This window comes from Cetorhinus maximus, unplaced genomic scaffold, assembly GCF_964194155.1.
Source record: "Cetorhinus maximus unplaced genomic scaffold, sCetMax3.hap1.1 HAP1_SCAFFOLD_2003, whole genome shotgun sequence".
Lineage (NCBI taxonomy): Eukaryota > Metazoa > Chordata > Chondrichthyes > Lamniformes > Cetorhinidae > Cetorhinus > Cetorhinus maximus.
Genome location: NW_027597943.1, coordinates 1 through 59551, shown reverse-complemented (window position 1 = coordinate 59551; position 59551 = coordinate 1). Strand labels below are relative to the sequence as shown.

Below are 59551 nucleotides of genomic sequence, written 5' to 3'. Positions count from 1 at the left end.
TATGTGTGTGTTCATAAATATATTGTTTTGATTTATTTTTGTACTATTTATATTTATTTGCTACTATTATATTTTTGCATAATTATTATATTTATTTCTAAATTTATTTATATTTATTTTACTATTTATTATTTTTCATAAATGATATTTTTATTTATGTTTACTATTAATTTTGTTTTCATAAATTGAGTTTACTAGTTTATATTTATTCTAATTATTTATTTTTTACTATTTATATTTATTTTTACTATTCACCCCATCCCATCCCCCCCCCCCCCCCTTCTTCTCTTCCCCACCATCTACCCCACCCTCTACCCCCACCCCCCACCCAACCACCCACCCCCCACTACCCACCAAACTACCCCCCACCCCACCCCCCACACAAACATCCCACACCCCACCCACCCCCCCCACACAAACATCCCCCCACCACCCACTACCCCCCACCCACCAAACATCACCCCCCCCCCACCAAACATCACCCCCCCACCCAAACTCCCACCCACACCCACACACACTACTCCCACCCACACCCACTACCCACCCCAAACAACCCCCCCCCAACCACTACCCCCACCCACCCCCCATACAAACATCCCCCCACTACCCCCACCCACCCCCCACACAAACATCCCCCCACACCCACTACCCCCCACCCAGCCCCCACACAAACATCCCCCCACACCCACTACCCCCCACCCACCCCCCCCACAAACATCACCCCCCCCACCCAAACTCCCACTACCCACCCCAAACATCCCCCCCCCAACCACTACCCCCCACCCAGCCCCCACACAAACATCCCCCCACCACCCACTACCCCCACCCACACCCACTAACCCCCACCCACCCCCCCCACCAAACATCACCCCCCCCCCCCACCCAAACTCCCACCCCCCCCCACACACACAAACCCCCCCCCCCACAAAACATCACCCCCCCCCCACCCAAACTCCCACCCACACCCACACACACTACTCCCACCCACACCCACTACCCACCCCAAACATCCCCCCCCCAACCACTACCCCCCACCCACCCCCCACACAAACATCCACCCACTACCCCCACCCACACCCACTACCCCCCACCCACCCCCCCCACAAACATCACCCCCCCCACCCAAACTCCCACCCACACCCACTACCCACCCCAAACATCCCCCCCCCCAACCACTACCCCCCACCCACCCCCACACAAACATCCCCCCACCACCCACTACCCACACCCACTACCCCCCACCCACCCCCCCCACAAACATCACCCCCCCCCACCCAAACTCCCACCCACACCCACTACACCCCACCCAGCCCCCACACAAACATCCCCCCACCACCCCCCCCACCCACCCACTACCCACACCCACTACCCCCCACCCAGCCCCCACACAAACATCCCCCCACTACCCCCACCCACACCCACTACCCCCCACCCCCCCCACACAAACATCACCCCCCCCACCCACACACACTACCCACCCCAAACATCACCCCCCCCCGCCCCAACCACTACCCCTCCCACCTCCACTCCTACCACCTCAACCCCCCACCCACTACCCCCCAAACATCCCCCCCCACCCAAACTCCCACCCACACCCACTACCCCCCACCCAGCCCCCACACAAACATTCCCCCCCCCCACCCACTACCCCTCCCACCTCCACTCCTACCACCTCAACCCCACACCCACCCAAACATCACCCCCCCCACCCAAACTCCCACCCACACCCACTACCCCCCACCCAGCCCCCACACAAACATCCCCCCACCACCCACTACCCCCACCCACACCCACTACCCCCCACCCCCCCCACACAAACATCACCCCCCCCCACCCACACACACTACCCACCCCAAACATCACCCCCCCCCGCCCCAACCACTACCCCTCCCACCTCCACTCCTACCACCTCAACCCCCCACCCACTACCCCCCAAACATCCCCCCCACCCAAACTCCCACCCACACCCACTACCCCCCACCCAGCCCCCACACAAACATCCCCCCCCCCACCCACTACCCCTCCCACCTCCACTCCTACCACCTCAACCCCACACCCACCCAAACATCACCCCCCCCACCCAAACTCCCATCCAAATATCCCCCCCCACCCACTACCCCCACCCACTACCCCCACCCACCTCCCCGCCAACAAACATCCCCCCCCTCACCCACTACCCCTCCCACCTCCACTCCTACCACCTCAACCCCCCACCCACTACCCCCCAAACTCCCACCCACTACCCCCCAAACTCCCACCCCCACCCCAAACCCCACCCCCCCAAACATCCCCCCCTACCCACACCCACTACTCTCCCACCCCCACCCACTACCCAACCCAAACATCCCCCCCCCACCCACTACCCCCCACCCACACCCACCCAAACATCCCCCCCACCCACTTCCCCAACCCACACCCACTACCCCTCCCACCCCAAACCCCACCCCCCCAAACATCCCCCCCCCACCCAAACATCCCCCCCACCCAAACATCCCCCCCCACCCGCACCCACCCAAACATCCCCTCCCACCCAAATATCCCCCCCACCCACTACTCCCCCCAAATCCCACCCCCCCAAACATCCCCCCCCACCCAAACTCCCACCCACACCCACTACTCCCCCCAAACCCCACCCCCCAAACATCCCCCCACCCAAACTCCCATCCACACCCACTACTCCCCCCAAACCCCAACCCCCCAAACATCCCCCCACCCAAACTCCCACCCACACCCACAACTCCCCCCAAACCCCACCCCCCAAACATCCCCCCCACCCAAACTCCCACCCAAATTCACACCCACACCCACTACCCCCCACCCACTACTCCCCCCAAACCCCCACCCCCACCCACTACCCCTCCCACACCCACTACCCCCCACTACCCCCCAAACCCCCACCCCAAACCCCCTCCAACACCCACCCCCACCCACTACCTCCCAAACCCACTACCCCTCCCACACCCACTCCCACCCAAACCCCCACCCCTACCCACACCGACTACCCCTCCCCTCCCACACCCGCCCCCAACCCCACCCCTCCCCAAACCCACACCCACTATCCCCCCCAACCCCCACCCCCACCCACTACCCCTCCCCAAACCCCCACCCTCACCCCCAAAGCCCCACCCACACCCACTACGCCTCTCCCACCCACTACCCCCCAAACCCCGACCCCCACCCACTACCCCCCAAACACCCACCCGACCCCCACCCACTACTCCCCCAAACCCCCAACCCCACCCCCCACCCCTCCTCTACCGCACTCCTCTCCCCTATCAAACCTTCCTCCCCAAACCCCCAGCCCTCCCCAACCCTACCCCTACCAAACCCTCCCCCAACCACCCCCCTCCCCCCTCCCAAACCCTCCCCACCTCCCAAACCCTCCCCCCAACCCCACACCTCCCCTACCAAACCCAAGCCGATCCTGACCCATAAGCAGGACCTCCCCCTCCCCCTCTCCACTTCCTGTTAGCTCATGACCCCAGCCCCAAACCACATACATTTCAAGGGTGGGAAAGCCGGGTATAACCTTCGACTGGGAGGGGGAAGGAAGAATTTAGAAAGGTTTACGTTGGCCAGCACAGGGGTTCCGGGGCTGTACCCCCCCCCCACCGTAACCAAGGGTGGACCTCCCTCTCTCTCCAAAGAGGTCCTCCTCCAACATGAGTTTCACCGCCTCCACTGGTGTGGATGTCCCCTTCCTCTACTATCCTGGGAGATTCTGAGTTTACCTCAGAATTGTTACAAGAAACCAAACAAAGGCTATTGGGCGCCCTCTCAGTTACCAGTTACCTGTCTGATTCCTGGGATGACGGGATTGTCGCGTGAGGAGAGATTGGGCAGACTAGGCCTGGACTCACTGAGTTTAGAAGAATGAGAGGAGATCTCATTGAAACATATAAAATCCTATCAGGGATGGACAGACTGGGTGTAGGGATGATGTTTCCTCTAGCTGGGGGTGTGGGGGGGTGGTCTAGAACAAGGGGTCACAGTCTCAGGACACATTTAGGACTGAGATGAGGAGAAACTTCTTCATTCAGAGGGTGGTGAACCTGTGGAATTCTCTACCACAGGAGGCTGTGGAGGGCAAGTCACTGAATATATTTAAGAAGGAAATAGAGAGATTTCTAGACTCTAAAGGCATCAAGGGGTTTGGGGAGAGAGCGGGAGTATGATGTTGAGATAGAGGATCACTCATGACCATATTGAATGGCGGAGCAGGCTCGAAGGGCCGAATGGCCTACTACTCCTAGTTTCTATGTTTCTAACAGGGAAACAGGGTTGAGGTGCAGGTCAGCATTGATCTAATTGAATGGTGGAACAGGCTTGAGGGGCTGAATGGTCTACTTCTATTTGATCTGTTTAAACTTGGTGGGGGGAGCCCCTGAAATGTCCCAACAACTCATTCCTTGGCTGGGTGTTCATCTACCAGATGGTTCTGGGGCAAGTTGTTGGGCTGGAGGTGGATACGGAGATTAGGGGAAAGACTGAGGCCTTACGAACATAGGAACTAGGAGCAGGAGTAGGCCATTCGGCCGTTCAAGCCTCCTCCGCCATCCAGTAAGATCATGGCTGACCTGATTGTAAACTCCTGCCTGCCCCCGATAACCTTTCACCCCCCTTGTTAATCAAGAATCTATCTAGCTCTGCCTTAAAAATATTCAAAGACTCTGCTTCCACCACATTTTGAGGAAGAGAGTTCCAAAGGCTCACCACCCTCAGAAAAAATTTCTCCTCATCTCTGTCTTAAATGGTCGGCCCCTTATTTTTAAACAGTGACCCCCCTAGTTTTAGATTCTCCCACAAGAGGAAACATCCTCTCCACATCCACCCTGTCAAGACCCCTCAGGATCTTAAAGGTTTTGATCAAGTCACCTCTCACTCTTCTAAACTCCAGCGGATACAAGCCTAACCTGTCCAACCTTTCCTCATAAGACAACCCACCCATTCCAGGTATTAGTCTCTGAACTGCTTCTAACGCATTTTACATCCTTCCTTAAATAAGGAGGCAGATAATGTACACAGTACTCCAGATGTGGTTTCACTAGTGCCCTGTACAACTGAAACATAACCTCCCTATTTCTGTATTCAATTCCCCTCTCAATAAGCAATAACATTCTATTAACTTTCCTAATTACCTGCTGTACCTGCACACTAACCTTTTGTGATTCATGCACTAGGACACCCAGATCCCTCTGCACCTCAGACTGTTTAGACAATAAACTTTGTTTTTATTCTCCCTGCCAAAATGGAATAACTTAACCAAGAGGATGAGAATTTTAAATTGGATGCCCTATTAAATGTGGAGGACCAATAGTTGATAGAGGGCGGGGGCGATGGGTGAATGGGACTTGGTGAGATAGGTAACAACATGCAGTTAATATGGTGCCTTTAATGCCTGTCAAGGTAATTAATTAGACGTGAAGTGCTTTTGGCCTTTTCTGTATCCTCCACCAGCCCTACAACCCTCTGAAGCCTCAGTGTTGCCTCAGCTTTGGCCTCTCACACATCCCCAGTTATAATCACTTCACCGCTGGAAACCGTGCCTCCAGCTGCCTGGGCCCTCACCGCACGAATTCCTTCCTGAACCCTCTCTCCCCTCCTCTAAAGTGCTCCCTAAAATCAACCTCATCAATCAAGCTTTTGGCCACTGGTCTTATTCTCCCTTGATTGTGGATTAGTCTCTTTCTGTTTGGGAGCACCTCCCAGAGGCAGAGCAGGCAACTGAATGCCAATGGAAACAAAAATTGCTGGAAAAGCGTCAGCGGGTCTGACAGCCTTTGGGGAGAGAAAGAGTTAACGTTTCGAGTTCAGAAGAGTCTTTTTCTTCAGTTCTGAAGAAGAGTCACCTGGACTCGAAACATTAACTCTGTCTCACCACAGATGCTGTCAGACCCGCTGACGCTTTTCCAGCAATTTTTGTTTTTGTTCCAGGTTTCCAGCATCCGCAATATTTTGCTTTTATTTTATTATAATTGCCAATGGAGTTCAACACAGATAAACGTGAGGTAGTTACATCTCAGCAGGGGGAAGAGGGAGGTCATGTTACTTGGAAGGTGCAACTCTAGGTGGAATGGAGCAACAGAGAGGTCTCAGGGTACAAATAACTACAAAGTTGTGCCACAAGTTAGCAAGGTCATAAAAAACAGCAAACCCAGCGCCAGGCCTTATTTCACAGATTCACAGAATCTTAACGGCACAAAAGGAGGCCATTTGGCCCATCGTGTCTGCACCAGCTCTCCGAATGAGCATTATGACCTAGTGCCATTGCCCTGCCTGTTCCCCGTACCCCTGCACGTTGTTTCTATTCAAATTTTTTTCATTATTCATTCATGGGATGTGGGCTTCGCTGGCTGGGCCCAGCATTTATTGCCCATCCCTAATTGCCCCTTGTGAAGGTGGTGGTGAACTGCCTTCTTGAACCGCTGCAGTCCATGTGGTGTAGGTACACCCACCGTGCTGTTAGGGAGGGAGTTCCAGGATTTTGACCCAGTGACAGTGAAGGAACGGCCGATATATTTCCAAGTCAGGACGGTGAGTGACTTGGAGGGGAACTTCCAGGTGGTGGTGTTCCCATCTATCTGCTGCCCTTGTCCTCCTAGATGGTAGTGGTCATGGGTTTGGAAGGTGCTGTCTAAGGAGCCTTGGTGAATTCCTGCAGTGCATCTTGTAGATGGTACACACTCTGCTGCTACTGTGCGCCAGTGGTGGAGGGAGTGAATGTTTGTGGATGGGGTGCCAATCAAGCGGGGCTGCTTTGTCCTGGACAGTGTCCAGCTTCTTGAGTATTGTGGGAGCTGCACTCATCCAGGCAAGTGGGGAGTATTCCATCACAATCCTGACTTGTGCCTTGTAGATGGTGGACAGGCTTTGTGGAGTCAGGAGGTGAGTTACTCACCACAGGATTCCCAGCCTCTGACCTGCTCTTGTAGCCACAGTATTTATATGGCTGGTCCAGTTCAGTTTCTGGTCAATGGTAACCCCCAGGATGTTGATAGTGAGAGATTCAGTAATGGTGATGCCATTGAACATCAAGGGATGATGGTTAGATTCTCTCTTATTGGAGATGGTCATTGCCTGGCACTTGTGTGGCGCGAATGTTACTTGCCACTTGTCAGCCCAAGCCTGGATATTGTCCAGGTCTTGCAGCATTTGGACATGGACTGCTTCAGTATCTGAGGAGTCGTGAATGGTGCTGAACATTGTGCAATCATCAGCGAATATCCCCACTTCTGACCTTATAATGGAAGGGAGGTCATTGATGAAGCAGCTGAAGATGGTTGGGCCGAGGACACTATCCTGAGGAACTCCTGCAGTGATGTCCTGGATCTGAGATGACTGACCTCCAATAACCACAACCATCTTCCTTTGTGCTCGGTATGACTCCAACCAGTGGAGAGTTTTCCCCCGATTCCCATTGACTCCAGTTTTGCTAGGGCTCCTTGATGCCACACTCGGTCAAATGCTGCCTTGATGTCAAGGGCAGTCACTCTCACCTCACCTCGGGAGTTCAGCTCTTTTGTCCATGTTTGAACCAAGGCTGTAATGAGGTCAGGAGCTGAGTGGCTCTGGTAGAACCCAAACTGGGCATCAGTGAGCAAAGTGCTGCTTGATAGCACTGTTAATGACCCCTTATATTACTTTACTGATGATTGAGAGTAAACTGATGGGGCGGTAATTGGCCGGGTTGGGTTTGTCCTGCTTTTTGTGTACAGGACATACCTGGGCAATTTTCCAAGTAGCTGGGTAGATGCCAGTGTTGTAGCTGTACTGGAACAACTTGGCTAGGGGCACGGCAAGTTCTGGAGCACAAGTCTTCAGTACTATTGCCGGAATATTGTCAGGGCCCATTGCCTTTGCAGTATCCAGTGCCTTCAGCCGTTTCTTGATATCACGTGGAGTGAATCGAATTGGCTGAAGACTGGCATCTGTGATGCTGGGGACCTCCGGAGGAGGCCGAGATGGATCATCCACTCGGCACTTCTGGCTAAAGATTGTTGTGAATGCTTCAGACTTATCTTTTGCACTGATGTGCTGGGCTCCTCCATCATTGAGGATGGGGATATTTATGGAGCCTCCTCCTCTAGTGAGTTGTTTAATTGTCCATCACCATTCACGACTGGATGTGGCAGGACTGCAGAGCTTAGATATGATCTATTGGTTGTGGAATCGCTTAGCTCTGTCTATCACCTGCTGCTTATGCTGTTTGGCATGCAAGTAGTCCTATGTTATAGCTTCACCAGGCATGCCTGGTGCTGCTCTTGGCATGCCCTCCTGCACTCTTCTTTGAACCAGGGATGATCTCCTGGTTTGATGGTAATGGTAGAGTGGGGGATATGCCGGGCCATGAGGTTACAGATTGTGTTCGAGTACAATTCTGCTGCTGCTGATGGCCACAGCGCCTCATGGGTGCCCAGTCTTGAGTTGCTAGATCTGTTCAAAATCTATCCCATTTAGCACGGTGATAGTGCCACACAACACGATGAAGGGTATCCTCAGTGTGAAGATGGGACTTTGTCTCTGCAATGATTGTGCGGTGGTCACTCCTACCGATACTGTCATGGACAGATGCATCTGCGGCAGGCAGGTGGGTGAGGATGAGGTCAAGTATGTTTTTCCCTCTTGTTGGTTCCCTCACCACCTGCTGCAGACCCAGCCTAGCAGCAATGTCCTTTAGGACTCGGCCAGCTCGGTCAGTAGTGGTGCTATCGAGCCGCTCTTGGTGATGGACATTGAAGTCCCCACCCAGAGTACATTCTGCACCCTTGCCACCCTCAACATGGAGGAGCTCTGATTCATCAGCTGAGGGAGGGCGGTACGTGGTAACCAGCAGGAGGTTTCCTTGCCCATGTTTGATCTGATGCCATGAGACTTCATGGGGTCCGGAGTCAATGTTGAGAACTCCCGGGACAACTCCATCCCAACTGTATACCACTGTGCCACCACCTCTGCTGGGTCTATCCTGCCGGTGGGACAGGACATACCCAGGGATGGTGATGGTGGTGTCTGGGACATTACCTGTAAGGTGTGATTCCGTGAGGATGACTATGTCAGGCTGGTGCTTGACTAGTCTGTGAGACAGCTCTCCCAATTTCAGCACTAGCCCCCAGATGTTAGTAAGGAGGGCTTTTCAGGGTTGACAGGGCTGTGATTGCTGTTCTCGTGTCCAGTGCCTAGGTGGGTGCTGGGTGGTCCGTCTGGTTTCATTCCTTTTTTGTGACTTTGTAGTGGTTTGTTACAGCTGAGTGTCTGGCTCGGCCATTTCAGGGGGGGGTTAAAGAGTCAACCACATCGCTGTGTGTTCTGGAGTCACATGCAGGCCAGGCAATGACCACAGATCTCCTTCCCTAAAGGGCATTAGTGAACCAGATGAGTTTTTACAATAATCAGCGATGATTTCATGGTCATCGTTGGAGTTTTAATTCCAGATGTTTATTGAATTCAAATTCCACTGTCTGCCGGGGCGGGATTCGAACCCAGGTCCCCAGAGCATTACCCTGGGTCTCTGGATTACTATTCCAGCAACAATATCATTACACCATCATCTCCCCAATAATCATCTAATGCCTCCCTGAATGCCTTGATTGAACCTGCCTCCATCACCCTTCCAGGCAGTACATTCCAGAACCCAACCACTCGCTGCGTGAAAACGTTTTTTCTCATGTCACATTTGCTTCTTTTGAAAATCACTTTAAATCTGGGTCCTCTCGTTCTTGATCCTTTTACAAGTGGGAACAGCTTCTCCCTGTCTACTCTGTCCGGCCAGCTCTTGATTTTGAACATCTCTATCAAATCCTCTCTTAGCTGCCTTCTCTCCCAGGAGAACAATCCCAGTCCACCCTCATAGCTGAAGTTTCTCTGGAAACCACTCTTGGAGGGATAGAGTTGACAAGTGGGGGAGGTGGTGCTAAACCTGCATCGAATCTTGGTTAGGTCACACTTCAGTGCACTGCATTCAGTTCTGGTCGCCCTATTATAAAAAGGATATAGATGCACTTTCATATCGCTGGGTATAGAATAACTGTAATTTTATACTGAGGTTGGTCAGTCCAGGATATTACTTCGGGAGTGGTTGTGTGTATTGCTGTAACACCTTCGTATTTATGTGTTAGGCATTGTGTATTCCTTGGTCTGTTTTGGGTGATCACAGTTGCACACAGGAGAGTTTTTAATTTTCCATTTGTCAGAGGCACTGGAGAGGGTGCAGTGAATATCCATAAGGATACCATCAAATGTGGAAAGGATTGACAGACTGGATCACTACTCTCTTGGAAAAAAGGCTGAGTGGTGGCCTAATAACTCTTCAAAACTTATGAAGAGTTTTGTTAGAGTGGATAGAGAGAGAATGTTTCCTCTTCTGGGAAGAGCATTAACTAGGGAGCAATCAGCATAAGGTAGTCACTAATATTCATCCAATAGGGAATTCAGGAAAACTTATTTACCCAAGGGGTGGTGAGAATGTGGAACTCGCTACATCAGGGAGTGGTTGGGGTGAATAGTATAGAGACATTTAAGGGATAAATAGACAAGCGTATGGAGGGAGAGAAGAATAGAGGGTAACGATGGTGGGTTTAAACGAGAAACAATGGGCGGAGGCTCGAGTGGAGCATAAACAGCATGGGCTGGTTGGGGTAAATGGCCTGTTTCTGTGCCATTTAACCTGTGAAGCACCTTGGGATTTTTTATCACATTAAAGGCGCTATATAAATGCAAGTCGCTTTATTTAAAGATCATATGGAAAGTTTGTTGCTAAAGATACGGCCTCAATCAAACATGATCATAATTTTGTAGCTACAGGTGGCTGCCATTCAGCCCCTCAAGCCTATCCCGCCATTCAATTACATCAGGGCTGGTCTGTATTTAACTCTTATCGATCCACCTTGGCTCTGCAAACCTCAACATTCTTGTCTAACCAAACAAAGTTTTGAAATTTTCAGCCCAGCCTCAACAGCTTTTGTGAAGCATTCATATTCTTGGTACGGGGCAGGGCAGAGAGAGAAGCTTTTGAGGACTGAAGATCTCCACTATCACTTATTTGTCCTCAGCAGCATTATCAAGGTGGCAGACAGGGATCAGATAAATACAAGCAAAATACTGCCGATGCTGGAAATCTAAAACTAAAACAGAAAATGCTGGATAAACTCAGGTCTAACAGCGTCTGTGGAGAAACAAAGAGTTAACGTTTCGAGTCCTTATGACTTCTTCAGAGCTAAAGAGAAGTAAAATGTAATGAAATTTATACTGTTTAAGGGGGGGTGGAGCGGGTGAAGCTGGATAGAAGGCCAGTGATGAGATGTCATAGACAAAAGGGGTGCTAAAGATAGTGATACTGGCTAAAGGAGGTGCTAGTGGTGGCATTACAGTCGGGGAACGGAATGTGATAATAGCAGGACAAGGGTAAGCACTCTGGAAAGAACAACATGAACAAGTGACAGATGGCCCGAGTGGGGTGGAGGGAGGGGACAAATACTCCTTTCAGGTGAAGCAGCATTTCACTTACACCTCCTTCAATTTGGTCTACTGCATTCGCTGCTCCCAATGCGGTCTCCTCTACATTGGAGGCACCAAACGCAGACTGGGTGACCGCTTTGCAGAACACCTGCGGTCTGTCCGCAAGCGTGACCCAGACCTCCCTGTCGCTTGCCATTTAAACACTCCACCCTGCTTTCATGCCCACATGTCCGTCCTTGGCCTGCTGCATTGTTCCAGTGAAGCTCAACGCAAACTGGAGGAACAGCACCTCATCTTCCGACTAGGCACTGCACAGCCTTCCAGACTTAACATTGGGATTAACAACTTTAGACCATGAACTCTCTCCTCCATCCTCACCCACTTTATATCCCCCTTTTCAATATTCATTCTCATTTCTTAATTTTTATCCACTTATTTTTATTTAAACTCATTTTTATTCATTATTTTATTCTATTTTCAATCTTTTTTCCCCACTACCATCCCCACCCAGGCCATCTGCCACTTGTTCATGTTGTTCTTTCCAGAGTGCTGCTATTATCACCTTCTGCTTTCTGACCTTAACGCCACCATCAGCACCTCCTTTAGTCAGTACCACTACCATTAACATCCCTTTGTCCTTTTGTCCATGACATCTCTGGCAATCTCTCCTTTGCCTCCACCTATCACTGGCCTTCTATCCAGCATCACCCGCTCCACCCCCCCTTAAACAGTATAAATTTCATTACATTTTACTTCTCTTTAGCTCTGAAGAGGAGTCATAAGGACTCGAAACGTTAACTCTTTTTTTTCTCCACAGATGTTGTTAAACCTGCTGAGTTTTCTAGGATTTTCTGTTTTTGTGTTAGGGATCAGATAAATCTGGCCTTCATTAAGCAGCCCAACCAACACCCAGCTTTAGCAACACCCACCCTGCTTGGATACAAAGCACCTTAAAACACAGCAACTTAGCCTCTTACCCAAGACTGAGAAAGTAGCAACATTTACAGGGATGGGGTGGATATAACCAGATATATATGTTGGTTGACGTCAATCTCCAGGGCAAGCAAATGGATGGATCTTTTGGGATCAGTTTTGGAGATTAGCTCCAATCCCCAGTGTGTAGTTTCTCTCAGTTTGGGTCCATGTGAATATTGAGGTAGAAAACAGGAAACAATCCAATATGCAACCTGGGAAAGGAGAACTGGCAGGATTGCAGTAGGTGTAGTACAACTTGGCCGAGATCAACTGTCTTAATGCAGAACAGAGACTGAAACCAGTGCCAACATTCTTGGTCTGTGTGGCTGTTAACGGAGCTCAGAATCTAAAATAATTCAAAGCAGACAATGGCAGCTGAGCCTACAGCTGCAATATGGGCCTGGCAGGGGGAGGATCCCAAAACCTACATCTCGCTAGGTGTCGAATAACTCGACACAAATTCATCCGAAAAAGTCACTTCTTCCCATCCCTCTAGCCTCCTCCAGCCTACGACCCTCTGAAATTGATGAGCTCCTCCAATTCTGGCCTCATGTGCATCCCCCAATTTCCATTGCTCCACGAATGGCGGCTATGCCTTTAGCTCCACAGGCCCTCGCTGAGCCCCTCTACCTGGTCTCCTCCTCTAAAGACACCACTGAAAACCTGAGCAAGCTTTTGATCACCTGCCCCAACATCTCCTTAGATGGCTCGATGCCAAATTTCGGTGGGTAGCGCTCCCGAGAAGCTCCCTTGGGGGACATTTTGCCATGTTTAAAAAAAAAACGCTATATTTATGCAAGCAGCAGTTAGCAGAGGGGACCCGCACCCCTGGCGAGAGGGTCATACTGTCAGGCAGCAAGCTGAGAGTACTAGAGTTAAAACAAGAATCAAATAAACATCTCAGCCGTTTAGAAGATGGAAGATCAAACTTTATTTTGGAACTACTTGCATACAAAGAAAACATATTGCACATCAACCAAAAAGAAACAATTTTTTAAAAAAAAACAAAACTAAAAGGACAAAAACATTTGTAGTTTGGGATCTCATACACAAGACAGTTCATAGACAGGAAACCAACCCTTTTTTTTTTATATAAGATTTGTGGAACCAAACTATTTGCAGAACCATCTAGGTTTCCCTGTTAAACAACCAGAGTGTACGAAACAGATCCAAATTGACACCGTAACGCAGTTTCAAATATCCTTCGAACTGTTGAAGATGCACGGTGGGCAAAAAAAAATCATTTCAAAAATTTCAACACAAACAAAATTACTTCATTCGTGGTGCCAAACTAGCAACTGAGACACGCCGCACACCCGTGGGGCAGAAAGTCACACACACACTGGGCACGTCGCGTAGATGCTGAGCGGTGAATCCGGCCACTCCTCTGAACCGCTCTCACTGCGGGCGGCCAGCTGTACGTAGCAGGCTCCTGCTGACCACCCGGCGGCCGGAATGGCCCCTGTTCTGGCCGGCGCACCAAAAAAAACAGAGCCAATGTTCAACCCGTTAAGGAGACCACCTCCTCCCCCTCCCGCTGGGCACAAGGCTGCCCCCCACCCCACCCCAGTGCCCCACACTCTCGCCCTATGATCAGCAGCCCCAGTTCTCCCACCCCCTCACCCCTTCCAAACCAAGCTGGCGCCGCCCACACATCCGTTATTGCCTCACCAGGGGGGCTCGAGGCGCCAACTGGCCCCGGAGTCTCGTTGCTAGCACTGGCCTTTTTGCGGTGGCTGCCGTCACAATATGGAGCTGTGCGTGTGTGTGCGCGCGCCCGCGTGCGTGTGGTGTTCGCGCGTTTGTAAATAGGGTTGCGAAGTAATTTAAAGAAAAGAATAATTAATGTTAGGAGTTTATTTTTGCCATTATGAAGTCTCATGATCACACGCACTAGCCATCGCCTGCAGCACAACAGGTAACAAGTATCAAAAACAGCTGCACGGGCTCAGTGTCATACACTCGTACTGAAGAAACGTGGGCTTTAGGTTAGTGTGATGCAAGGCTTTTGAGAGTTCGGTTTTTAAATACTGTACAGTGAAAATAAATTAACCTTTTAATTGAAGCTGCTTTGTCCAACTTTCCTGACAATCATCTTTTTCCTCTGCTATCTCTGGAGCCTCTTTGCTTTGACCCATTCCCCCCCACCTCCTGCTCCTCTCCCTTCTTTCTAGCCGTTCCAGTGTTTTTCCTACATTCTAACCAGCAATGACTGAATCATTCTGCTTTTATTTTTTCTTTTCCCCCCCAGTTATATTAGTTGTTCCTTTTTTTTTGATTTACTAATCAGTGCAAGTAATACAGACTGCATCGTTTTATACAGTGTCTCCTTACCAGAAGTGGTTGCATACTCAAGTTTTATTTTGCGATTTTTTCTGCAGAATTTTTATGTTTTTTTTTTAAAACAGACAGCTTAAGTAACCGACACCTTTTCTTCACGCTCTCTACCAGACCCGCTCTGATCTATCCATCTTCAGCTTCTATAACCAAACCTCTCTTTTAATATATATATTTATCAGTCACTGACCTCCGCCATCAAAACGTCGGAAAACAGAATCCCAGTTTTCTTTTACACTCTTAGAAGGCACAACATCTTTATTTAAATGTGGTTTTTTTGTGTTTTTTTTTTAAATGTGTATTTTTTTTTATTATTTCCTCGAACTTTTTAATTAAATGTCAAAAAACAGATACACAGATATATGTTTGAACACCTCCCCCCAAACCTCTGTCCGGTGCTGAGGGTAAGGGGAGGGCAAGTGCTGTGTCGAGTCGGGTAGTAGTAAGTAGTAGTAGTTACGTAGTATTCAGGTTCCTATCTTTGGCAAGCTTTGACAAGCACTATTGAATAACATGATGCAAGCGGGACTGAGATTCAAGGGTAGAGGCTGCGGCGTTTTATGAAACACCGTTCACCACGGCCTGCTGCTTGATGGTGGGACCGGCTTGCTCGCGGCTCTGCCCACGCTCCTGGGAGCCGCCTGCTGTCTTGGTGGCGCTGCCATTTGGACTACTGGTGGGGCCGTTGGGCACAGCACTGGGCTCGTCGCTGGGGTCCGCCCGCTCCTGAGGGAGGTCAAGCACAAACACACCGTGACTGCATTTTCACTTCCCAGTGGAACGCCTCGTTCTTCCCGCTGGCTCGCGATGCTTCCGGGGTCTCCCACTGTACAGCTTAACTACCACTCCTCCTCTCCCCCACCCCACTCACTGCACTTTAGGGGTGGGGTTAAACTGCTCCTTGTTCTGGGTCTCTGCCAGTGACAGCAAAGGTGGTTTCTGGCTGCTCTCAAAGACTCAATGTGAACTGGAGTTTGGATCAGTGCTAACACACAGTGTGAAACGAGACCAGGAAACCTCCCATTCCCTCCTGGAAACTTTCCCGATTAGCTGGAATAGAACATCGTCAGGGATGAAACTGCCTGCGAATCGGTCCACGTCCACCAGGTGAACACCCTCATGACCGACCTATAGTTCTTCCCTGTTGCACTCGCACACGTCTCCCAAAGGTAAATGCCAAGCCTGGGGTCTCGACTACTTACAATCTATATTAATGATGGACTATATTGTAGCCAGATTTGCTCACAATGCAAAGGATAACTGGGAAAGCAAGTGGTGAGCGGGCAAAAATTGGGCAGATGGAATATAATGTGGGGAAAACTAGGAAGTTGTCCACTTGGGCAGGAAGAATAGAAAAGCAGAATATAATTTAAATGGAGAGAGACTGGAGAACGCTGCAGTGCAGAGGGACCTGGACATCCGTGTAAATCACAATATGCAGGTGATGAGGAAGACAAATTGAATGCTGGCCTTTACTGCAAGAGGAATGGAGTATGAAACTAGGGGGTGTCTTGTTACAACTGTACAGGACACTGAGTACAGGCCTAACCTCCTCACCAATGGAGATTAGTAAAAGGAGAGGTGGCCTTATTGAAACATAAGATTCTGAGGGATGTGACAGGGTTAATGCTGGGAGAATGTTTCCTCTCGTGAGGGAATCTAGAACTAGGGGGCATGGTTTCAGGTCTCCCATTGAAGACAGATGAGGAATTCTTTCTCTCTGGAGGGTTGTTAATCTTTGAAATTCTCTTCCCCAGAGAGCAGTGCAGGCTGGGTCAGTCAGTATATTCAAGGCTGAGTTAGACAGATTTTAACCGACAACGGAGTCAAGGGTTATGGGGGACAGGCAGGAAAGTGGAGTTAAGACTACAATCAGATCAGCCATGGCCTTATTGAATGGTGGAGCAGGCTCAAGGGGCTGAATGGCCTACTCCTATTCCTAATGTTATGCATGTAAGCAGGAAGAAATGGACACTGCAACAGTAGGAGACATCACAGCCAAGGTTAGCAGCATCCTTGGCTGAAGCATGAATCACTAGAGGGAGCTGAACTCAAGTCACAACACTTCCTTAAAAGGCAGCTGTTCCCCTCCCTCTCATTCCAGCCTGACCCAAGGTTCAAACAATCTCAGAACACTAAAAACTCCAAGGAGGAGATGGGGAGCAACCTTTCTATACAACGAGGTGTCCTGATCTGCAATGCACTGCCCCTGGAAGCAGATTCAACAGTAACTTTCAATAGGACATTGGATAACTATATAAAAAAGGGAAAAAAACCTGGCAGGGATATGGCAAAAAAATGGGATAGTTTCTCCAGAGGGCCAGTGCAGGCATGATGGGCAGAATGGTCTCCTCCAGCTCTTTATTCTTCACCCAACCCGATAAATGCCACTGCTATGCAATGCGCGCAGACCACCACCAACAGCACACAATAACACAAGTTACCAGTCAAGGTGCAGAAAGGGTTAGGAGGAGAGGCGTCCCGAGCGAGAAGGCTTACCAGTTGTTTTTCCTCCGGCTCCGGTTCCGGCTCGGGGGCTTTCTCGGGTTGCTCTGTTTGCGTGACGCGCTGTCGGCTTTGTGACTCGGCACGGGAAATGTAATCGGCCACTGTAACTGAGGTAACAAGTATCTTAGAACGTCACTCACTGACTCCCCGCGCCAGCGCCAGAGACTGGAGAAGCTGGGGTTGTTCTCCTTGGGGGCGGTGGAGGTTAAGGGGGAAGGTTTAAAAGGAGCTGTTCAAAAATTGTGAGGAAACTTTAGGGGGAAAAAAAAACATTTCCATCGCTGGACAGCCCTTTCAAAAGAGCTGGCACAGGCACGATGGGCCGAAAGGCCCCTCTCCCTGCGCGTGGTCAGTAAAGAGCTGGCGAACTCACCTGGCTGCCTGTCTCTGCTCAGGGAACTGTCCAGCCGGTTACCACGGTTACGACGTCTGCGACTCCTGTTCCTGCGTGGGGGTCTCCCCTCGGCCTCGTCTGCGGGGAGGGGGTGGTGGTGGTGGGAAGGAAGGAAGGAAGGAGACAAGCAATGACTCAATTCGGTCTAATCCCCACCCCCAGCCAGCCAGCTCCACAAAACCGTGTCATTTTATTACACAGAAACCAGTAACGTTATTCAGCCACTGGCTCTGGCTTTAACCCGGGCTTCTTGCTGCCTTTCACGTTTCAGGTCTCTCGCCATCGATATATCCAACATTCAAGTTTCATTTGTTTCCAGACTAAGATGATCTCAATGGTTAACACCATTGACCCTAGTAAAATCTCTGCCTTTAAAATTCATTTCTTTACTAAAAACGATTTTAAATTACAGCCACACTGTCGTCTTCAGCTAACAGGAAGATGGTTCCAGCCTCAACTTCAACTGCATCAAGGAACCTATGGAAATCGCCATTTATCAAGACTCATCGCAAAAGCAGATATCCCAGCTTTAGGCTGCATACCCAGCATATTGGCAACATGAGAAAGCAACTTCATGAAACAGGCCAACACTTAAAGACAAAGCTTCTTGAAATTGTTTCAGATCATCTTGGTATTGTCATGTTGCTGTCTGTGGGGTCTTGCTCTGCGCAAGTCAACTGCTAAGTTTCAACACTTACTGCGCTTCAGAAAAAAACACACACACTTTGGTCAACCCTAAAGCTTTGTTGGGGTGCCCCAAGGTGGTGAAATGTGCGGTCTTTCTGAACCGTGGGTTCTGAACGCTTGAAACATGACCATAAATGACCAAGGAGGCACATGACCAGTCTTGCCAGCAGGGACATTAATCCTAGCACACTGCTCTTCTTAATGCCCCGAAATCTGATCCAGCTCCAGAGAGCTTGGTGAAAGGGGCTTACGAGTGTGGGGAAACAAAGTCAGTTTAATGCGTTGCCACTGGCCAACGAGCCTTGGCCCCCTCCGCAGAGCGAGTACTTTGCGGGGAGTACTGAGAAAGCTCGATGGCTCAGAGGTCAAGTTCTAGTCTTTGCCAGTTTTGACGTGACTTTCCTGGCAGTCTGGATGAGTTGATCTCATCTGGAGCAGAGATAAAGATGCCCCGCTCACTGCCACTGCTTTATGCTACACCAGTATCGTTTCAATTTTAAAATGGTGGGGGGGGGTGATGGAATCGAGGGAGCTGGAGGCTTCCATATACAAATCTTTGAAAGTAACAGGACAAGACAACCAGGAGAAGGCTATCAATAAAGCAAATGGGATCTTTGGCTTTAAAAACAAAGGCTTGGAGTATAAAATTAAGGAAGTTAATGCTAAACCTTGATAAAATCACTGGTTAGGCCTCAGTTGGAGTATTGGCTCCAATTCTGGGAGGATGTCGAAGCCCTGGGGAGGGTGTGGAGGAGGTTAATTAGAGTGGGACCAGGGATGGAGAGTTCAGTTAATGTGGGGAGACTGCAGAAGCTGGGATTGTTCTCCTTAGAGCAGAGGAGAAGGAGGGGAGGTTTAATTGAGGCGTTCAAAATCACGAGGGGTTTAGATAGGGTAAATGAGGAGAAACTGTTTCCGGTGTCAGGAGGGTCGGTAACCAGAGGGACACAGATTGAAGAGAATCGATAAAAGAACCAGAGGGGGAGATGAGGAGAACTGTTTTTTTAAATGCAGCGAGCTGAGATCTGGAAGGCACTACCTGAAAGGATGGTAGAAACAGATTCAATAGGAACTTTCAAAAGGGAACTGGATAAATATCTGAAGGGGAAAAATCTTGCTGGGCTATAGGAGTGTGGTGGGGGAGGGGGGCGCAGGGAGAGGAGAAAAAGAGTAGGACTAACTGAATAGCCCTTTCAAAAGGGCCGAATGACCTCCTTCTGCACCTTCTCGTTTTATGGTTCGCACCTGGGCAGAGTTTTTGGACCATGCACAGCAATCATGCCAAGCACTTAACAGGAAGCAGACCCTCACATACCCACACCGTTCTCATTGATCGACGCGTTGTCAGACTCCACAATCCCATCCATCATGGTGGCATCATCGTCAGTGCGCCGTCTGCGGGATCTGCGGCGCCGGTTCGTGTTGGCGTGCGATTCGCTGGTGTCAGTGTCACCAGCTTGATCTGTTTCCGCGTTCTCCAGCAGGCTGTAGGGATTGCTGTCAGGGTCCTTCAGCACTGGAACACGAGAGTGGGCACGCACAATTACCAGACAGAAAAAAATACCGTGCATCGCATGAAGAAACAGGACAAGGTTTTGCTGTCAAGCAGCACCTCATCAGAAATGTCGATATTTTGCTCACGTGAAGCTTCATTTGTTCATCAGTCGGTCCTGATGAAGCTATACTGTCTCCCTTTACACAACGATTTAAATATAAAAACCTCGCTGGTCTGTTCGGCCCACCTCAACAAACTGCTTCAGACTTATTTTCTCTGCAGCCCTTTTGTCTTCTGACTGGGCCACCCGCTCTCCTAGCGCTCAGCTGCCTAGTCTCTGCTCTCCAACTCCCTCTGCCTCTCTCCCTATCCTCCATCAAAACACAGCAAAAAAAACAATTTTTTAAATCAATAACTAGGGGACATAATCAAGCCTGGCACTCCAACTGCAGTGCTGCTCCGCTGGATGTGGCACCTTTTAGATAATCCCTCGCCACTATTTCAAAGAGGAACACGAGAGATCTGAGCCACTATCTATTCCTCAACCAAAACCACTAAAAACGGTTATCTGGGTTATTAACACAATGCTGTTTGTGGGAGCTTGCTGAGTGTAAACTGGAAGCCTCGTTTCCTACAATTTAACAGGGGCTACAATTCAAAAAGCATTTGACTGTAAAGCACTTCAGCTCATTCAGAGTTGGTGAAAGGTGCTATAGAAATGCAAGTCTTTCTTCCTCAAAGCCCAATTTTTCTACCCAAGTATTATATCACCACTTCCTATACTCACTCTCTCCCAGAGCTCAGCAGTCTGTAAAGGGCCGTGGTGGCTTTGTATATCAAAATACACTAAATAAGTCAACAGTGGGATTATTATTCAGAAAGGATATCAAACAAGCCTTCATCCAAACTGACCTCATTAAACACAGAATTGAGTGGCCCAGGTTATTATGGGGAAGAACTAAGAAGTTATTTGACCTCTTCTCATTTGCAAGAAGTGATTGTTCATCATATGTTTAAATCTTATTTGACTGTACACCTTTAAACAGTTACTTACAATGTCTGTGCTTGAGGATGGTCTGTACTGGGGAACAGAACATAGGAACAAGACCTCTGGCAAAATCCAGTCATACAATTACATCACTTAACTCCATCTAAAATAATCACCAGCCCACCTGCCCATTTTGACTCTGTTAACCCTTAACTCCCCTGCCTAACAAAAATCTACCAATCTCAATTTTGAAATTTTCAATTGGCACCCAGCCTCAACAGCACTTATTTGGGTGGAGGTGGTGGTGGGAGGGAGGGAGGTGGGGTGTGGGGGGAGTAGAAAATTGTTCCAAATCTCAAGAGCATTTTACAGGCTCTTGCAACTGAAGTTTTGTTTCTCACAGGAGACCATCACCCACTTGATAGCAGGGAACAAACATTTCATTTCAACACTAAGATAAAAGCAAAATACTGCAGATCCTAGAAATCTGAAATAAAAACAAAGTTCTGGAAAAACTCAGCAGGTCTGGCACCATCTTTGGAGAGAGAAAGAGAGTTAATATTTCAGAGTCTGTATGACTCTCCTTCAAAGCTAAAGAGAAGTAGAAATGTGATGGATTTTGTACTGTTTAAGAGGGGGTGGAGCCAAATAGGTCAGGGATAGGTGGGAGCTCAGAAAAGACTGAAAGATATGGATACAAGACAAAGGGAGTGTTAAGGGTAGTATTAAAGACTAAAGAAGGTGCTGATAGTGGCATAAAGTTAAGATAGCAGAATGTGCTCATAGAACAAAGATCGGTGAAAGGGCAACACAGAAACAAGTGACAGATAACCCTATGGGGGTGCAGGTCAGGGAAAAAGTATAAAAATGATTTAAAAATAAAGAGATTAAAAAATTGGGTTAAAAAAGGAGAGTGTTCATGGTCTGAAGTTGTTGAACTTAAGTCTGGACGGCCGTAAAGTGCCTAATCAGAAGGTGTGTTGTTCCTCCAGTTTGTGTTGGGCTTCACTGGAACATTGTAGCAGGCCAAGGATGGACAAGTGGTCAAGAGAACAGGATGGTGTGTTCGACAGGCAGTTTTAAAAACAATTAACAGCCCAACTTACCTGCACTGATTGACGAACTCCCACCTCGACCTCCGCCACGGCCTCTCCCAGACGGAGGACCCCCTCGGCCACGGCCTCCCACTGGCCTCCTCCGGTTAGTGTCGGACCCCTGCCTGCGATCCCGCTCCTCGTCGGCCTGACCCACTGACCAATCGCTCAGCTCATCCCTGCGTTCCGATTCAGTCTCGGAGGCATTGGAGAAATCGGAGTTGTTGTCTGCAGCAAGTAAAGTTCGGAGATTAAGGAGAGTGCACACTTCAACAAGTATCAGGTCGAGACCAGATTCTGACGATGTATCTACCTCCGCCACGCCTGTATTCAAATCAGGCAAGTGTGAACAGAAATGGTGAGGGGCTTTTGTACACGAGCCATCTAAACAGGCCACTGGAGAGTCTGCACAGCTAGATCCCAGTTGTCTGATTTGAAGGTACACTCCTAGCCTTAAGGAATTAAGTGAAAGACCTAACCTCATTTATTTCTCTCATTTTCCCCCCACACACGTCAGTGCAGTTCAGCTGATTGGCTGCGAGTTAAAGCCCCACCCAGGGAGTTGAACACGTAATCTAGGCTGACACCCAGAGTGCAGCACTGAGGGAGTGCCGCTGCGCTGCCGACGCTCACCGGCCAGGGTTCTGGATGAAGAACGAGCAGGTGGGGCTGAGGCAGCAACGGGCAGGAGGGAACCAGAGTCCAGCAGAGAAACACCTCTGCGGAGGGAGGAGATGGGGAAATGAAACAAGACACACTATGAATTGCAATGGATTCAGTGATGGCAACAACTTGCATTTGCATAGTGCCTTGGATGTGGCAAAACACCCCCAAGGCATTTTGTAGGAAGGTTAGATGGAAATTTGTCATCCATAAAAGGAAATACCTGGGCAAAAAGGCAAACTATAAAGGAAGAGTGGAATGTAGAGAAGCAGAGAAATTTAGGGAGGGAATTCCAGAGCTTGGGGCCTAGGCAGCTGGAGACATGGCCACTAGTGCTGGGGGCAATGAAAATCAGGAGTTTTGGTGATAATCAGATGATAATAACAGTACCTGCTGCTTATAAATTGGCGTTTTCTTTCTAAAAAAGATAAAACCGAAGCTGCACAGTAAAGATAAAAGACCAACAATCTGCTGTGTCACAGCACCACGAAGTTAAAGGCAGGTACCTCGCCTCCCTCGACCTCGGCCGCTATAGGATCGTGAGCTGTGCATGGAGGAGGCAGTGCTGTCATCGGTCATGTAGCCACGCTCCTTGTCTGCGCGGTTGGACAGCGGGCGGTATCCCATGCCGATCTGTCGGAGCTGTTCATCTATCTGTAGTCTCTCCAATCGCAGCTGCTCTACCTCCTGCAGGTAAGGAGGGAGAAAAAGTGAGTCCGCAACTGGTTTTCCAGTCGTACAACAAACGTGAACAAATTAAACGAGCAATGGGAACCTTTAGCACCCTCATCCCACTATTTCTACCCTCTGAAGGAGAAGCTTGCTCATTGGCATGCAGTCCCATGTCACTGACTGCCTTTCACTTCTGTGCCCAACTAACCATTCTTCCGTTGTAAGAAAACGTAGCCATGATACTGCCTCAAATTCCACTCTGCTTCTGCCCCTCGTCAGTAGTGGTCAAAATTAAATTGCATTTTGATAATGCCGTTCACAACTTCAGGACAATCTCAAAGTGTTTTTACTGCAAATGAGTACCTTTGAAGAGTTTTATAAAGTGGGAAATGCGACAGTCAGTTCACGCACAGCAAGCTCCCACAGACAGCAATTAAATAAATAACCAGGTCATTCTGGTTTTCTTTTAAAGTAAAGCGATGTTGGTTGAGCATTGATTATTAGTCCAGGGCATTTGGCTCTTCTTCCAAATAAAGCTGCAGAATCTTTTACGTCCACCAGAGGGGTCAGACAGGAACTTGATTTATTACCTCATCTGAAAGACACACCTCAACAGTGCAGTGCACCCTCAGTACTGCACTCGGAGCGCTGGCCTGGATTTATGGCGTTTAAGTCACTGCAGTGACTCAAAGCCTTCTGACTCAGTGCCACCCACTGAGTCATGGCTAACACGGTCAAAAGGTAATGATCTGGAGTGGGACTTTAGCTAACATTCTCCACTCCCACCTTCTCCAACCCCCTCCTCGACACCACGCTCAGTGTGACGATACCCATTCTTCCCTTCTCCCTCCCCCGCTTCTCAAACTGAGGGATACCTCCAATTCAGTGCAACATGTGGGCAGAAATTCTCTTGCAGATTGGCACTGGAAGAGGAACCATCCTCACTCAATGCTTCAAAACAGTTCTTCCCAAACCCAAATGAGCAGAAAAAGCGAGCAGCCTTTCCATCAAAAATCATTCAAAAGGTTTGGTCATTTCGCCTGAGGAACGACTGAGCAGCAGCAAACTCAGGGTCAAAATGGTCACCGCTACATGAGGTTTACAGTGATTGGGACTGCACTCAGCCTTATTCAGTGGCCATTCAGTGGCCTTGTGACATCCTGAGATTTGGAACAAGTCCTCTGAAGTGCGTCGATGTGTTAAGCTATAAAAGGTTCACAGTACATTGATCATTGCTACTGTAAAACACACTCGGACATGCTTCAGATGCACGGGTGAAAAACAAGTTGCAATCGGGTTGACACGAGGCTGCTGTTTAACTGCACAGCCTGCTGGGGGCACAATTACTGTTCCCATTGATGGCAAAGAGTGCTGTGTAAAATTACGCTTTCAGAATTCACATGCTGATATTAAACAGCGAGACAGCTGCTGCAGTTTAAAAAGAATACACCGGTGTGGATTCACACAAGGATGTGCAGCATTGTACATGGGTGGCCCAGCACCACTCCAAGGTTACAATGGGAGCGACTCACTTTGCTATCCTGAGGGATTTATTGCTCATGTTCATACGGTCAGGATTATTTCATGGAATAGGTGGGAATCTGGTTTTATTTGTTCTCTTCCTTTTTTTTTTGATGGTGTCAGGAGGAGGTTTGAGAGAAATAGAGAGACTTACGTTTATTCTGAAACAGTTAACACTGATTCTGACAAAACCATTGCAATTCTGAGGGAGACAGAATCAGGGTGGCGGAAGGCAGAGAATCTTACAACTTCTGATTGAAGTTTGAAGTGCACTGAACACATGACTTCTCTTCTCAATGTGAATGGCTCCACGTCACTAGCAGCAAGCGGGTACCTCCCCCTGACACATCCACCAGGCATGGGGCTGTTTAACCGTGGAGACAACAGCCCAATCTGATCCTGCTGAGAATCCACAAAGACATTTTCCAACAGAAGGTGGGAAGGGTCACTAATCATCAGCAGTAGGAATTCTGGCAGATTTCTCTCCTCTCTCTCTCCCTCCTCTTCCCACCCTCCCCACCAACCACCCTGCCACTGACTCCACCCGCCCCAGTCTAGAGGCCCACCACTGCCCTCGTTGAGATCAGCTAATCATATGTTGCCCTGTACCAGACAGTGCAGTACATCTGGCTACTGACCAAAGCCAAGACTCAAAAAGCAGTGAAAGAAAGCTTTCAAGTGAGGGAGATCAAATAAACACGGAATCTACTTGGGAGGTGGGGGGGGGAGGTTATGAGGAGTGTGAACCATCAGGAATTTCTGACCTACAACAGCAGCTGAAAATCAAAAAAAGAATAAATCTTACAGCATTACAGGCAGCAACAGGAGGCTAGATGCCTGCAGCTCAGTGAAGCTGAGCCGGGAGGTAAGGCATCTCAACAGGGCCACACAATGCAGCTCGCCCTCCCCCAGGGGCTAACACCAAATCACAGGCTTTACCTCCCCTGGGAGCACTGCCAGAAGTCACGACATAGAGCTGTATTTAGATGCACAAGTGATGAGCAAGGAGGAATCCATTCCTGGAGGTAAGCAAATACTGGTAATTTAATTAACAAATGTCCAAAAAAAACCCCACACAGGGAGGGTGGAAGGATGCAGAGTTCTAAATTAGTTCACTATGACCACCTCCTCCCCACCAAGGCAAAATCAAACGGCACATTTGGAGCTTCAAGTGCAGGGACTTGCACACTGGATGTGTTAAAGAGTACACACTGCTTAAGCTCACTGTGGCCTTGTTTTGAGCCATGTATGTGACTCACTGTTAGGCACCCACTGCTCAACAGTATCACTTCACAGCTTGTATGTTCCCCCTCCAGTATGAAGAATATGCATACTAGATACAATTATACTTTATATAGCAACATACAACAGGCGGTCAATCAGCACAGCGTGCCTACGACAGCTCTTTTGAATCAATTAATCCCACTCCCTCTGCTCTTTCCCCATAGTCCTGAAAATTTTTCCCCTTCAAGTACTTATCAGATTTCTTTTCGATGGTCACAACTGAATCTGCTTCCACTGCCCTTCAGGCAGTGCATTCCAGACCACAACTTGCTGTGTGAAATAAACTCATCCGCCCTCTCGTTCTTTTGCCAATCACCTTAAATCTGTGTCCCTCTGGTTATCGATCCGCCTGTAGTGGAAACAGTTTCTCCTCACTTACTCTATCAATTTCTAACGTGTCTACTGAATCTCCCTTTCAGCTTCTCAGAGAAGAACAATCCCAGTTTATGATGCTCCTTATATAAGGGGCATAATACTGCACATTCTATAAAGATAGAACACATAGACTCTTCAATAGAGGTATTATATATTTTACACAAAGGAAATAAACAGTAGTTTCATCTCAAGAGGGAAAACCCTGGGCCACAGAGTCTCCCTCCACATTTCCAAACTGTGTCCAACAGGGCCCGAGCAGCAGAGGCAACAATTTGTCAAATTGTCTAACAGTTACCGTCAGGTAGGACAGGTGATACTCCAGCAGCACTTGAGCATTGACGAGATTCTCCTTGGTGCCAACGAATGTGAAAGGAACCATGCCCTGCAGGATAGAGAGGGACAGAACTGTAAAGCCGATGGTCCACTGCCTCCATTTGTCTAGTGTTTCCTGACTGCTAGGTAACCTCCAAAGGATGGTCAGGGGAAAGATTGGGCTTGGTTGCCGATATGCTGACCAGCAGCAGGCAGTGACCACATTCCAAAAAGCAGCTGGCTCAGGAAATATAGCATTCTAGGACTGGATGGGTTTTCATATCGTCTCAGTCCATGAGGCCTTTACACAATAGTCACCTTGCTGCCATCTCAGTGGAATGTGGCTTGGGAGAAGTAGTTCCCAACAGTATGCCCACATTGGGAGCACTGGGCATTCTCGGGAGGTCAAGGCTGCAAAGTGTCAGACCGGATTCGGACGATGCCTGAACTTCTGGAGTGTTGATCCTTTGGGGCACCACCAAATAACGCGAATTGTCTTGCTCCCCACAATGCAGTTACACCAGCTTTGTTAACCCGGGGTTACTTTGCCTCGCAGCTTTGTGCCCACTGCATTCTGTGCCCAGTGAAGAAAGTCTATAACCCTAAGGTGCAGCATCATTGAGAGGGAGCACTAAGCAAGTCACCGACTGGGAACTGGACCCTCAGCAAAAAGCTTGTGACTAAGGTTACTTTATTATCCAAAGCAGAGGTGATATTCAAACACAGTAACCTTCCCATTAGTACCCAAGTGGGATTTCATTCAGAAGCACCCACCTCCTCCCTGGGCAGCCTCTTATCATTGTCTCCTTCAATCCGAACTCTCACCACACCAGACTTGTCCACAATCTCTTGAATTACTTTCCCGTTCTTGCCAATCACTTTGCCTGCGTTACAAACAGAGACACATGAACAGCATTAGCTACCCGCAGATTATTCTTTAGGAAAAACCTCAACCTTTTAAACAATTACTTTTGTTAAAAAAAAACCCGATATTGAGAATCTTCTACTGGCCGACAGTACAAGTTGAAGGGCTCTTTGCCGTCTTTCAGCACAAACCCAGAGGGCCTGTGTCCAGCTGACTCAGTGAACGGGGTCATTGTTTTACTACAGATAAGGAGCATTATCCTAACTGATGTTGTTCAACACCTGTCAAACCCCCAGCTGCCCCTTGTAGCTACATTTAGGACAATTGCATTAAGTGTTAGTACAACAATAGAAAGGTACACTGATCAAGTCAGTGGACAAAACTGGTAGATTGAGTTAGCTCAATGTGAGGAAGTATGTGTCCACTTTGCAGCTAAGAGTGAACAACCTATTTTCTAACTCCAGAAGCTCAGAACAGTTTGGGAGCAGAGGGATTTGGGAGTCCCCCAAGCACCGAAATCACAAAGCTAGTGGACAGGCATGTAAATAATAGAATTAGCTCCCAAAAAGCTGTTGAGGCTGGGAGTCAATTAGAAGTTTCAAAATGGAGATTGATAGATTTTTGACAGTAAGGGAAGGGGATTAAGGGTTACAGAACCAAGGAGAATAGATGGAGCTGAGAGACAAATCAATGATCTAACTGAATGGTGGAACAAGCTAAATGGCCTCTTCCTGTTTCCATGTTGCAGTGAGGCACTCTACCTGCAGGGAACCATTTTGCAAAAACGAGCACGAGTTTCTACAGCACGGAAAACAGAAACAGAAATTAGGTGGTAGGTATAACTCTGGTCCTTCCCTGCCTGGCTGTGTATGCGCTGAAATGATCATAATTGCACAATCCTTAAATTAATTTATACTTTTTAAATGACTGTTTTCACTGTTAGGAATTATAATTACTTGTTTAATTTGCATCACCACCACAATTTGGCACCTGCCACCATGATGATCCTTCAATAAACCAGTTACCCACGTGTCTATGCAGCTCAATGACAAAAGACAGAGTCATAAGTTGGCTGCTTTAAAAGATGTTCTTAATTGTGATGGAACCTGTGACCAAGGACCAGGACAACACTCACCAACCAGGCTGCGCGGCACTTGAACTGAGTTCTCGGAGAATTCCAGGTAACCTCGAGCCTGTTTTACAGCTTCTGGTGTCTGGGGAGGGGAAAAAAAAAGAGAGACAGTCTCGTTATTAAATAAATTACTTTCACTGCAACACTATAAGCTGACATGATCCCAGCTGTCTCAGCCAGGCCTTCCATCAATTTATTAACGATTGAGAGTTAGACGATGGAGCACTTACTGGCCAGATTGGATTTGTTCTGCTTATTGTGGGCAGGACACACCGTGGCAATTTTCCACATTGCTGGGTAGATGCCAGTGTTGTAGCTGAACTGGAACAGCTTGACAAGAGCCATGGCTAGTTCTGGATCATAAGTTTTCAAGCACTTAGCCAGAATGTTGTTGGGACCCATCACCTTTGCCATATCCAGTGCGCTCAGGCATTTGATGTCACATGCAGAATGATTTGAATTTGCTGAAGACTGGCTGCTCCGAAAGTGAGGACTTCCTAAGGGAGCAGAGATGGAACATCCACTCGCATTTCTGGCTGAAAATGGCTGCAGACGCTTCATTCTGGTCTGTTGCATTCATGTGCTTGGCTTCACCAACATCGAGGATGGGGGATGTTCATTCAGCCTCTTCCTATCCTTAGCTTAATTGTCCACCACCATTCACAACAGGATGTGGCAGAACTGCAGGGCTTTGAATCTGATTCACTGGTTGCGAGATCATTTAGCTCTGTCTAAAGTATGCTGCTTCACTCTTTAGCGTGCATGTAGTCCTGAGTTGCAGCTTCACCAGGTTGGCATCTCATTTTTAGGTATGCCTGGTGCTGCTCCATCATGCTCTCCTACACTGCTCATTGAACATAGGTTGGTCAACTGGCTTGATAATGATGGCAGTGAGAGAGATACCAGGTCATAAGGTTTCAGATTTGTGCTAAATGGATGCCCAGTTTCAAGCCACTAGATTGGTTCTGAACCTCACATCGGATTACATAGACAAAACGGCACAACAGGCCATTCGGCCCAGCCAGTCCATGATGGTATTTATGTTCCACTTCAGCCTCCTCCCATATTTTCTCATTTAAATCTGCCATTATCTATTGCATTGAGCACAGCGATAGTGCCACATAATTCAATGGAAGGTGTCCTCAGTGTGAATAGAGGACTTTATCTCCACAAGGACTGCGTGGTGGTCACTCCTACCAATACAGCCATGGACAGATATTGTTGCTACAGGTAGACTGATTAGGAAGAGGCCAAGTGGATTTTTCCCTTGTGTTGGTCCCCTCACCACCTTCTGCAAGCCCAGTCTGGGAGCTATGTCCTAGTTTTAATGGTGTTACTGAGCCACTCGGTGATGGACATTGAAGCTTCCGGCCACTTCCTCCAAGTGTCGTTCAACATGGAGAAGTATTGGTGCATCAGCTAAGGGAGGGCAGGAGGTTTCTTTACCCATGTTTGACCTGATACATGAGACTTCATGAGGAGTCTGGGACATTGGCTATAAGGTATGATTCTGAGAGTAGGACTATGTTGCTTGATTAGTTTGTGGGATACATCACCCCAATTTTGGCAAAAGTCCCTAGATGTTGACAAGGAGGACTCTGCAGCTGGGTGTGCCTTTGCTGTGTCAGAGTCTGACGTTCAGTGGTCTGTTGGGTTTTATTATACTTTGTTGTAGTGGTCTGATACCACGGAGTAGTTTGCTAGGCCATTTCAGAAGGCAGTTAAGAGTCAACCACATTGTTGTGGGTCTGGAGTCACATGTGGACCAGACCAGGTAAGGACAGCAGATTTTTTTCTCTAGAGGGTATTAGCGAACCAGATGGGTCTTTACAACAATCTGGTAGCTTCATGGTCACCGTTACTGGAGGCTAGATTTTTATTCTAGATTTATTCAAACCACGGAAAAGAAAGCGTGTTTGGGAAATTACTGGAAGTTTGTTTTTACACTAGTAAGACAGGTGTAAAACCAGCTGTTCGAGGAGACAGTGAGGCGGAACACCATGGAGGATGTCAATGGATTATTCACCACTCAACCAAAGCAGTTTATAAAACACTGGTTAGGCCTCAGCTGGAGCACTGCATTCAGTTTAGAACATCAGGCTTCAGAAGGAAGTCATGGCCTTTGAGAGGGGGCAGAAGAGATTTACTAGAATGGTTCCAGGGATGAGGAACTTCAGTGATGTAGGCAGACTGGAGAAGCTGGGGGCTTCCCCTTAAAGCAAGGAAGGTTAACAGGAGATTTAATAGAGGTGTTCAAAATCAGGAAGGGTATTGATAGGGTAAGGATAACTTGCACCAGCGGCAGGAGGGTCAGTAACCAGAGGAGGCAGATTTAAAGCGATTGGTTAAAACAAAAGACTAGAGCAGACAAGAAACTTTTTTAAAAATATAAACACAACGAGTTTGCTAGGCCATTTCAGAGGGCAGTTAAGAGTCAACCACATTGCTGTGGGTCTGGAGTCACATGTGGACCAGACCAGGTAAGGACAGCAGATTTCTTTCTCTAGAGGGTATTAGCGAACCAGATGGGTCTTTACAACAATCTGGTAGCTTCATGGTCACTGTTACTGGAGGCTTTTTATTCTAGATTTATTCAAACCACGGAAAAGAAAGCGCTGCCTGAAAGGATAATGGAATCTGATTGTGCATCAACTTCCAGAACAGAATTGGATAAATATTTGAAGGGAAAATATTTACAGGGTTATGGGGAAAAGGGGAGGGGGTGGATTAACTGGACAGCTTTATCAAAGAGCTGGCACAGGCCTGGTGGGCTGAATGGCCTCCTTCTGTACTGTAATCGTTGTATGATTCCATAAACAATCTATACTTCTAATAACAACGTGAGAATCTCTCTGTAAAGTGTGTTGTAATGTTTGTTTTAAGAAAAACCATAGCTAGAAAAATCATGAATTGTGGCTGACTTTGCTCCGATTAACCAAGTAAAGTGAATACCCTGTGACAGCAGCCACTTTATAATGAATACAGCCTTCCTGCCCCTCACCTCTCCATATATCCGGAATGTGCATGTGACCTCGTCCAGTTCAATTGCCGTCACCCCAGGAACCTTTCTGGCCTGCTGAATGTTGGCGCCGTGTGTTCCAATTGCAAGACCCATCAAATCCTCACGGACACTGAACTCCTCTTGAAATGCAGCCGCCAGCTGCTTGGTGGTCTGTGGGGTTCATCAGAGGCGGGGGTGAAAGAGAGGGAGAGGAAAAAAACTTCAATCAGCTGATTGCTCCTGTGCTACACCACGCTGTTTGAATTCAGAGCTCAAAGACAGCAAACCGAAACGCATCAGCCTCAACTTCGATATATCAACGTTTCTCTTTGGTCTTTCTCCTTCTGCTGCTTCCTCTGCCCGCAAGTTGCATCTCTAAATATGTGGGTGATCCCACGCTTACCCAAACTACATTCCAGAGCCCCATAAACAGCCCTCGAATCCTGGCAAACAAACACTTGGAGCCCAGGCAACTTGAGACCTGTGTGCATGCATGAGTACGCCCTGCTTGAATTTTGAGCCTGGTAAGTCAGGAAAAGGGCCTTTTTTTTTTTAAATATCAGTATGTTGTCTGATTGGATGTTAAAGCCTTAATCAGAACATTGGGAGCTTTTAGTACCAGTGGCTTTAGACGCTCGGGAATTAATGGGAGCAGGGATTCAGACTTTATATGGGTTTTTCCCCCCAACTGCACCTCTAAGCTGCACATTGACAGAACCAACATTAAGATAAACTTGGGTCATTACCCTCACACTACATTTAGCCACAATAAGTCTGAACTAAAGACTGACTGGCTGATAGGGTGTCATTCATTCCTGAAAAAGGCATTGATGGATCCTTTACCATGGATTGCTGCACTGTTTATCATACACAGTTCACCTTTACCTGAAACACTTATGTCTCACCTCGCAGTCCGTCAAGGGGACAATGGGAACACAAATTCTGCAGACTGCCTATAAATGGAGCAACAAGTTGGTACTTTTCACCTTTAGAACCAAGGGGGGAATCCAGTCCTGACTGTTGGGGTGAAACTTTCTATTTGATAGCTGTGAGGATCCAGTGTGAACGGTTCAGATTCTCTTCAATTAGGCAGGGACTCAGCCCTAAATTGTTGCTACAACTTACAGGGATTTTAAAATAAATATATTTATTCTTGGGGTGTGGGCTACACTGGCAAAGCTAGTATTCAATGTCAAGAGTGAACAATGTAGTGGGGGATGGAGGTCACATACCATTTCCCTTCCCTGAAGTACATTAGTTAAGACTTGGGCTCACCCGAAATCCTGTTGCTGTATCCTAACACACCAAGTCCCGTTCACCCATCACCCACCCTTGCTGACTTACACTGCCTGGATTTTCAAATTCTCACTCCTTCCATGGCATTACCCCATCGTACCTCTAACCTTTTCCAACGCTACAACATCTCCGCTCCCCCAATTCTGTCCTTTTGTGCATCCCCAATTTTAATCGCTTCACCATTGATGGCCATAACTTCAGGTGACTGGGTCCTAAGCTCTGGAATTCCTACCCTAAACCTCTCCACTTCTCTAAGTCACTTCTTAAAACCTACCTCTTCGGACACATTTTTGGTCACGTGTCCCAATATTCCCTTATACAGTTTGGTGTCAAGCACTGTCTGGTAAGGCCAGGATAAAACATTGAGGATATGTCAAATGCACCACGTAAATGCAAGCTGTTCTTGTACTTTCCCAACAATAGTTTTTTTTTGCACTAGCCCATGTTTAATTTCAGTCGTATACTTTGCAAGGACGGACACAACATCCGGGTACCGTAACCACTCAGGCTAATGGAAGCAGCAGCAAGGTACAGCGTATGTCTGTAACCTCAAACCCGTGCAGCCAGCCTTGCTCACCTCGAGGTGTTTCGTAGCCTCCTCGTTTCTGGACATCAGCATCAGTTTGGTGCGAATACTGCGGAAATGCATGTCGCTCAGCAAGCCCGCACGTTTCACGGTTGACTCATTAATGGACTGTAACAGATATAAGAACTTTTATTACTCTCAAGCCCTTTGCAATTTAAAAAAAAAGTCAAACACACACTCTGTTCTTGCACATTCGTGTCCCTCTATTTGTGGGTATGAAGCTTGAGGTTTAAGAACCGGAGTGGCCCAAAGCTCAGCTTCCATCACACCTTTTGTCATTTAAGCTCCCCCAGCCTTGACCCAGCACAGACATTCCCCTCTGTTCTTTCCTCCACGTCCACTAGTTTTTTTTTTCACCGTCTGCGCTTGTTTAAAGCCTGTTAAATTCCACACACCCACTTCTGGTGAAAGGTCCTCAAGTTAACTATTTTTCTCTCTCCACAGATCCTGCTTGACCCATGGAGTATTTAAAGCATCTTTATTTCTGATCTCCATTTTGTACCACCTACTCTGGTTAAGAGGAGCGGCAGGACATCTATAACGAGGGCACTGCTGCTTTGTAACACAACATTAGAGGTGGGTGGTCTGTTTAGCATCTTTAATCAAATACATTTAGTCCCCCTTTTAAGTTGCCTCAATCAGTATCACTCTGCTTTAACATCACGGATATGAGGCCAGTACATGCACTTAGCACTGGATTTCCACTTTAGTGTTGTTTCACACTGGGGCCAACGTAGCACTGACCCCATTGTCACCATTTTTAAGCAGTCTCTCCAGCTCGCCACTCCCCTCCCTTATCCTCCCCCTTACAGCCCCATTTACTACCTCCATCCCTCCGGTGAGGTCAAAGTTGATCGGGGGAGGCAAGTAGAAAGCAAACGTATTGCTTTTATATTTTAAAATTTATTTTATTTGAAAAGTTATTTTGTTTACAACTACAGGATTTTAGGAATGTACAATATTTCAACTTTCAGGGTATGATGTTTTAATGCTTCTTTCTGACAAAAAAGGTCCTACAGAATCTGGCTACATTGGATGTAATGGGAAAACCTGATTTCACTTCAAGTCGTTTCCCTTAAAGTTGCACTTTTTAGGAATGCAACTACAATGTTACGCAAGGAATTACTGTACGTCTTTCTTACACACACACACATGCACGTGCCACCAAACCTCCCCATAGCCAAACCAACAGTATAGCCAGCGTTGAAACTTCAAAGTTATAAACATTCAGACATTTGAAGATAGGCCATGCTACATTATCTTCCACATTTGTACCTATAAAAGGCACATGGGGTTCAAATCCCATCAAGGCAGCTCACAAATTCAAATTTAAATTTAATGAATTAATACATCTGCAATAAAAACTTAGCCTCTGTAATGGTGACCATTAAACTATCAGATTGTTGTTAAAAACCCATCTGGTTCACTAACACCCTTTAGGGAAGGGAACCTGCTCTGGCCCTACATGCAACTCCAGACCCACAACAATGTGGATTAACTGCCCTCTGAAATAGATTAGCAAGCTGCTCAATTAAGAGCAGTTAGGGGTAGGTAACAAATGCTGGTTTTACCAGCTGTGCCCATATTGCAGGAACAAATACAAGGCCCAGAACAGGCACCATTACAAATCACACAATGCTAAGCCATCCAAAACCCAACAGTTAACAAGTCTTTGGTGAATGGATGGGTAAGACTCTCAAAAAAATTGATAAACAGATTCCAAGCCAAATGGTGAGGTATGAAACTAGCCTTAAATCCTCTTTTCTTGATAGTTACTTTATTTACAGAATACAGCATTACATAGGTCTGCCTTTTACCTAACAACCCAGTTTTCCAGGAGTTCCCCCTTTATGTGCTCAAGATACTTAAATCAATACCCTCCACCTTAACATAATATTGACAAGAATGAGGGATACATCATTTAGTAAAGTAAATGCCTTTCTTCATTCCAAATCCTCAGTCACAGAAGAGGTTTGCACCTGGTAAAAATGGAATTTAGCTTGCACTTTTCCACCTGCAATGTTATTTTCAATAATCTCTTCCATCCACTCCTGAAGGGATTGATTTTCATTTATTGAAACAGTATGAAGGGTACTAGTGGCCCTCAAGCACTTTAAAAAAATATTATTTCACGGGGCGTGGGCATCGCTGGCTAGGCCAGCATTTTTGTGGCTCATCCCCAACTGCCCTCGAGAAGGTGGTGAGCTGCCTTCTTAGTCCCTGTGGTGTAGGTGTACCTACAGTGCTGTTAGGGAGTTCCAGGATTTTGACCCAGCGACAGAGAAGGAATGGCTGTATAGTTCCAAGTCACGTTGGCAGGGGGGGCTTGGAAGAATAACTTCACCAAAAGTTACTCATTCAGCTGTGACCTGCAACATGGCAAGCTATTCAACTGCGAGGGGCACCACAGCTGAGCCTGTCCCTGTTCTCGGCGTATGCCTAACCACAAGAAGTGTTGCAGCACAGGAGGGCGGACATTGGCTAATTTTCCCTAAAACAGGGTCCCTGGAATTAATTCAGCACGAAGGAGGGATCGAATTAGGGCCCAGTCTGGCCTACACAGCTCTGCTGCTCACTGGATAAACTCTAAAGATGATGCAAAAAGCACAAGGCAGCCCTCATTTAAACAGCACCCAGCGTAACGTGCACTGGACAAAGAAACCATCATCCAGAGCGAGTACCAAGGCCGAAGAAGGATTCAAAATTCTCAAAGCAAGGCAGGTGCTGAATGGACAACATGAAGAAGCTGGCCAAGCAGTGTGCATAATGTAATGAGTGCTATTCTTACCAGGAGGACCAGCTCGCCGCTGCTGCTGTTGTATACGATGGAGTGCGCTCCAACAGCTTTTTTGAAGTCCTTGTGAGCGTTCTCGTTTGCACAGCTGCAGAAAGGAAGCACATTATTTATTGGTTTCTTTGGCCGGGGGGAGGGGGTGGTGAGGAAAAGAGAGCGAAGGAAGAATAAGCTTAATGTACAAGAAAAGACTCCTATCCCTACAGCATCTTTCACAACCGCAGGGCATCCAAAAGTTCCTTATAGCCAATAAAGTGCTTTTTGAAGTGTGGTCACTGCTGTAATGTCGGAAACGCAGCAGTCAATTTGCACGCAGCAAGGTCCCACAAACAGCAATGTGATAGTGAACAGATCATCTATTTTTGTCCTGTTGGTTCAGGGATACTATTGGCCAGGACACTGGGAGAACTCCCCTGCTCTTCTTTTAAATAGTGGCCATGGGATCTTTAACAGTCTAGCAAGAGGGGTAGACAGTGCTCTCATCTCATCAAAAAAAAACACCACTTCCTCGGTACTGCACGACAGCAACAGCCTACATTTTATGCACAAGACTCTGGAGGCAAATGCAATGTTGGCATTTATTTCGAGAGGACTAGAATATAAAAGCAGGGATGTGCTGCTGAGGCTTTATAAGGCTCTGGTCAGACCACATTTAGAATATTGTGAGCAATTTTGGGCCCCGTATCTCAGGAAGGATGTGCTGGCCCTGGAGAGGGTCCAGAGGAGGTTCACGAGAACGATCCCAGGAATGAAAGGCTTTAACATATGAGGAACGTTTGAGGGCTCTGGGTCTATACTCGATGGAGTTTAGAAGGATATGGGGGGGGAATCTGATTGAAACTTACAGAATACTGAAAGGCCTGGATAGAGTGGACGTGGGGAAGATGTTTCCATTGGTAGGAGAGACTAGGACCCGAGGGCACAGCCTCAGAGTAAAGGGAAGACCTTTTAGAACAGAGATGAGGAGAAACATCTTTAGCCAGACTGGTGAATCTATGGAATTCATTGCCACAGAAGGCTGTGGAGGCCAGGTCATTGAGTGTATTTAAAACCACGATAGATAGGTTCTTGATTGGTAAGGGGATCAAAGGTTACGGGGAGAAGGCAGAAGAATGGGGTTGAGAAACTTATCAGCCATGATTGAATGGCGGAGCAGACTCGATGGGCCGAATGGCCTAATTTCTGCTCCTATGTCTTATGGAGCAGGGATTGAACCCACAACCTTCTAACTCAGAGGAGAGAACCCTTCCCACTGAGCCGTGCCTACATCATATCACAGGCCGGTGGGAGTAGCATGAAGCTGAAAACTGCACCATGGCATCAGGGAATGTGACACAACGGCCCAGAGGGCAAGCAAACGATTCATTTCCCGACAAGTAATTCCCATACATCACCACACCCGTATGCAATTCAAAATGTAGCACAGAACACAGGTTAAGCGAGTAGGACACAAGTGTGCCGGATGGAGTTCAACATGGAGAAATGAGAGGTCATACACTTTGGATCTGAGAGAAACATATTGGCGAGACATCAGGAGCTGTGGAGGGGCAAAGGGATTTAGGTATCCAAACACACAAACCACTGAAAGCCAGTGGACATGTTCAAAAATAAATCCAAAAGGCTAATGGAATGTCAGCCTTTGTCTCAATGTGGGGGGTGGGGGCAGACTGAAATACAAAGGGGAGGAAGTGATGCTTCAGTTGTATAGAGCATTGGTCAGACTCTGTCGGGGGTAACTGCGTTCAGTTCTGGGCACCACAACCCAGGAAGGAGGGGGTGCAGTGCAGGCTCACCAGAATGATACTGGGACTAAAAGGGTTAAGCTGGGGACAGATTGCACTGACTAGGCTGGTATTTCCTCAAGTATGGAAGATTAAGGGGCGAGGCAAATCGATGCGTTTAAGGGTGGGGAGAGCCCAGGACAAAGGGGCATAACCTTAAAATTAGAGCCAGGCCGTTCAGGGGTGATGCATGTAAAGGAGATTGGAACACACTCGCCCAAAAAACTGTTGAGGCTAGAGTCAATTGGAAATTTCAAACCTGAGATTGATGGATTTTTGTTGGGTAAGGAGATTAAGGGTCATGGAGTTCCTATGCTTCATCTGATGGGCTCAGGAACAATGCATATCGCCTACCGCTCGCCCAATCCAAAGGCAAACATCACCACATAGGTCCCCAACCCAAAACACAATTAACCAGCTAAGCTAAAGACTACATACATAAAAAAGGATAACAATCCTATCCCACCCCACTGACATAGCACTGTTTGGTAACGTTCTGGTTCCATAGATTAAAATCATAGAAAGCAAGCTTCAGGCCCATTGTCCTGTGCAGTCAGATGTCACTTGTTTTTGGCATCTGAATATCACATATTAGTCTGGTGTCTTGCAGAAATTATTGGAACCTGATGGATATTTCAAAAGCGGTAAATAATTAGGATTGTCTGGCTTGGGAGCAAAGACTTCAAACAAGACTCACGCTTCTTTGAGGTCCTCTGGCACTGGGATGGCGTGTTTGTGGAACATGGTCTTGGTGGCAGTCTTGTTGGGATTGACAGGACGAAGCCTCTCCATAGTGACAATCTCATTATATGTGGCATCGCAGGCAGCATATTCTATCACGTAAAACTGAAACAGTAAAAACAGCAATCCTTACTCAGACTCGCTTTACAATCTAGGACGTAAGGTTATCTCACATCATCCCTACTCTGAACACCCAGTGTTTAAGCAATCCTCCAAACTGCCCACGCCAGATAGCAAAACACATAATGCAGCCTGGAGATGATGGCTTCTCTACATTAAAAGCACTACACAAATTCAAGGTTTTGGATACATACATTCTCTCCCCATCTCTCTCCTCCCAGTTAGTCTGTATTAAACACAATGACCATGTTAATTGTACATAATCAAACACAAATGATACACAAGTAGAAGGCTTCAATTGAAGTTTCACTTGAGTGGATATAAAGAGGCACTTAACTGACACCATGGTGTGGTTGGGTTAGGAGGTATATGCCTGTAATGTTTCACCTTGTAAATAAATGTAAGACTAAGCAAAGGTTGGCGGTATCCATCCTTCACCGACTGGCTTTCCGGAATAGAACAGACAAAACCAAGAGGTTATGGTTTTGGAAACCCCTTAAAGACATTACTTTGCAGACAGAGGATTTGCCATCCATCCCAAGCTTTGTAATTGCAATTACTTGGGAATACTAGGACTTGCATAGAAGGTACAGTGCAGAAACTAACTGGTTTATACAGGTGTTTTTATGCCACACGAACCAATTCCCGCCCTACTTCATCCAAGTCCAATCTTTGCAACCTATTCCATTCTCCCACATGTACTTATCTAACCTCCCCTTAAATGCATCTCTCATTCATGAGGTAGAAGAGCACAGAATAGGCAGGTAGGATTATTCACTCCAAATGTCCATGTCAAGCAAGACAGAGGGTAGTCCTGCATCAGAATGACAAGAATGCCCCGATGATTCAGCATATGGGAATGACTTGGAACGGGAGTTCAGATTTCTGGAAACACTGGGGTCAGTTCTAGAGAGAACTGGCCTGTATGAAGTACACTCTTAATGGTTTTTTTAAGAATGATATCATATTCAAGAAACCCGTTCGCAGCCCAAAGGCTGGGTTGCAGTGTGGCTTGTATCAAAAACATTTATATAAAATAATCAGATTAAAAACATGCAAACGTAACAATCATATATGTAACAAAAACAGACAAATTCAACAGGTAATAGGGAATGGTGGACGGGACATTAAAGGAAGGACAATGTGGAATTAAAATTACAAACCAAAATACACCATTCCTGTATTACAAGGACTGAAATACATAGATTTAATCATTTAAGTACCTCTGAGGGCCTGAACAATTAAGAAATAGGGCTACGTCGGTACCTTTCCATTGAATTTAGCCAAAACAGTGTTGCCTTGATTGCTCCTGGTGTGGTGGTGGCAAATAAAATGAACCAGTTAGAGGTACCAACTCCTTTGCGGGGGGTGGGGGATCATTTAATAAAACCAACAGAGAAATGGATTAGACAAGGACAGAATTTGGAGCTAAACATTCTTGATGATAAAATATTTAGGATGGATAGAGTAGAAATAAAAAAGACAACACTTGGTGGTGACCAGATAAATTTCACCTTAGACTCTATACAAACGCTGAAGCCTCCGATATGATGGGCAGGAAGTGGACGCTCATTTGGATGAGAGTCACCAGCCACATTGGATCAGGCATCGCCGCAAGTGTCCACAAAGCACACCAGAATTATTTGCAACACTGAATAAGTGATATAAATAAGGGTCCTCCATTTGTTTGATTTTGGTAATCTACTGGAATTTAGCATTTATATGCCTAACTTCTGTTTTTACAAAAACATCGTGTCAATAGCTAATGGATTTTTTTTTGTCTACAAGCTCCTTATTGTTCCCTTTAGTCTGGCTCTTAATCACAAAAGCAGCTACAACAAATACTTACATCTCCCTTCATCATCCGGACCCTTGCCATCCACCATCCACAGGGTTCATGTTCGTTGGCTCTGGAGTATACCTGGAACATTACAGTGATCACAGACAGTGATTTTGTACAATTTTGCTTCACTGAACATCCATTTAGCCCAGTCTCATTTTTAAAATTGGACGTGTCCCCACATAAGAAATTAAAACTTAGAATAAAACAGGAGACCGTCTGGTCCATCACGCTTGTGCCAGCTCTCTGATTCACCAACGATATCTTCGATTTTGGTTATCGCCTGTAAATTTGCACCAAGCCCTCAAGGTTGACATGCAAAATTTTGCTATGCACAGGTAATGAATGTGGGATGAGGCCAAGGAGAACAGCATCTGTCACACCTCGTGTGCATGTCAGGAAGCAGTGCCACCTGGGCAGCAGTGCCACTATGGCAGCAGTAAATGAATGTAAAAGTAGCCAGTATTACACTGCAACATCATGCAAGAACACAAGAAACAAGAGTAGTAGAAGACTACATAGCCCGCCGAGTCCGCTCCACCATTCAATATGATCGTGGCTGATCTCGTGTTTCACAACTCCACTTTCCTGCCCACTTCTCGTATCCCTCAATTCCCTGAGAGATCAAAAATCTGTCTAGCCCAGCCTTAAATGTCTTCAACGATGGAGCATCCACAACCCTCTGGGGTAGAGAATTCCAAAGATTCACAACCCTTTGAGTGAAGTAATTTCTCCTCATCTCAGTCCTAAATGATCGGCCCCTTATCCTGAGACGTGTTTTAGATTCCCCGACCAGTGGAAACAATCTCTCAGCGTCCACTCTGTCAAACCCCTTCAGAATCTTGCAGGTTTCAATGAGATCACCTCTCATTCTTCCAAACTCCAGAGAATATAGGCCCAATTTATTCTGCCCATTATAGAACATTTCCCCTCTTCCCAGGAACCTTCACTGAACTGCCTCCAAAGCAAGGATATCCTTTCTTAAATGTGGAGACCAAAACTGTACACAGTACACCAGATGTGGTCTCATCAAAACCCTATACAATTGTAGCAGGACTTCTTTATCCCTGTACTCCAATCCCCTTGCAATAGAGCATGCTAGTGTTCCCCAGTGAGGATGATGCCTGTGTTTATGGCTCTGTCACTAACAGGGGACATTACCAGCAAAATGGAGATTCCAACATCCTATCTACAGAAGTAACAAAGCTAATGAACAGGTACAAAACTTAATTATAGAGGCTAATGGAATACTGGCCTTTATCTCCAGGGAACTGGATTAGCAAGGGGTGGAAATTATGTTACGGCGGTACAAAAGCTCAGGTCAGGCAGCACCTGGAGTAGCTGTGTTCAGTTCTGAGCATTGCACTTCAGAAGGAGATACTGGCCTTGGAGGGGTTGAAGTGCAGATTCACCAGAACGATATCACTGGCATGATACCAGGGCTAAAATGGTTAAATTATGAGCACGGGTTACTCAGTGAAGTATTCTCTCAAGTGAAGATTAAGGGGTGATCTAATGGAGATATTTAAGGTGATTAAAGGATTCACTAGATTCAATAGAGAGAAACAGTTTCCTCTGGTGGGGAAGAGTCCAGCAAAGGAGGATGGGGGAAGAACTTTTAAATTGGAGCCAGGCCTTTCAGGGGGTGATGTCTGGAAGAACTTCTTCACACAAAGGGGAGTGGAAATCTGGAAAACTCTTCCCGCTAAATGCAGAGGGTCAACTATAAAATTCAAACAGGGATTGATAGATTTTTGTTGGGTAAGAGTATAATGGCTTACAAATCCAAGGTGGGTAGATGGAGTTAAGATACAGATCAGCCATGAGCTAACAGAACCATAATTACTACAGAGAATCAAAGTTCCATTCTAAGTCCAGCAAGATCATTGCAGTCACCACAAGCAAGGTGTTCTGCTTTAGGAGCGGGGAGGGCTGAGGCAGGGGCTGGCCAAGGGGGTGATCAGAAGATCTACCAAAGACAATATAAATCGCTGAGTATTAGCAATTAAAAAATAGCTACATGTGTCTTACCTCAACTTCATCCCCTTCACTGATCTCTTTGTTGAAATCTGCAGGAGGTGGCAAGCGCACATCATTGAAGGGAAGCTGTCGCTCAGGTTGCCAGCTGCGGATAAAGAGCGAGTCACAAGATCAGGATGATCGTAGTTCAGGAGTTCGGAACATGGTCTGGAAGCAAAACATTCCTTCCCCTTCCCTCAAGGAGATGGAAAACGCAACATTGTACATCACTTACTGCCCAGTTAGGGTCTGCTTAAACCATTGTGGTCCTACTTGAACGCCACGAGTATCGTTTGCAATGGAATAGCTTTTAACTTCCCAAGACGTATCAACTCGAGATACAAGGCTGCAGTCATACACAGGCTGAAGCAAAAACAAAAATGCTGGAAAAACTCAGCAGGTCTGACAGCATCTGTGGAGAGAAAGACAGAGTTAACGTTGAGAGTCCGTATGACTCTTCTTCAGAGCTCTGAAGAGTTATACGGACTGGAAACGTTAACTCTTTGTCTTTCTCGCCACAGATGCTGTCAGACCTGCTGAGTTTTTCCAGCATTTTGTTTTTGTTTCAGATTTCCAGCATTCGCAGTATTTTGCCTTGATCTACAGACTAAAGCAATGTGGGTTCCTCTAATAAAGGAAGTGTTAATAATATGATGGCATTCCTTAAAGACCTGAGTTTTGAGCTCCTACCTCTAACCTAGTTCTGCCTCTACATGACAACGATCAAGTCCTCTTTCACTATATAAACCTCAATCAAATCACCCACGCCTACTCTTCTCTGCAGTATACACAGTTCTTTAGAGTCTATATGGGTAACTTATGGCATTTTCAGCTGAGAATTAATCTTAGGACTCGACTCTGTGACCTTTCTAAATCCCCAATACCCTGCACTGCAAGACCATCAAAATTGAATTCTAACCGAAGGCTCCACCATGGTCTTGTTCAAGGACAAGATGGTACTTTTCCCTGTATGGTTTAGCATTAAATCTGCCCACATACATAACATTTAAAATTAAACATCATTTGCCAAACACATCAAGATCTGCCTGCTGTGGTCAAGCACCCTCCACAATTCCAAACTTCACACACTATTTGGGATTGTTCATCAACTTGTGGGTCATTCCCACGCCACCTACTTTAGGCCTTTCATGAAAATGGTAAATAGCAACCGACTTAACACTGGTCCCTGGGTTACACCACTGCTAACCAGTCTCCAAGCAGAACCAGAACCACTAACTTCTAACTTTGTCTCCCGGCTTTCAGCTGGTTCTTAGTCCACCAGAGAGGATTACCACTAATTCTACAATATTCAATCTGGTCGAGAATCCAGAGTATCTTAACATCCACCAGGGTACACTCATCCATGATTAACCTGAAGTCTTCAAACAATTCAAACAGATTAGTAAAGGTCTTTCCCCTTTGTAAGACATTCCTGACCTGACCTTATGAAAAATTGGAGCTTTTTGGGCAAAATCTGCCATCATGGAAACAACTCTGCCTGCAGAAATGACCTTCAGAATACTCATTGAACACCACTAAATCCTTTCCCTAGACAATGCCAACTCAAGACAAAATGCCACAAGAGCAACTAGAATGGGAAAGGGCAAGTAAATACTTCACAACCTTTTAAAACAAGGTCAGGAAGGCTATCCAGTTGGTCAGCGTTCATCAATCAGGATTCCTATTCCACTTCTTACACCCAGGCAATTTGGGTGTTCATGTCAGCCAGGAGCACAAGTGCTAAAGAGGCATGAAGCACAGTAGCCTGAACTTTGGGACAGTACAGAGGGGAAAACAATCACATCTCAGAACAAGAGTCTGTGCAAACTGGCTTTAATCTGACAGCAAATTCACGGCCCTGTAGGTCTGCAATGCTACCTGTTCACAATAGTCAAATCCTTATATCGAGGAGAGTAGGCAGGAGTAACCAGTGTGTGTTAGTTTTGCTGAAAGCACATGAGACTCTAGAATCATACAGCCCAGGAGGCCATTTGGCCCATCCTAGCTGTGCTGGCTGTGAACCAGTTCTTCAATTAGCCCCCAGTCTTTCCTCATAGCTCTGCAATTTTCTCCTCTACCCTCATTCAAGGCTTTGACTAAGTTTTGGATTACCTCTCCCAATATCTCCTCCTTTGATTCAGTTCTTCCCAAAATTCCAGTTCCCCTTTTGAAAATTCCTATCGAATCTGCTTCCACCACTCTTTCAGGCAGCGCCTTCCAGATCTCAACTGGCTGTGTAAAAAAAACTCATCTCCTCCTCTGGTTCTTTTGCCAATTCTCTTCAATCTGTGTCCCTCTGGTTACCGACCCTCCTGCCACTGGGTACCCTTTCTCCTCATAGGTGAGGTTTTGAAAAGCCACCAACCATTTTCACAATTAGACTGATAAAAGTTATGTGTAGCTGCTGCAGTCTGACCATTGTCGTAGCAGCTACCCTGTGCTGCTATAAAACCTTTGTGACTCTGAGCCCACGACAAAAGGCAGTGGAAGTATGTTAGGAATAAGAGTACTTCAAAAGGAATATTTCTTTCATCACCAAAGTATCAAGGGTTTGCACTGGAGGGGTAAATAAAGGAGAACACATCACATGTAGCTGGTTAACCAAAGTGGATACTGTAAGAAAGGGTTGCTTGCTCACTTGGTTGTTTAAAGGGGGAACTGCATTCCAGTGAGTTGCCTCTTAAAGCAGTTAGAGTGAATACTGTACATAAAAGCACCTGCCAACCCCCATATCATCATTGGCAATCCCTGTGCATGCCCCTATCACCCTGAAGACTGAGTGAAAGAAACTTCTTATTCCAACCTTGATGTAGCTCTCACGGCTGTACTATCACAATCCGAGATCACACCCTGCAGTGATTTCAATGCTAGGGTGGGGAAGCAGTTCTGCACAGAGTTGGGAAAGCACGGGAAGTTCAATCCCAACAATGCACACTTCCCTACCTTGTGCCAAACACTATCTTGTGTTCACTAACACCCTTTCCCACCAAAAAAAAAGCTTCAGGACATCCAGGCAACATCCAAGATCAAAGCACTGGGACTTAATAGACCATGTGATAGTTAGGACCAGGGACCAAAAACAAATACACACATCCCATGACCACCAGCTCATTTGCTTGTTATTGGCACTTGTTGAGAAAGGGACCTGGAGCCGTGACAGGTACAGAGAAGGCTCGTGGTCTCCAGCCTGTCAAATACCAAAGCTCGAGGAATTTCAAGAGCAAATCAATCAGAAACCACAGGACCAGACAGTCGCACCAACAAACAATGTCCAAGGTGACGGACAATAATTCAAATCTACCATTCATACATGCCAAGAAATTCTCCAACACACCACTAAAAGACACCAAGATTGGTTTGTGAGCGATACTAGAATAGACAAACTCACTGATTGTAAAAAGAACATTCCAAACCTGGCAACAGGATCCAAATTGAACAGAAAAGCAGCTCGTGCGCCAGACACCCTATATCCAACATAATGAAGCTTTGATACAAAACGACCAATCTCAAACTGCGCCTGGGAGAACAGAGACACCGGCAGCAGGGCAATTAGAACCCAGTATTTTGGGATAATTCCATAGTGCACCCTCCCCTCTTTAAAGGAGATGAATTACCAATTCCTTCATACTCACATCATGTGGCCTCCACTGCCCATCCACCTATTGGCTTTATCCTAAAAGGACTTTCATTGAAGTCAAGGTCCAGCTGCCCTCAGTAACTTGACCCACCAAGAGTTTGAGACATTGGCAGTGGATCCCACATATACATGAGTATTGGACAAAACCTTCAATGGCTGCCAAACAATACCAACGCTTTCAAAGTCAATATTGTTGATCGCATTTAGCAGGGAAAAGGGAGGCAGATACTAACAAAGTGATTCAATGCACCAAGGATTGAGGGCCACTGGAGAATTACAATGGAGCCTCCTCCAGGACCCATGGGAGAGAGGGGTGTAAAAAGGAAGTGTGGGTTAAACTCAGATCACATGATTATCCGGGGAACGGAGAGTCCCAGCTCCACACACCGAGCTACGCTAGCAGCTAATTTGATGGGACAACACGTGTGATTTGGCCACGCCACCAGCTGTCCTTCAACCTCTTTAAAAAAAACTAAACTCCTCCGCGTCACTAAAAGGCTTTTTTTTTAATGCCATCCGTCTGTCTACATTTGTCAGAGAAAAATAATTTCAGGAAAACTAGCCAAGCAGAACATCAGATATAGCTACATTAAGGATACCAACAGCACAAAAGGGTATATTCTTTTCATTCTCCTTGCTGCAGATTAAAGAGCACTGCCCTGCCAGTAACCTTCATTCAATTTAAAGTGCATAATAGTCGATAATAACCAAGTGTCGAAATCTGGAGTGTCCCGGTGGGCTCGATGAGATCTACCGTACTGTTTAACTTCAACATCTGGGACTACACAGAATGTACAACACAGAAACAGGCCATCAGCCCAACTAGTCCACATAAACCTCTGCCCACCCTCTTCATATCACCCTATTACATCCTTCTATTCCTTTCTCCCTCATGTGTTTATCCAGCTTCCCTTTAAATATATCTACACTATTCACTTCAACCACTCCGAGGTAGCTAGTTCCACACTCTCACCACTTCTTGGGTAAAGAAGTTTCTCCTGAATTCCCTATTGGGTTATTAGTGACTGCCTTATATTTGGCTAAAGGCAAAATACTGCAGGTGCTGGAAATCTGAATCAAAAACAAAAAAAGCCGGAAAAACTCAGCAGGTCTGACAGCATCTGTGGAGAAAAAGACAGAGTTAAAGTTTCGAGTCCGTGTGACTCTTCTTCAGAGCCATACGGACTCAAAGTGTTAATTCTGTCTTTCTCTCCACAGATGCTGTCAGGCCAGCTGAGTTTTTCCAGCTTTTTTTTGTTTTTGATCTTATATTCAGCCCCTAGTTTCAATCTCATCCATGAGTGAAACATCATCTGTACATCAGCTCCAACAAACTACTTCATAATCTTTAAGGTCACCCTCAGCATTCTCTATTCTACAGAAAAGACAAAAACATTAGCTTTCTTTTGATCCTGTACAGGGTTTCTAAAATAATTTCCCCACCCCAAAGTTCTGACTATTAGACAAGTGGAGTTACTGCCCCACACACACACCCAGATCAAGCAAGGAGTCAGCCAACAGCAGCGGAGTTGGTGCATTGCACATCTTCCAGCCAGTGAAAGCAAGGATAACTGACTTTTCCATAGGTCTCTAGTTTGTTGCTATGGCTTTTAAGAATTTCAACATAATGAAACACATCTTTACTCTGCACGGTCACGTTTACGTTGAATGCACTTTGTGAAAAGCATGCAGAGTCTCTGAATATTTCTATCCCGAAACAGGCCTGGACTAAATTTAATTTGGGATTATTTCAATCAAATACTTAATTGGATTAGGCCTATGTACTGGACAGCAATATGTGAGCAACTTTGCAGTTTCCCTGCACCAAAGGGACCTTTGTCAGGGAGGCAGCAATGTGATTCAAACCAGTCTGATGGGGTGGGGGTAGGAGAGAAGAGGGGGCAGGAGAGAAGAGGGGGCAATAGCCCTCGATATTTCAGAGGCCAGGCCAGCGTTCCATCTTGGCACTACCCCAAATATTGATTACAATCCCAGTCACCAAAGAAAGCATGAATCAGGGAAACAGATAAAGGAAGACAGGTGAAATAATTCAAAATAAGAATGACTACAATAATTATTCCAGGGTTCTTGGTAAATTGTATAATTGCACAGAGGCACACCTGGAGCAATAACCACAATAACTGAGTCCTACACCAACCAGCTCATCACAGACCTTCAAATGGACCTCAAAAGGTTTTACTTGGATCACAAGGAGCTTTGGATGTGTAGACACCTCATGCACAGGAGTCTGTCAGTCCTCTGCCCTGCCCACAAGTACCCATTGTTTATGACTGGTCAAGTATTGCTTGTCCTGCTAGAACAAGTGTGTTTATTGAGCAGTCAGTACGAGAAGGCCGCAAGCTCATCAAAGCGAGCTCTCAAACATCACATTTGTTTTGATGCAGCTGCTGAAATAATAATATGCCAGTTATGGACGAATAATTACATTGAGCCACACAAGTCCCAAAGGTAACTGCAGAGGCAAGCAAAACTTGGCAGTACAAAAACCGGGGATGCTGTTACACATCAGGAACACAATATAATCTACATTCTTTAACCAAAGAACAACTGCAGAGACATGGGATTCCTGCATTGCATTCAGGGTTTAGAAACTCATGCTGGATTTCAATGGAGTTTATAAAAAGGAAAAATTGGTCCATGCTTCTACCAGCTCAATAACTATCGGATAACACTACGAATGCTTGCGTGCAGTCTCAGCACATGTGCAGTGATTTAGTGTGTGTTTTTGGACATGATCTTCAGTTCATGCCCACAAAGCAGAAAAAGGGGAAAAAGTAGCCTGCAGACTATGAGCCTCCTAGAGTTTAGGGTGAGCAGCCAGAGCAAGACAGTCATTTCTCAAGGTTCAAGGGTGCATGACATGAATGGGCTGATGGTTCAAGTTCTGCTCTTCCATCACCCTTGTGCTCACTGACCTACACTGGCTTCAGGTCTGCAAATGCCTCAATTTAAATATTCTGAACCTTGCAATGGCCTTGCAAGGAGAGGTCACTATAACCTCCTCCAGCTTCGCAACCCTCTGATCTCTGCACTCTTGTAATTCTGGTCTCTTGCACATCCCCAATTTTAATCATTCCACTATTAGCGGCCATGCCTTCAGCTGCTGGGCCATAAGCCCTGGAATTCCCTCTCTAAATACCTCTACCTCTCTAACTCTTATCTTTAAAGCACTCCTCAAAGCCTGCACTTTTGTTCGAGCTTTTGGTCACTTGGCCTAGTATTTCCCCAAGTGGCTAGGTGTCATATTTTGTTTGAAAACGCAACAAGTGAGGCGCCTGGGGAATTTACGATAGTAAAGGTGCTATATAAAAGCAAGCTGCTGCAATTTCTGAAGCACTGGTTCTCAAACTGCAGTCCACGGACTCCTGGAGTTCTGTAGAAACTTTCCGGAGTCTGTGAAATAGTGTGAAATGCTCATTGAGAGGTGGCTGCCATGTATGCAGTGGAGAGTGGACTGACTTGTCTCAGCTAGCATGAGAATGTAAAAGGAGACACAGTTTCTGCGAAACAGGCACAGTGACCTCACTGATATCCCCAAGTAAACACATGTTTTCTGAACAGCATTATCAAAACACTCTTTACATGCAGCTCTCTCGTATGCCATTCCTTCACTGTCACTGGGTCAAAATCTTAGAACTCCCTCCCTAACAGCACTGTGGGTGTACCTACACCGCATGGACTGCAGAGGTTCAAGAAGGCAACTCACCACCTTCTCAAGGGCAATTAGGAATGGACAATAAAAATGCTAGCCAAGCCAGCAATGCCCATGTCCTGTGAAAGAATAAAAACATAGAGTATTCCATTGAATAACTTAGATGAGGATGGTGATAGGTGCAGGGACCAGGGTTGGTGATTATTAATCTATTTGAAATGGGCCCCTTCCAACAAACAGGTTCGAGGACCACTGATCTAAACTGATTTAAAGTGGGGACTTGAATAGCAAGAGAGCTGACCACCCTTGGTTAAATCTGATTTAGTGGCAATTCAAGTAAATAAACCACATGCACCATTATAAATGAAATGCTCAATTATATCAGAACCAGCATCTTGCAAAGCAACTGGTTGCAAACAACATAGGGTTCAAATGTTCTCTGAAGCTTTGATTGATTTTATTGTTCAGCTTCACCATTACGTGTTAAACATTGACATTAGGAATACTGCAGCAAGTAACTCGCCTCCTGACTCCCCAAAGCCTGGCCACCTTCTACAAGGCAGAAGTCAGGAGTGTGAAGGAATACGCTCCACTTGCCTGGATGAGTGCAGCTCCAACAACACAAGGAGCTTGACACCATCCAGGACAAAACACTTTGCTGGATTGGCACCCCTTCCACAAACATTCACTCCCTCCACCACCGACACACAGTGGCACAGTGCGTACCATCTACAAAATGCACTGCAGCAACTCACCAAGGCTCCTTCCAAACCTGTGACCTCTGCCACCTCGAAGGGCAAGGGCAGTACTCGTACACCATCCTGACTTGGAAATATATCGCCATTCCTTCACTGTCGCTGCTGGGTCAAAACCCTGGAACCCCCCCACCCCCTAATGGCACTGGAACCCCCCCACCCCACATGGGCTGCAGCAGTTCCAGGTGGCTGCTCATCAGCACCTTCTCAAGGTCAATTAAGGAACGGGTAATAAATTCTGGCATTGCCACTAATGCCCAAATCCTTTGGGAAAAAAAGAAATGCCTCTAGATCTCCAGCAAAAACCCTACTTAAACTAGCAATGTAACCTTAATAATGGACTGTAGGGACTGCCAGTCTCACACAGTGTATACACACATTGAGAGTCTGATCCTGCCCACACAAAGCTCCCAGCAGCATAAACGCTGGAATTCTTAAAGTTTAGTTTTGTAACTTGGACACAAATAGCTGCTTAAAGTTCTTGCACTGCATCGAGAACATCCTGGTCGTGCCCAGTTTCACATGGCTTTACACTGTACTACTGAAAACAAGTGGCAACTGGACTGTGCTTAAAATCTCAACCTGTGTCACCACCACCTTGTGGGCAAACAGCTCCCCGACCCCCACCCAGTTCAAGCCACCTCATGTTAACTGAGTAGAGATGCCAGTTAATCTATTTATTCTCCCTGGAGGCAGTATCCATGCCAAAAAATTCAAGCCCTCAGCCCACAAGGATGAAATGCCTACAGTGGTCAATGCAGGTTAAAATTGGCAACTCCCTCTATCATCAGCTGGATCTGGAACTGTTTGGAGTTTCCTGGTGAGAGACCAGTAACATTGGCAGTACCATTGCCAGGAGCCTGTACTTCTGATAGCAGCATGGGACACATTCTGTGCCTAGTCCAGAAAGCAGATTGCTGGAGTCCAGTGATGGCTACAGGCTGCCCTGTGGATCGAGAGAAGTGAAAGGTCAAACAAAGCAACAGCACTTACTTGTTCTCAAAGGCAATGGTGATGGAGTCTTCGTGGACATCTTTCACAAACCCCTAAGAGAGGGACAGGGAAAAAAAAAATGGAAAATTAAATAAAATACCTACTGGACAGTGAATCAAGAGTGAGGAAGGGAACAATTTCAATTTAAAAATCAGATATCTAGTGACTTGACTGACCCTTCTTTATCAATAAGAGAAACAGAGACACCTTGAACAGATCATAGAATCACTTCATCAGAGAGTAGATTTCAAAAACATTTACGTTCTGGCAAAGAGAATTCTGCTGTATTACTGGCCTCGAAACCATTCCTACTCCATCCCCACCACACTGCTAAAAACGATTAACGCCTCTCCCGTTTATTCTCCAACTTCTCTCCCTCATCTTGCAGTCACTTCATCATCTCTTCCTAAACCCTCAAAATGTGCCTCGACCTCCCCACGACCCCGTGATCCGTTAGCACCTAACACATTACTAGACCCGAAGGAGCTGACAACGATGAGCTCTGAAAAAAAATAGCCGTAAGTACTCCGATGCTGCCAGACCTGCCGCGTTTTTCTAGCATTTTCTGTTTTTATTATAGCATTTTACTAACGTGGCTCCACGCTTCACTACAGGGGAGTCCAAAGTGAATACCAGCCGTACTGCAAAGCAAAGGAATCTTTTCGCTCTGACACCATCCTCAACACTCTCACCAACACCACCCCTCCACCCCAAAGCTTCACTCTAGATTCCTGTTTCCCACACACCTAAAAAGAAACGGTGAAGCCAAGCGGCGATGTTGGGAGTTTAACAACTCCAAAACTTCTATGTGGACTCTACAAGAGGGATCCAAGGTGAATCGCCCTTAGTTTTCTTATTCCTGGTGTGATTAAGCATCCAACATTCCTTTGGCATGGCAGCAGGGGTATTTGGGAACAAGCATACATTAGGCGTGTTCCATCACAAGTGTTGCTTTAAACCCAGACTTTACCTCTCAGCTGGAATCAGGGCTCTCAGTCTAGAGGCCGCGGATTGGCAGGTCCTGCCACTGTCACATGGCGACACTGGAATTTTTCTTCCCATTCCCGCAACACCACCACCCCCCTCCCACCCCACAATAAAGGTAAAAACAGGCATCTGAAGAAACAGCAGTCATACCAGCCCAGTGAGGTTTAAAATAGCAGGACTTTGAGCTGAAGGAATGTTTCTATATCAAGCAGTTGATCGGGGAACAGTTCCAAATGACCAAGTCACACCAGAGCTGATGACTTGAGCAGGTGCAGAGAAGGCTGCTTAACAGAATAACAGTTGCCCTTGAGGTGTCAGTGCAAAGTCTGTAGCCCTTGGGTCTGCTCTCAACTCGAGGCTGTCACCAGCTACAAGATCCTAAACCACATGGGGACAAGGTTGGCGTAAGTCAAATCAGAGGGAGATGAAAATTCATTAAGGAACCAAAAAAAAAAACCCCCAACGTCTTCACATCATGACAGAATTAAAAGTTAACTGATTATTGGATAAGGACTTGTAATTGTATGATTAGCATTTAGAACTTATAGGCCTTTCAGCCCAAGTACTCTGTGCTGGTGTTTATTCTCCAGACAAGCCTCCTCCCACCCCCTCCATCTCACCCTGCCAGCATATCCTATTCCTTTCTCCCTCATGGGTTTATTCAGCTTCCCCTTAAATATATTTATGCAATTTGCCTCAAACACTCCTTGTGGGGAGCCAGTTCCATATTCTGACCACTCTCTGGGTAAAGAAATTTCTCCTGAATTGGCAGAAGAATTGGATTGGGTATTCAGAAGGCAGACTGCCTGTTCCAACAATTCCAAAACCCAGACTGGCGGGAGGGGGGATGTTTGTCAGGGAATCCTAAAACGCTGCCATCCTTCGAAATCAAAGTCAATGTTAAAAGAGAATTGAACAAAGTCCAGGTGAAAATTTCATCCCGGTCCAGTTTATTTTTAAACCAGGCTGACCATCGTTCTGTCGAAGGTAAAGGGCAATGCTATAAAAAGTCAGCAGCAACTGAAGCACATGAAATTAATATCACTCCTGGATGCCAAGACCAGTAACAGCTCAGTGTGCCTGACCCAATAGGGCTAGCCCTAAGGCATCATAGGAATGGAGCCACTCACCACCCGTACTTAAAGGAAGCTTCTGGCATTAGCTTGCTACCAAGTACTGCAAGTACAGGGGGACACACATATACTCCAACTTAAACCAGGTTCCAACCCAAACCTCAAGAATAGAACCAAATTGGACTTTTACAGGACAATGCGTTGACTAACCAGTGGATACTCCCCTCTGCACCTTAGGGTGCACACCAGATACTAGCACCACGCTGCCCTCGTTGACAGTTATCATCACTCTGGGTTCAATCTCAAGAAGCTCCTAACATCTTCATGCTTGGATCAGAAAGGCCGCAAGGAAGAGGAGAGCAGTAGCCCCACGATGTCAATATGCCCCATCAAATCTATAAAAATATTCTTTCTCCCACCGCTGAAGAGCAGCCCACTCTCAAATGACAGACATTTAAAATCTCAAACAAGTAGCATTCGATCCGAATGATGCAAGATAGAGAGAGTTGGAGGTATGAGGAGCGTGTTCACTGCAAGAACACTTTTGGCTGACACCGGCCGTAATGCAGAATGATGGAGCAGTGCCTCCACCAACATCTGGCACAAGAATCAAGAACAACTTTCACACCACCAATCCAGCTGAACATTTTTGATTACAAGAAAGTTTCCATTCACATCGATGAACGGAGACACGACAAGATGGTGCTGAATGCTGGTTTTCCTCTGAAAGATGACTTGAAGCAGGTCGATAGTCACAGTCCACAAATCAATTAGTCAGTCACAAGGGGAATAGTATTCCTATTTCCCAACTCTATAAAGGTATAGCCTGCGCTAAAAGTTTAATTTGGAAATTAAATTGAGTGTTATACTGTGTGAGAACATCATAAGCTTCTCCACTATTCCCTCATTCCCTCCAACATCACCAATCACAGATTGCCAGGACAGTGTCATAGGGATTCTGCACAATTTATCAGTGTTACTCTCCACCCTTGGGCACTACCTCTTGATGTATGTTCACCATCGATGGAAAACTCCCTCTCTCAGATTTTGTGCCCACTCTCCACATACAAGGGGGAAGAGGCCCTAAACTATACGACAACAGAAACGCTAATACTGTGAGCCAGGGAATGGTAGTGGTGAGGGTGCATAGAGGGAGTGGGGAGGGAGGGTGTCTTGTGGAGGACACTGGGGGACAAGGAGAGTGTCTCATCCCCATTCCTTTGGGCAACCAAAGCTGGCCCAAGAAACAACACCAACTCCATATCTGGTACAGACTTCTTGTATACTGCACAGTAGTATCATCCAATACAACATTCGAGACATTGACAAAGTCAATCATGGTGAAGACCAATGGCGTTACTCTGGGTCAGTCTTGCGTCTGCCTTAGCAGCTGAGCAAGAATGGCAGCTTTCTAACCCATTATTCTCATCCAGGGATATATCTGAGCATGGGAGGAGTATTACAAATCTTAGTCACCCCAACAGTAAGCAAGAGGTATTGTCTTTAGAACAGATTACACCCTGCCCAGAAAGTTCACCGTCCCAATCATTCCTACTCTTGTCGAGTGTCACAGCCAATTCCATTCAGTACATAACAGATAAATGACTGTGACAACAGGCAGGCTTTCTGCAGTCACTGCATTTATTCCAGCTCAGTGAATAACTTCATCAGTAAATTTGTGACAAGCAAATACTTCTTTGGTCAGATCATACATTTGTCACATTTGCAGAGCCAAAGTTGTTACTCGTTACTGTTTTGCTTTTAGTCTAGAACCACTTCCCACAGAAGTTCTATGCTGTGGTTTCACATTGGCCCACATTGCAACTGTGGTACAGATGCCCAGTACCAGCTGAATTCTTAGTGCCAGCCCTGTCTTAGCGGGTAGCACTCTCACCCAAGGCACAAGGCTGTGGGACTCCTGACACATGAGCACCATCCCCCAGAATGAGAAGGGAGTGCTGCTCAAACCCATTTACATCAGCAAACCCCAGGCTCCATTCCAATTCAATGGAGGTGGCTGCTCTCAATGCAGGAATTGGGCGACTCTAATTGGTTAGTGATGGGGCAAAGGAAATAAGGACGGGATTTTGGGAAGGAACGTTAAGTTACTCCAATATCTTCCCTCCTGAAACTGGTCTCTGCCAACGGGGCTGTAGATCCAAACTCCAAACATATACCTATGTGGCCTACAATAGCAGTCAATTGGCACCGGTCACTCACTTTCATCCTCTCTTTCTAGTGAATCTGTAACAATTCTGTAACCCTAGCTTCCCAATGAAAGATGCCCTCAAGATGAGGAGCTCAGTGCAGGCAATTGGAGGCACACACCCATATTCTCCAATGCAGAAACAGTACTACTACACCAAACTCCCTTTCCTAACAGCACTGTGGGTGTAGCTACACATGGACTGCAGCAGTTCAAGGTGGCAGCTCACCACCACCTTCTCCAGGACAATTAGGGATGGGCAATAAATGCTGACCTAGCCAGCAATGCCCACATCCCATGAAAGAATAAAAAAAACTGACTGTTGCCTTGACTTTATTGACCAAAAATAGCTTCAATACAGCTGAATGCCACAGGTGTGTGACAATCCTTCAGTATTTTCTGGACAAGCATGTGTGGGTATCCAAATGTGTAATGCCAGCACCAAGCCCCATTGTCCTTTAACACTAAGGGGACTCCAAGCCAGCTGTTGTACTAGTCCTGATACTCATTTTCAAACTCACTATAGCCTCACCCTGCCTTTGAGGTTCCCAGTTACACACTCCATTTTACTCCTTTGATCTGATGCAGTCCCTTTCACACCCAAAGATCTTTCAGCCATTTCGCAATCTCTCAAACTCATCTCCAAAATTTCTGCCTCATTACCTCCCTATAGAATCATAGAAACTTAAATCGAGGCCATTCGGCCTTTGGTTCTTTGAAAGCACAGTCGTGCTTAGTCCCACTTTCCTGATTTATGCATCTTTAAAAAGCATCTGAAACTCATCTTCCAGCCTCTTCAGTCTCCAAAACTCCTTTACTGAGAATTTAATACCACCTCGCCTTCTACAAAGCTCTCACCAACTATGCTCCACCCCAACTCAGGGGCAGCGCTTTTCTAATAACATATTGCCCATCTCTAATTGCCCAAGGTGGTGGTGGTGAGCCACTTCTTGAACCACTGCAATCTATGTGGTGTAGGTACACCCATAGTGCTGTTAGAAAAGGGAGTTTGGTGCACTAGTACTGATTCTGCATTGGAGAATACAGGTGCGTGCCTCCAATTGCCTGCATTGAACTCCTATGAAGGTTCAACTGCCGAGGCAAAAAAAGTTTTTTTTTTTAAAAGCCAGCTGTAATGGTAGGCAGAAAAATGACAAAACCATGGCATGAATCTCCAACTAATCACCAGGGCCAAAGGTTCAGATCCTCCTGCCACCAATTACATGTCCCCAGGGTGTTGTTTGTGCCTCTTTGCTTCAAAATCACAAGGAACCAAGGCTTCAAATACAGGATACACCCAAAGGCCAAAAAAAACCACGTTACAGTTCAGATGTTAAATCACTGCCATGTAGGATACTGACAGATGATACTTTGACTGGCCATGTGTACATCAGAGGCCAATGAACACTGGCCACAAATTATCCCGCTTCATATTCAGGGTACCTGTAGGCCACTATATCATTGCATCACTGTAGTTTAAGAATATAAGAATTGAGAGGAGTAGGCCATTCAGCCCTCGAGCCTGCTCCGTCATTCATTGAGATCACGGCCGCTATGATTATGGCCTCAACTTCACTTTCCTGTCTGCCTCCCATAATCCTCGACTCGCTTGGATCAAAATCAGTCCCTCCACTGCTCTCTGGGGAACAGAATTCCAAAGACCAGCAATTTTCTGAGGAGGCAACCCTCCTGAACTCCGTCTTAAACGGGAGATCCTTTTGCTGAAACAGCTTCCGAGTTCAAGAGTCCACCCACCCACTTCCCCACCATGAGGGGAAACATCCCCTCAGAATCTTACGTTTCAACGAGATCACCACTCATTCTTCTAAACTCAGAGTACAGACCCAACCTTTGCTCATATGACAGCCCATCACAGGCATCAACCTAGTGACCCTTCTCTGAACTGCCTACAATGCAGCATATTCCTAAGTAATGAGACCAAATGGGTCCTGCCAACATCCTGACATCCGCTTCATTAAAGGACAGCATACTCTACACGTACTGACATCTCCTTTCTCAAATTCTCAAGGCACACTTCAGTAAAAACAAGAAACATCAGTCTCTATCAGATCAATAAACTTATCCAGAGGCAACAACAACTTGTACTTAAAAGTTGTAAAACATCCCAAGGTGCTCAGAGCAGTGTACACAGGCAACATTGATCGCTGAACCACAGAGCTATCAGGGCAGGTATCAGAGGTGTCTAGTGGGGAGGGGGGGTGGAAGAGAGGGAGCGAGAGAGAGAGGAAGGAAAAGAGCGAGAGAGAGAGGAAGGAAAAGAGCGAGAGAGAGAGGAAGGAAAAGAGCGAGAGAGAGAGGAAGGAAAAGAGCGAGAGAGAGAGGAAGGAAAAGAGCGAGAGAGAGAGGAAGGAAAAGAGCGAGAGAGAGAGGAAGGAAAAGAGCGAGAGAGAGAGGAAGGAAAAGAGCGAGAGAGAGAGGAAGGAAAAGAGCGAGAGAGAGAGGAAGGAAAAGAGCGAGAGAGAGAGGAAGGAAAAGAGCGAGAGAGAGAGGAAGGAAAAGAGCGAGAGAGAGAGGAAGGAAAAGAGCGAGAGAGAGAGGAAGGAAAAGAGCGAGAGAGAGAGGAAGGAAAAGAGCGAGAGAGAGAGGAAGGAAAAGAGCGAGAGAGAGAGGAAGGAAAAGAGCGAGAGAGAGAGGAAGGAAAAGAGCGAGAGAGAGAGGAAGGAAAAGAGCGAGAGGGAGAGGAAGGAAAAGAGCGAGAGGGAGAGGAAGGAAAAGAGCGAGAGGGAGAGGAAGGAAAAGAGCGAGAGGGGAGAGGAAGGAAAAGAGCGAGAGGGAGAGGAAGGAAAAGAGCGAGAGGGAGAGGAAGGAAAAGAGCGAGAGGGAGAGGAAGGAAAAGAGCGAGAGGGAGAGGAAGGAAAAGAGCGAGAGGGAGAGGAAGGAAAAGAGCGAGAGGGAGAGGAAGGAAAAGAGCGAGAGGGAGAGGAAGGAAAAGAGCGAGAGGGAGAGGAAGGAAAAGAGCGAGAGGGAGAGGAAGGAAAAGAGCGAGAGGGAGAGGAAGGAAAAAGAGCGAGAGGGAGAGGAAGGAAAAGAGCGAGAGGGAGAGGAAGGAAAAGAGCGAGAGGGAGAGGAAGGAAAAGAGCGAGAGGGAGAGGAAGGAAAAGAGCGAGAGGGAGAGGAAGGAAAAGAGCGAGAGGGAGAGGAAGGAAAAGAGCGAGAGGGAGAGGAAGGAAAAGAGCGAGAGGGAGAGGAAGGAAAAGAGCGAGAGGGAGAGGAAGGAAAAGAGCGAGAGGGAGAGGAGGAAGGAAAAGAGCGAGAGGGAGAGGAAGGAAAAGGAG

The 59551-nt window shown here is 46.7% G+C and overlaps 1 protein-coding gene across 2 annotated transcripts; it reads right to left on the bottom strand.

Moving 5' to 3' along the window:
- Nucleotides 1-14928: 14928 nt before the first annotated feature.
- LOC144676845 (RNA-binding protein fxr1-A-like) lies at nt 14929-52038 on the bottom strand. Of its 2 annotated transcripts, XM_078537167.1 has the most exons (16): nt 51990-52038; nt 42944-43037; nt 40922-40993; nt 38909-39057; nt 36425-36518; nt 33628-33744; nt 31755-31925; nt 28757-28835; nt 27531-27640; nt 26740-26826; nt 23099-23279; nt 21942-22157; nt 19668-19868; nt 17645-17743; nt 17263-17378; nt 14929-15489 (listed from the first exon to the last, which is right to left on the bottom strand). In XM_078537167.1, the coding sequence occupies exons 3-16, from the start codon at nt 40949-40951 to the stop codon at nt 15322-15324; spliced, it is 1818 nt and encodes a 605-aa protein (XP_078393293.1). In that variant the 5' UTR covers nt 40952-40993; nt 42944-43037; nt 51990-52038; the 3' UTR covers nt 14929-15321. The 2 variants fall into 2 exon arrangements, with proteins under 2 accessions (XP_078393293.1, XP_078393292.1); XM_078537166.1 differs by lacking the exon at nt 51990-52038 and having other exon boundaries at nt 17263-17372; nt 42944-43034.
- Between the last annotated feature and the right edge of the window lie 7513 nt (nt 52039-59551).

What these genes read in the sequence shown, in the direction of transcription:
- LOC144676845 (XM_078537167.1), bottom strand. Translation starts at nt 40,951, where the DNA reads ATGGCAAGGGTCCGGATGATGAAGGGAGAT. An exon ending in GCGGCGAGCTGGTCCTCCTG is followed by an intron (nt 33,745 to 36,424) that starts GTAAGAATAGCA and finishes TATCTGTTACAG; the next exon opens with TCCATTAATGAGTCAACCGT. An exon ending in AGGCTACGAAACACCTCGAG is followed by an intron (nt 31,926 to 33,627) that starts GTGAGCAAGGCT and finishes TGAACCCCACAG; the next exon opens with ACCACCAAGCAGCTGGCGGC.